We start from the raw sequence: 71,728 nt of genomic DNA on the forward strand, positions 1-71,728 counted from the left end.
TGTTCTGTTCGGTGCTCGTCTGTCTGGGTTCACTCTGCTCTCTGCTGGATTGGACCGCATAAACAACATCATAACGAACTAAATAAACGAGCCGACCAGCAGCGACCGATAACGTTACGCTGTGACTTCGTGCTTGCAGGCTGACAGGATGTCCTCTCTCCCCGTCCGCACACCTCTCTCTACCCTCCCGCTTGGCTCTCTCGTCACGCCTCTCGTCATCCTGCTCGTCCCTCCATCCGTCTCCGTCTCTCCTCGCGCGTCTCTTTGCCCTTATCTTCGCCTGTCAGTCACGGCGCTCCGTGGCACCTGGTTAGTATTCCCCTCAGTCACATCTGTCGGCTCGCGCTCCATCACACACACACACACACACACACGGACACATGAGGCTGCGAGTACAAGCGGTAATGACTTATCTGTTTTTTTTTTTTAACACAGGCTACAAATTAAACAAACAAATAGATACAGGCATGCAGTCACACACACGGCTGACAGTCTCATGTCCTTGGTGCCATGCTTTAATGTGCAGGAGGACACATGTTAGTGCCGTGCCGGTGCAATGTCACGGTCACTTTGTATTAAGGGGGAAGTGTTTAGCCGTCACACCACGCTAGCGTCTGGGTCGTTTGTACCAAGGACGGCCAGACGCTGCTTTCAATTTTAGACTTTAGAAAGGACCTCAGAAGGTAAGCCGAGGAACGTGTACGTGACACAGCTGCACAGTCGGACATCATTAATCAGCACGGCGATGGTAAATATTCATGTTCCTGTCGCCCTCTGTCTCTTACCCCGTGTTGTGTTCCTGCCTGATGCTGCTGACTTGCTCATTTATCGTTTTATTTCACCATTATTCCCTTCTTTTGCTTCTGCTGTGGTTGTGTCGGCTACGTAGTTCGAATGTTTTGTTTTTCGTCTGTTATAACTGTGTTTTTATTGCTAATATTTCCATTTTTGCTGTGTTGTAGCTCCCAAGCCTGCACGGGGTATTTTATTTTGAAGACCAACCTGATGCACTACGGCGTTCTGCTGTCTGACTTCCTGTCTCGCTCACCTGCTCTGTGCAGCTCGACCCGGCTGCGGTCCGATTCTGTCTGCCGGTGGAAACACAAGCATTCAGTGGGAGTTCAGCTCAGGTGTCTGTTTGCCGCCATCAGTTAGTGAGCGAGCGTGAGTGAGCCGTGGACAAAAGTGCTCTGTAAATGTAGCAATCTACCATTTAAAATCTGCTAATCATCTCAAACTTAAGTTGTGTTCTGACAGTAAGTGATGCAAACTTCAGAAGTATGATTGCATCCAAAGTCATTAAAGAGATGTCAGCGCTTTAAATTGCAAATTAGCGTCGGGACCTGCAGGAGGTGGAAATTATTCAGCTTGAGCAAAAGAGCTGCTTCATGAATCTACCTCATAAATTCAGATCGAGGGGGAAAGAAATAAAGTTCCTGTCGAGTTCTGAGTCAGAGTCTGAGCGTGCAGCTATCGTCTGTGCGGTGTTTCAGGCAACGGACAAACACAGACTGCAAAACAGTCTCGTCCAATTAATTCTCACCTGTAGATTTTCTGTGTGAACAGGTAACAGACCAATATCATGATTTTGGAACCACACGTTCAATCATTAGAGAATCCTGCGTGTAAACCAAACAGCCTAATGTGGCGCTCGAAAGTGCACCGAAAAAAACCCTGCCAGGCATATAAATCTGACTGTAAGGGATCCCTTCACCCAAAAAACTAAAACTACCCATGCGATGGAGAGTCAGATGAAGTTTTGTCGTCTAAAAAACATTTTTTGGAGTTTCACAGCAAAACAGCGCTGCAGGATTCTGCTAAACAACTGAGAGAGAGGAACGTTTGAAATGATGTTGGAAAGCGATGTTATTTACGCCGTCGAGCTTGTGCACCACCTTCAGACGCTTTTAGCTCAGCAGCTACAGTGAAGATTTCTTAAATACAGGAAACATACAAGACAGGAAAAGTTCCATGTGTGAATTTGCGTCGTTATAGAGCCAGAAAATAAATAAAGGCCTGACGAAATTACAGCAATCAAAACTGACTGAACAATCCTGAAACTAAACTTCTACATCTAACAATGAAATAAATGCTGTTTAAGCGGCAACCTTTATTTTTTCCACCACAGAAGCAGTTTCCAGCCGAGAAATGGGTCGTTGCCGCGAAGCATTCATCAGAAGAAAAAAGCCCGTCTGCGGTTAACGACCCAGAAGTGAAATATTCTTGCCGTTTTGTGCCTGTTGGTTTGCTGCTCCAGATAGAGCCATCAATCAGCACAATTAACAGGGTCTCTGTTACATAAAGATACAGCATTTATGTTTTATGTAGCGCGGTACTGCAAAGGAGGAGGAGGAGGAGAGAGGAGGATCTGGGAGGTTAGAGGTGGATACGAGGCGATGAGAGAGCAGGAGAGGTGACGGAGTGAAGACAGAAGAGCTGATGAGTCTGACGGATTGTTATTGAGGCCGCCGTACGTATATCCCATGGCAACACGCTGCGAGAATGAATGTGCAAGTTCAGAAAGGAAGAGCGACATGTTTGAGGAGGTGAGTCAGAATGTACGGCGTCTGACTTTAAGCAGCCGTAACCTTCCTCGTGACGACGTGAAGACAATGTGACAGAGCGAAATAACAAATAAAAGTTCAGTATTTGTGGTGAATCAGTCCTTTTTTTGTGATTGTTGCAGCCTGAAAACCCAATTTTGCAGAAGCCTGTTGTCCGCAAGTTTCAGCAATTCTGCGGCTGTGTTTTGCGGTAACAAAGTGTTTTTCAAGCGACGACTGACTTTTGCATTCCACCGCGATGAAAACAGTTTGCCTACATCATCAGGGATCTGTTTTGCACGACGGTCTTCAGCAGTGAGCTTTGGAGGTAAATGTGAGAGACGTTTGCCGAGCACACGTTTGCAATCTTCACATCCAGAAACAAGGAAGTGAGTTTGCTGAAACTTGCAGGAAAGTTGCGGAGATTGGACGAAATTGCGAGGCCGAGAAGAATTCCGGGCGATCGATTGAATTTGCGTCACGAGATCCTGGAGGTGTGTGGTAAACGTTTGTTACTTTCTCTTATATTTCTGTTTTCCTTTTAAAAATCAGGGTTACATTTTACTCTAATGGGAGAAACAAGAGGAGAAGGCCGGAGACGTAAGAGGGTTCAGAAACCGAGGACAGACTTGCGGGGGGGGGATGATGGAGGTGATAGATTGATGCAGGAGGTGACTGAAGGCAGCGTTATCCCTCCAATCATCGCCTTGTCAGAGGAGACGCCCTCGCTCTCACTCCTACTTGGACTCGTTACAACCTTTATCTACGTGTTTCACCTTCCTGACTCAGTCTCCGCCTTCGCCTCCACCTCCGCCCCGGATCAATCGTAACATCTGAACCAATAACGAAGACACACACACACACACACACAGAGACACACGGGGTTGGTCGCGTCATATCATTATCACTGTCATAAGGCCGAGTGTGAATAAGAGAGAGACTCCGGCTGAGTGTGAGGCTGAGACGGAGTGACATTGTTACAGGATGACGATGAACGTGTTCTGACAGATCAGCCGGGCTCGTTACCTCACTGATAAGGTATCAGAGGCTGAGGTGTTATACGGGGAGTCTTTAAAAGACCCTCTGTTAAATGTTAGAAGTCGCGTAAGGCCGAACACACCGAGACACGTCGATGGATCAAAGTGTGGCCGGATGAAACGGCGCCGCTCTCTCACGCTGCCATCGTGAAACTGAGTTAAAAAATGTTTTATTTGAGTTTTACACGAGTTAACGAGGCAATTCATCTTCTCTCGGTTCAGTATAAAAAAAGAGAGAGGTGCATGATTGTGTTTTTTATTGTTCAGTGAGTAAAATCAGGGTTCCTTCTTGAAATGTTGCGGGTTTATTTTCGCTCAATTATATATTACCCTGAAAGCGAAGAGAGTCGGTGCAACGTGGTGAACATGCATCCCTGATGAAACTTAGAGGAGCTGTTAGATCACCGTGTGTCGAGGTTGCTACAGAGTGAAACATCGAGACTTTGTTATCCTCCCGTCTCGGATGGACTGGGTTAAGGGTTAGTTAGCCGGAACATGTTGCACTGAGACTTTGTCTAAATGTCCCCAATGAACGGCGGCCGGCTGCAGCGTCCGTCAATCTGAGTCCGGTTTGCCTCGGTGATTAACTCTCTCTGTCTGTCTCTATTCTCTCTTGAACTCTCTTCATTTGTCTCACCCTCACACAACCCCACTCTCTCCCACTCCTCCCTCCTGAGACAGAAACTGGAGGAGATAATGGAGGGCGGAGGATCGCAAATGACTAACATCGATTTAGAGCTGAGGCCTGATGACGGACATGCTCACACACACACACACACATAAACACACACACACAGAGTTGGTCAGAGTGAGTCACCCTGATAGCACTTTGATTAGTGTCGCTGTCCAAGTCATACGTGTTCAGGTGTGACAGACAGACACAGACACAGACGTCCTCCTTCATGCATCTGTCCTGCAAATGCTGAGCTCCCATACTGAACCTCTCTAACAGATGAACAAACACCAGCTCTTAACATATTTGTCAGATAAAACCCGACTTTAAAAACCATTAGATGAAGACCAGATAAACATTCAAGTCTTGCACAGCGGCTACGTGCTTCGGACGTGAGATTTTAAGGATTTCACGGTCTACGATCTCCTCGTCTTTCAAGTGAGGAAATGTTGTGTAACCCCTCGGTTATTAAAATCTCTCCAAGATCAAGTGATCAAATTATTAATTCATGGTCATGGAGCTGAAAGCAGGGTTGACGTTTCAGAGATGGTTTTCTCTTCACAGTGAGAGCAGATAGTAAAAACCTTCCCCTGCATTTAAAGCCGTGTCTGCTAATTATTTTATCTATTGTTTTCAGTAACATAAGCTTCTAATGAGGCGAGTGAGGAGGACAGAAAGTGTTCTTATGCAACGGAGACATTGTTCTCCACTCAGACCAACCTTTTAGATTCTACTGGGCTCATCAAACCCTTTGGCTATTAGCTAGAAAGCTAACGTCACAAAGCCAGACTCAAAATTGGAGAACACTGCATTCAGCTGACACAGAGTAAATATAATCCCACCGTATGATGAAAGAGACACTGTGTCATTTTGGAGAATAAGTTCAAACTCAGAGCTTTAACATTTACAATATTTATGAGCTCATAATACAAACTCAGAAATATTATTTTTGTCCATCAGTGAATAAACGAGCTGTTCTCAGAACACTGTCTGAAGCTAGCCAGCCGTGTTATTGTCCAGAGCATGGTATCATATACAGTTTATAACAAACACAGTGTGGGAAAATTAGAATTAGGAATAGAATAAATGCATTAAGCGTGTGATGTTTGCACACCGGTCCTGCAGAGAGGCAGAGCGGTGTGAGTGGACGTGGCCTGATGGCTGCATGCACAAATGAAGTGCTCCTGTTTACACCTCAGTGAGACGATCAAGTGGCTGATTGAAGCTGCCCATCTGCTCCCGCTCATCATGTGGAAGGCGTGAAGGGTTATCCAGGATGGCTTTGCTCTCGTCCTCCGACCAGCCTGCTGTCACGGTTTGACTTTTTTTAGCTCAGCTGTTTTATTTTGTAGTTATACCACATGTGCCTTGTTGTGTCTTACTTCCTGTCTTTGTCTGTATTTTTGTGTACGTCCCCTAATGAGGAGGTACCTTTTCTTTTTCCTTTCTGTTAAAACATAAACTAACTGAATAACAGTAGAAGAATGCTAATTTGATTTAGCTAATTTGGAGCTGACATTCAAATGCTTTCAGGCCCCAGAGCAGGAAACTGGTCAAAAACTAAACAACTTGCTCAGATCATTCTAAGGATTCTGGGTTGTTCACATCCAGCTCAACACTTGCAAAGTGTCAGCGTGTCCATTTCGAAGAAGCTGCAATGACGTCTGCGATCTGCCACATCACAAGCTCCAGTCAGACAGGACCGGTGTCTTCAGGGGAGGTCAGGTAGCTTCATTCAATGTTAATCCCGGATCGACCGCGCGTGTTCTTCCACCTTCAACCCTCGAGTCACTTCAGCTCCGAGCACCTGCTGTGTCTCCAAAGATGCTCGGATCGTCGTTGGTGAATCATGTTTTGATGGAAGGACGTGCAGCAAACAGGACAGACGCACTGTTTTCTCTGAACCCTGAGACTAATCTGTTCTGCCATGTATGTTCAGTTTGTCGATACTCAAGTAATTTTTCAAAATTAAAACCTTTTGGTGCACATTGTAATAACTTTTATCGACTGTGGGCTTATATCTTCTCAAGTGCCAACACTTACAGCACAGGTAGGTGCAAAAGACGATGCTGGAAAAAGATTGTTGACTGCCAAGTCTCCTTCTGGGTTCATTAATTACTGACATACAGTGTTTTTTTTCCTGGGGTGTCAAACACTGAAAGTTGGTAAATCAGGACAGCCGTCAGTCTTCGAAAACCTGGGAATGAGACTCAGCTATCAACTATCTGATATATTTCACGTTCAAGACTGTCAATAAATCAACCTTTTTAAGATTATTTGGGGTATTTTTGATAAGGTGGCTAGTTGGACAGTAAAAAGAGAGAGATGCAAAGACATACAGCAAAGGTCCACTGGCTGAAAATGAACCAATTTGGCTGCTGAGGACTCAGAATCTGTTGCTTTCAGTGCGCCTTGTATCAACCCTTACTTTAAATTCTCTTCATGGCTTGCATCTGTGTATTTGCATTCTGTCCTTGCCTCTCTGCAGTTGTTTTTGACACTTGAACTTATTCTTTATCTGTGTCTTTAAAAAAAGCGACCTGGCTTAACCCCGACTATCCAAAATGTTCCCACTGAGCAGACCGACCGAACTCTAACTCTGGGCCTCCGTTGTCTTTGCCGCTCGCCATTTCCACAACTGACCTGCTGAACTCGACACGCCGCTCCTCCACCTCTGTGCCGAGTTAAAAACAAAATCTGGGTTACTGCTGCAGGGCTCCTGTTGTGCATGTCCTGAACCAAACAACAAATGTGACAAACGAACCGAACGGGATGGATTTTTTTCATAACCCACGCTAAATCGCAGTTTGCCTCAAAAATAAAATGAAATATAAGACTTTGATAATACGTAATTGTAAAAACTACACAGCCAACAGTGGCATTATCTCGTTAAACAATCACCAATATTTGCAGCTCGACAGTTGCGAGCTGATCCTGTATGTCAGCATCTGACAAAACTGACCAACAAAACGGTTTCAGGGGCGGCGGCCATGTTGGTGTTGTTGACGATGTAGTTCACTGAGCGGTTTCACACAAAACTAGATGATATTATACTATATTTACGACAAGAATGATATTTTTCCTTCACAAGCATTGTAATTCATGGCACAATTCAAATGTACAATTTTTTCCCCTCAAAATGAGGTCCAATCAAGTTTCACTGGAAGGGGCGTGGCTATGGCAATCAAACAATCAACAGGGAGAAACAAAAAAAAATTTGTTTTCATTTCAATAGTGCTGTGAATTACACATATGATGTTCGTGAATTAAAAAAAGATAACTTATGAAGCCCATTGGGGGGAAACCGGAAGAGGCGTGGCTTTGGAAATCATAAACAACAGAGTTTAAAAATCTTTACGACTTTATTGGCTTGAAAATTATCTTTTTAATTCACAAACATCATATGTTTAATTCGTGGCACAACTGAAACGATAACAATTTTTTTAATATTTATATTTATTTCTCCTCATCGACTTCTGTACAAACTTTCCGACAGGGAAACCGGAAGGGGCGTGGTTACGTCAATTGACTGACGCATGCCGGTTGACAGAATCTCAGGTGATGCTGTCAACATGGAGAGGGGAATATCGTTACATCTCTGGACACACTTTATTTCTAATTCGGCAAAAAGAAAACACAGTTCAGTAAAGAAGGACTGAGAGACGACGTGGGAAGGATATCAACCACCTGAAGAGGCAGCTGAGGTCGCCGTTAATACCCCCGGTGAGTTAGCTAGCTTAACTGTGGCTAGCTAGGTGCTAATCTAAACAAAACATATATTCATTAATGTTGAGTCAGTGTTAATGAGCCGTTAGCTGTGTCAACTTTGGTTAAATTGCTGGCAGACCACACTGACTCAGCCTGAATGGAAGCGTGGACCAAGTTTCAGTTTGTTATTGATTGTTGTTAAGTGTTGATTGAATGAGCCTGGCTTCAGGCTAACGTTAGCTGGGTTAATGTGTTAGCTAACGTCAGTTAGCTTCAAAGCCTGTGAGTGAAACATGAAGCTGTATCATGAATAATGTAACTTATCGTGCTGGGACATGTAGGTTCAACACCTGCTGTAGTGAAACATGAGGAAATTAGTCTAAATAATGTTTATTCATTTATATATTTGGACAACAGCTTGTAATTATTGTCAATAATATCTAATATTTCACTTATCCTCACCAGAAAAACGCAATGGCAGCTCTGATCCTGATATTACACTGTTACTATCTGGTCAAACTGTTGAACAGCAATTTATTAGGAAGATAATTGTGAAGATTTCAAAGTAAGACTACTATTACTACTATACAACAGTGGACTAAAACTGTTTGACATCTTTGAAAACTAAATCTGTAAAGCTGATGAGTTTAAAGAGAAAGCTAACTAGTTAACTATTTTGAATTCATTGACTAAAAAGATGAAAATGACTGTGTCTAAAGATGAATGTGTTTAAATCATTTTTATGTAGACTAAATCTAAAAATAGCCGCCGGTATCAACATTACCCTGAAATAAACCAAACCTGTCCTAATAGGACCCGACACTCTCTGTACATTTTGTGGCTTTGCATGAATTCAGACTGAGAATCAAAGAGTTTTGTGAGGAGAGTTCCTATCTGAGCTCTTTCATCTGCGTGATCAAAAGACATCTTACATAAACCTGTATTTATAATTCATATATGGGAGTGTATTTGCTTCTGTCTACTGTAGTTGACTGTGTTTAAATACAGTAGGGCTGTACAGTATTTGTTATGTCACCCTGTAAGTGCACCCTGCACGTGACCACATAACTGTATGTGCATGTTAATGTTTAGAATAAACAGCTGACAGATGATGTAGGCTACATTTTCCCAGTCAATCTAAAGCTTTCAGCAGAATATGATTCATCTAATTGTAGATATTTATTCATGTTCAGACGCTGGAGATGTTCCTTCTGTCCTCAGAATCAGCAGCTGTCAATGCTTTTTTTTTGCGCAGACTGTTATTATCTCTTTACCATAATACCAAGTCTGTAGTGGGTTTGCAGCAGGTCTATGCATCCAAGAGGGCAGAGTTTAATTTTCAACAAAATAAGAAAACACTGCATTCACAGGCATAAAGTCACCAGGCAGAGAAAGGAAGTAGCGCTAATTCTGCATAAATGTGCCTGAGGGGATGTGCAGATAACATGCAGCCTCACTCTCACGACCGGAAGCTGTTTCCCTTTTCCCCATAGAGCCTATTTTTAGTTGCCTAGTTGCCTAAAAACATTCAGAATAATCAACTGACATTATCAGCAGATTGTGGAGAACATTCAGTGCGACGTTATGTCAAAGTGCGATGTTTTGTCTTGCAGATAAGTCCACTGAAGTTTAGTAACCGTTTGGTAACGCTAGAGGCGAGTTCAGTGTGGTCAGTCCGAGTCCGGTGTCCAGCCTCGTTAACGCCGAGGCTGCTAAGTCCGGTTGAGCCTGACGTCTGTAAATATCCCACTGTGTCACATTTTACAGCTTTAGTTGTCTTTAAAAAGGCGGCTGCTAACAAGTAGCTAAATGAGACTACAGAGGTTGTCAGGGACATTAAATGTCATTACACCAAACACAGACCCGTCTCTACAGGTGAACCTTAGTTGCAAACTATTCTAATTTTAATTTTACAGCGTTGATTTTAAGGAACTGAATACTTCCTCCACCACTGGTTATTACAACCTTTGTCTGTCTGTCTCTTGGTGTCTGCCTGTCTGTGTTAAGGAGTGTGCGCGTGGCTGCAGTATCTGCTCTAAGCTCAACGGGGGACTCGCTGATTGCAGCACAAAGTCGTGCCACGGAAAAATGTTTTTAACACAACAGGAACAACAGAGAAACACAATTATCAAGGTAAAATGTCAGTAAGAACGCTCCAGGGGAAACAAATGTGCCGAAACGTTCTGTTAGTGAGTGAAGTATAAATGCATGTGGGGATAAGAATTAAAAGCAGTGCGTGGGTGTGTGTGTTTGTGTTTCCTGTTTTGCAGACATGGGTGGAGGTTTCACTTCCTCCTGATCCAACCAAACCTGAAGCCGACAAAAATCTGCAGGCCTGCAGGTAAAGAATAGAGGAGATAATCTCTCTGCACATTGTGGTTTCAGTTTGTCTGTCCTCAGCAGCTTGTGGCAGAGTTTGAAGGATTCTGATCACAGAATCAGTAAAATACAAACGTGGTGTAAATTTAGAAATGAGTCACATCCCGTCTCCATAATTAAAACCAACAAAAAAGGTTTTAAGCTGTGAAAAAAAAGGTGTTTTTTTTTCCTGTGAATTTGAACTGTGTGACTGCTCAGCTTCACCTGAGTCATTACAGGACAGTCTATTGAAGCAAATCCATTTACACATCTAGTGATTTCACACAGACTAATTCAATTTTGTTTACATGGTAACTAATGTGGAAACTGGAGGTGAATCATGCAATTTCACGCCCACTGTTGTTTGCCAAAAGCTCGTGTTCGTTTCAATGTATTTTTTTTTAACACCTACTGAATACTCTGCTCTCCTGCTGGGAGTCTTTCTGCTAATTGCTGCGCTTACGGCTTTATTTTTTGACATCGCCTAATAGATCTTCTGCGGCAGTTCATGGCTCCCTTCCATTTGTACGATCCTCTGCATCATGTTGTTTTGTTGACTTGCTAGATGTCTGCGGGCGCTCTCACTCTGTGATGCCCTCCGAGACACACCAGTGATGAAGAGGGAAATTAACTTGACATGACACTCACTGAGGAATGCTCAGCCTCCCCTCCAAAATGCCTAGTCCTATCCTCAGGCTGAGTAATTTGGCTCTAAGTCCTTCTCAGGAACTAATCATTATAGGATTATAGTTGTGTAGGCAGCGCTCAGGTGCTAATGCTTGGTAATGTGAAAGTGAGTCACGGTGGCGTTGAGATAAAATATCACAGACTCGGCCGATCTCACCTGGATCAAAGAGTTCTGTAGTGAATCACAAACTGCACTCAGCCCAGGTTCCTCTGAGGACAAATCAAATGTTTGGAGCCGAGGGAGCAAATGCATCCCGAATGCAACTGTTGGTCGATATCATCTAGAGCATCTGCATCTGCATATCGTCAAAACACAGTGTGTCTCAGCGACTTGATATGCAGCTTCAGTGCCCCCCTGTGGTGACAGATATCCCTGCACAGAACAATCAACAAGTGGCAGTTTTAGTATATGTCATGGGAAGGGCAAGGACATGTTTTCCACACTTTACAGCCTTCTTAGCATCATTTGAACCTCTTGTGCACACACTGACATGTTAGTAAATGATCACAGTTTAGTCAGACGTGCCAGAATACAGTGTGCTGTGGCCCCGTGTTGTTGTATAAGTGAGCTTTACAGTACATCGAGGCCTTCTTAATGTTGTTATGTCACCTACACACGAAGCAGCAGATATGCTTTTAGCAGTGGAAATGCATTTGATAAGACTTCACACCCCGTTCACATATCAGAGCAGATTCGTGCCACCAGATATGATTCAGAATCGTATCAGCGACCAAAGGTTAACCTCTGATAACAAACAGTGGTGGAGACTAAAGCCAGCTCCAGCGTTTGTTGGTGACAAGGTCCCAACAGGGGGCGTCTGACTGAGAATACACAACAGCTGTGTTCATTCTTTAGACTTCAATACCACAATCGTCAATGTTACAGGCAGCTGACTCACCGGAGGTGAAAAGTCAAAGGTCACAGCATCTGAACAGTGTTGCCGCAGCCCCAGGGTTGTGATCTTGTGAATGAAACACACACACAGCATCATGCAGTGATGTGCGATGGACTTCAAAGTTCAAGTAAATGGCACATGATTCAGGGAACTTACGAGAAATACTGTGAATTTCAAAGACATGTTGTCGTCTTCAGGACTCACACATGACTGGAAAAGAGGCAGGAAGCACTTTAATGTCAAAAGAATACAAATAAAAAGGAACATCTGGCTTTGTTGGACAAATTCGACTGTTTCACCAGCAGTCAGACATGAAATCACTTGTGTATGCGTGGCGAGTTTTTATTGATGACTGCTTTTGTGTGCTTTAATATAGATATCAGGTACTTCAGCCCAGGTAGTGTCATTATACAACATCAGAATTACAGCAGGATGAATTATTTACTGGATCAACTCCAAATGTCTTTAGTGAAAAATGTATCGGTCAGCATTTTATTGTTTAGATGATTATTGTTTTGCTTGATTGTGACCCCCTCACCCCCGTCCCTCCCCGTCTCTCTCGCTCCCTCTCTCCCTCTCCTTGGTGTATGGCGCCCCCTCCTGTTGCTCCTGGTATGTTCACATCATTTGAAGCAGTCACAAGAACCTTAACTGTCTCCTGTTAATACTCATCATTTTGATTCAGATTTTAGCCAAACAAGAAAATATAACCAAAAAACCTGCAGGGGAGTTATTATTCCAGGAAATAAAGTAATAAAGTGTATGTGAACCAGAAGTTATTATGTGCAAGAATTAAGTTGCGCTTGCATGCAACATTATTTCCTATATGACAGGAAATAAGGTTCTATGAACAGAGACAGTGAGGCTGCAGAGGAAACTGTTGGAGGATAATAGAACTGGTAGCTGCTTTGTTCTGATTGTCAACATGTGTTTGACACCTTAAGATTTCTGAGAAGAAGGAGCCACAGTAAGAAAAAACCTTCTGTCTTTCCACGGACAGTAGAACACGTGTAAAGAACACTGTAATGTTGTAAATGCAGCTGTGAATGCGAGCTAGACTTTTAAAAATGGTTCTAACAGAAACCATATATTAATGTCATCAGCAGAGGAGAAGTTGCAAGCCGAGAGATTTTAATCGTTTTCCACAATCTAATGCAATCTGTGGTGCGTATGCAAAGCAGGATATTGCTTCAAAAACTTTTACTTGTGGTCACTTGACTTCTGTGCTTTTCACTTCCTCTGACTGCTCTGCATCTGTACAATCTATTAGCGAGTTTGCACATTTGAAAATATTGAAGAAAAAACCTGCTGGCTGATTTCAATTCACTTTACAAAAATCAGTAATAATCAATATTATTATTTCATCGTAACGGTCTCTGGTGTAGTGTTAAATAAATAATAGAAATATGAATGAAGGATCCTTGTAATAAGCTGGTTATATATAATATACACACTACTCAAAATGAGTTGGGGATATTTTATTGCTTCACATGATTGTTTATTCTGTGACATATATTATTATATGTTATTGCATATCCATTTTTATTTTGAGTAGTTGCATTAAATTAAAACAACACTCTGATAATATTTTCTTGCTCAAACATTAAGCTAAATATATACCTTTAATGCACACGTGAAGTTGAATTACTGTGATTAAAACTGTCCTGACAAAATAATTACTTTATATGTTGGCTATATAAGAAGTGCATGGAAGTAATATAAAGATAGATGTATAATTAAAGTCGTTATCAGCGCATTAATTATTACCTGAAACGATTTTTCACAAGCTGTAATGACACGTGCAGCAAATAAAACTTAAGTATAGTCGCTGCGTAAAGTTTTATTGTAGGGGACTCCTGCTTGGATGGACGTGTGAATCCGCGCATGCGCTCTGCCGCCCCTGTCCACCAGGGCGGTGATCTCTCTCTCCCTCTCTCTCTCTCTCTCTTTCCCTCACGCTCACTGTGGGTGTCTCTCTATCACTCCCTCTCTCTCTGGGAAAAACCCGAGCAGGAGGAGAGCGAGCAGAAGGGGGGAGGAGGCGGACTCCTTCTTCTTCTTCTTCTTCCGATACAGCGGCGGCGGCAGGATATTTAGAAAAATAAATCAAAAAAAAAAAAAAAAAAAATCCACCCGCCACCCCCCCCCGGTGCGGAGCGGCAGAGGAAGAGAAAACCACACGGATGTGCCTCAGAAAGCGCAGCGGATACCGCCCTCCGGACCTTATTAATGCCAAGATTGTGAGTATCTGATCGGCTGCAGAAGCGAGCTTGAGCCCGGGGAGGGGAGGGCGGCGGAGCGGAGGGGAGGGCTGCTGGTTTCAGTTTAATTTCCCCTTCTCTGGTCTCCAGTCAGCGGCGGAGCTTTTCCTCGCTCCGCGGTGTTCAGGAAAAGGTCGGTCTCCGTGACTCCTTCCCTCCCCTCCCCTCCCCTTCCCTCCCCTCCCTCCTTCCCTTCTCTCCTTTCTCACCCTCCGCGGCTCCTTCGTGAAGCGCGGGCAGCAGCGGCAGCAGGCAGGCGGTCTGTGGGGGGGAGAGGAGTCCGGTGGACCCCTGTCATGTCTCCGTTAAACGGTTCTCTTCATGACAGCAGCGGGTGTTTGAGTCTTTACCTGCTTCTTCCTGAAACAGAACAGAACGAGATAAACACTCAGACAGCTTCTTGAGAAAGTAGGAGGAACAAAAAATAGGGTTGTCTTAGTTTATTTTTGATGTCTTGTTTTCTGTTTCTAAGTTTGTTTTAAGCACTGACAGTTAGCATAACTAGGCTAATTGGGGCGAGCGGGTTGTGTTGTAACACAAGTTTGTATAAATTAGTCGCTGTGAGGATTAACGTAGTTTTTGTGTTGAATATTATGCGTCTTCATGAAATCTTCAATTTCAAGTTCTTGTTTCTTTTCCCGCTTGGCTACCTTGGTGTCATGTGACTTTTTTCTTCTTTCAATAGCAATTTGTCGCTATCCTATCTAGCTATTTAAGCTAGGCTAATGGTTCTTCCCTTCCATAATGCTAACATGCACTTATGGTGAAGTTTTCTGTCAGGTGTGGTACATTAAATAGATACTGTATATTATTATTTTTTTGTTTTTCTGCTCGAGTTTGCTAACTTGCGAGATAGCAGCGTGCTAGCCTGAGCGGTAGCTAGCCGCTAACCTCCATGACATGCTAAAGAATCTTGCGCGTGCAGGAAGAACGTAAAGCAAGTTTTCGCTATGTATGCTAATACGTTTAAACATTTCTTTTTATTATGTCTTGTTTTATTTAGAGCAGCAGATGTTCTTTTACCGAAAAGCACAGTTTTGCATTTATGTTACAGCCAATAGTAGTTTGATTGTGGTGAAGTTTTCTGTCAGGCGTGGTACATTTAATAGATACTGTATATTATTATATTTTTGTTTTTCTGCTCGAGTTTGCTAACTTGTGAGATAGCAGCGTGCTAGCCTGAGCGGTAGCTAGCCGCTAACCTCCATGACATGCTAAAGAATCTCGCGTGCAGGAAGATCGTAAAGCAAGTTTTCGCCATGTATGCTAATACGTTTAAACATGACTTTTTATTATGTCTTGTTTTATTTAGAGCAGCAGATGTTCTTTTACCGAAAAGCACAGTTTTGCATTTATGTTACAGACAATAGTAGTTTGATTGTGGTGAAGTTTGGTGAAGTTTTCTGTCAGGTGTGGTACATTAAATAGATACTGTATATTATTATTTTTTTTGTTTTTCTGCTCGAGTTTGCTAACTTGCGAGATAGCAGCGTGCTAGCCTGAGAGGTAGCTAGTCGCTAACCTCCATGACATGCTAAAGAATCTCGCGTGCAGGAAGATCGTAAAGCAAGTTTTCGCCATGTGTGCTAATTCAACATTGCTTTTTATTATGTCTTGTTTTATTTAGAGCAGCAGATGTTCTCTTAGCGAGAAGCAAGTTTTTGCATTGATGTTACAGCCAATAGTAGTTTGATTGTGGCCTTAATGTTGCTGATCTAGCGCGTTATAACCTATTCAACCGCAGAGTCAGTCTGCACTTTTGGATTTCCTGTAAATCTGTTTTTAGATACACTCTATTATGACTGGCGATCTGGCCAAAAAACTAAGATCTAATTCATTGAAATCACGATCACGATCTGAATTGCGATCTTTTTCCTCCCAATTTTTAATTGCCCTGCACTGTAGCTATACTTAGAAAATATATTTGTTATTGTTAATGTTTCAGAAAAAACAATGAAACACAGATATACATGAAATAGCCAATGAATTTCACCACTGTTGAAGCACATTACTGCATAAAACAAAGCTCCTTTTCATTAGCCATTAGCTAGGGAGCAGTGGAACCTACTGAGGGTGTTTATGTATGTGTTTGATAAATGGGGGGTAAGATAAATCCATTTTTAATCCCAAAAGTTTAAAAGTAATATCTGAGCTCTCCCCCTGTCGTTGAATAACTGGGTGTCTTCCCCTCTTGAAGGTCTGGTTCTGCGTCCGACTATCTCAGCGAATAAACTAAACCCAATCTCTTATGGGGTTTAGTTCTCTGCCTGTTTTTTACGGGGAACCCCCAGTGTGGTCAAAACAGATTTACTGACACATTAAAAAGCTTCAGCTCATATCTGGGACAGTTGAGACCGGAAACCATGTACTTACAGTGTCATACAGTACTTCCAGTTTATCATGACCTTGCGGTGCTTCATGGTATGTTTATGTATAAACTGACACTAAGAAGTTTCTATCTGCAGTCCAGCAGTAGCCTTATTGTATACAATGTCTCGTATAGCACACGCTTAGTATAAACTATACATTTAATACTCCCGTCGGGACTTGAAAGATTCTTAAATAATTACTTTTTACGACCGTTGTAGGTGCAACCACTGGTTAGGCACTTTTATGAGGAAGAGACACAAAAGCAGAAATGAATGTGTTGCGGCGTTAATGTGTAATGTGTGTCATTTGGAAAGGAGATGGTACTTTACAACTCATCCCTCCCTCCTTATGCATTAATTGTGTGGTAAACGTATTTCCATGTATCATTCTGGACCGCTTTAGGTGACGGTTACTCACAGGAAGGTTCTTTTGAAATTCGAAGTAAAGGTGGAAGCGGTCAGAAATGTCTTTTTTTAAATCATGACTCTTTGCATTGCCGTCTACTTTCTGTTTGGTGTGACTTGAACATGTGGACCTGCTAGCTATCAAATGTCAGCATCCAGCTCCTTTTATCCTCCTAAATCCCTGTGTTTTGGGAGTCCTTTCCTGTACCCTGTTCGAATTACATACTCGGGTCTAAAACAAATCCTCTTGAAAGAGAAGTGAGATTTGTTTGTAGGTGTTTCTGTGAGTTTGTGGGTGTAAAAACTTTTTCACACATCACTCCATAAACCAAGCGCAAGCAGGACAAAGTTGATTTAAACAGCTTCAAACATATTCAGTGTGAAAACGCCCTCAGAAGCCACATCCCTCCTCATATATTATCTGCCATTTATGGGGATTTTTGACCTAAAGCAGCAGTTGTAGACTGCGTCACCGTGAAAACCATAATCAACAGTATCCGCTTTCAGAAAAAGTATTGTGTGGCAAATTTTTGGGCCCCAACCTGAGATGAAGAAACATAAAACCTCCATGATACTGACCTGAATAGGACTCTAGAAGTTTTTTTCTCCTACTTCTTGTTGCCAGTTGGTACACACTTCCTCTTCCTGTGTCTTTCTTCATTGTGTCTGTTGCTTGCTTCCTCTTTTTTAACTTGGTCATCGTCTTCCCTTCCTGCGTCTTTCTGTTTCCTCCCTTGTTTCTCGTTTCAGTCTCTTTTGGTTTGTGTCTGTCTTTCTTTCCAGCTGTGGTGATGTGTGTTATAAGAATGTGGTTGCCATTCTGTCAAGTGTGTGTGTGTCTCTATTATACTTCTGTCCTGTGAGTGTCTGGTGGTTTCACTTGTGTTTACTTGTTAGTGGTTTGATGTTTTAAGTCCATAAAAAACTTAACACTTGCTTAACATAAAACCAGCAGTCTGATCAGTGACGTCAGATGAAAACCTTCGATCTCCCAAATGTCAAATGTTTGTCCAGGAATCCGTCTTAGTTTTAGTTTGAGTACCACATAGTTTTTAGTTTCCAGTGGGATTTTAAAAGGATCCCATGAAGAGGTCCTTATGTATAGATTAACATAGTGAACAATTTATCAGCCGATACCAATGACAGCGCGATATTATCATCTGTTCAGCAAACTAACTCTAATCCTAAACATATAAAGAAGTTAAGGTATTATTATCAAACCAGAAAAAACAGCAGTCAGTCATCGGGTAGTTAAAACAAATACAGATTATATCTCCTCTGATTGATAAAATAATAAATTGATAAACCAACCTCACAATATGCGTGCAACAGATAACATTTCTCCAAAAAAACAAAATCTTAAGATTCGCTTCATTTGCCCAGAATAAGTCATTTGTGTGGTCAGCGGCTGAAAATCTTGGCAGGCCTACACAGATATGGAATTGATTTATAAATATCAGATTGATACAATCACCAGTCACTCTGTGTGCTTTTTTGTTAACATGTCACATGTATGAGGCCCTCACAGTGTTAAAACTGTCCACACGTTACATCTGAAATTTGAGCTAACAATAAATCTCCACCTTTGAAATCTTGTTTGACTGCACACTTGTTGGGTTTGAGGCCAAAGTCCCTAAATTAGTCCTTTCTATTTCTCCCAAAATGACTTCTTAGCTTTCATTAGCTCTCCTTATTGAAACTAAATTACATGATGAGCAACAACCTTGCCACTAATCTCCATCTCATGGTTTCAATTTGGAAGTTTGAAACCAAGTTACTCACTTGAGAGACATTTCAAAGAGAAATGAACCCTATAGGCCAGCTGCTTTGGAAAAATCTCAAACCTCACATCTCCAAGCTTTTGAACTTACTTTCTTTTTGTCTATTCTTTAGTAATGTTGCTTTACATTGCTGTAAACATTTTGAAATTGTTCCATATTGTTGATATGTTTGATTGTCCATCCACCAATTTATACAAATTTCAAAGTTTGTTTGAAGCAATTTTTTATAGTGTTTGAGTCCCTGGTTGGTCCTGTAGTCACTGTTGTTTCAGCCCCTGGTTTGTTATATTTTCACTGATTATTTAAGCAACTGGCTCAATGTTCCTGGTTGGTCCAGGATGAACTGTTGTAAAAACACTGAATTGATCCAATGTTTGTCCAGTATTCATTCACTATTTCAGCCTGGTTTAGCCCAGAATTGTACTTTTGATCAGGTCCAATATGAACTGGTGTTAAAGCCCTGAACTGACCCAAATTTGATTTCATGTTTAGTCTTGGTTTGCAACATTTGGTGGAGTTTTAGTCCTGGTTTCGTCCAGTTTGAACTAGTGTTAAATCCCTGGTCTGGTCCAATGTAGACTGGTGTTAACGCCCTGAAATGGACTAATATTATATCATGTTTAATCTTGGTAAATATTTGGCGATGTTTTGGCCGTGGTTTGGATTAGAATGCATTCATAAATCAGCCCTTGTTTGTTAACCATCCACTGGTGCTTTATCCAAGGATGTGCTGATCCAACTTTTTCTCTTCTAATACTGATACCTCAAATCAGTTTTTCCAGAGTATGGATCCACTAAGACTCTGTTTTTCCCCGAAACTGTTCATTTCACCGCTTGGAAAACGCTGGAATCACTTTTGTGTAATTAAACATACAGCCAGGAAGTGCTTGGAAACCAGAAGAGATGAAGAGTCATTGATGAAGAGTCTGTATTTAATGTGGATCAATGTCATTGTCATTGCCAAAACTCGCTCTGCTTAATAAAGTCAGTATTTGTACTGATGCTGATCTGGTGGATTTTCACGTAACACAGAGGCACCTGGTTAATGTGTTGACGTGTGTGAAAGTAACACTTGTCGTCATAGATGGGAAGTAATTTCGTTAGGACATCCTCAGAAGGGTTGCATAAAAGAAGCTCATGGAAACACGCTGATTGACTTTTTTCTTTCACTAAATCTTTGGAAAATCTGAAGCCAAAATTTGAATGAAAACGTCTGTTTTTTGGAAATGTATTATGTCAGAGATGAAGGATCCACCTCTGATGGAAGATCCTGAAGTTGACGAATGGACGACTGGTCCACACACACTCACTATGGCCTTTTTTTCTCTCCTTTGTGTGTGTGTGTGTGTGTGTATATGTGTGTGCGTGTGTGTGTTGCCTGTGTGCGCCTATGTTCTTGTGGATAAATACATTCCCCCGGGATTCGTTGGTGCATTTTGTGGCTGTCGCACGCTGTGTTTTTGGTCCATGGCTGCATGTCTTTGTGGGTTCACACACATTCATGTATGAATGTGAATGTTTTTGCGATGCATTGTGCTTGTGTGTTTATGTGGCATATTGCGTGAATGCATGTTTGCGTGTACATTTGTGTGTGTGTGTGTGTGTGTGTGTGTGTGTGTGTGTGTGTATTTATAAAGGAGAGGTCCGAGGCAGAAGGGGGGATGACATGCATGTGTCCGGCCTGCTAACATCGCTGACGACTCGCACACTAACCAGCTGCCCGCCCTCACAACATGACGGACGTTCTGGTAAACCAACTGCACCTCCTCCTCAAACTAACTGTCTCATCAACTACTATTGTCGCATTTCATCTCTGTGTTCATTTATTTATCTCTCTCTGAATTTCTTTGTTTCACTGTCTGGGAAAGTTTTTTGTCCCCAAAACTGTCGGCTAATAAAAGGCCAATGGAAATAATAGAAATAAAAGGCTGTTCTCAGTCCCGAATTGGGCCACAAACTTGTATATTTGCAGATCTGTCTAGCTAGTGGGGATATCCTGAATACATTTTGTGTGACCCTGATCACAATCCAATCCAATCCAATTCATATGATACCAGGTATTCAATGCATTTACCTGTGGAGGAGGTGGGGGACTGTGTAAAAACTACAGCGGTGCATGTGTCAAGAGAGAAGGGCGAAAAAAATGGCAATATTGGAGCATCGATACTAAAAAAATTTGTATTGAAACTTTCAAATATTCAGTATCGATATTTTGACACCAATTTTGATAAATCAATCATCATATCAGTATTATAAATTGCACATTTTACTTCGCATTATAACAGTCTTGAGTCTTGCTCGTATCTTCCTCCATTGCTGCCGGGATACATGTACAACAACACACATGTCGGCTCCCAAAACATCCCAGATAAGATACGTGAAGCAGTAACATTCCTCAACATTTGGACTGTATTTGGATAAATGTAAGACCTTGAGCAGTACTTGAAACTGTAGTTGAGCCGTGACTGATGACATTTCAAGTGTCCATGAGAACACAAATATAGACAAGAATGCAGCTTGAGAAAGGCCCTCGTTAAATCCCCAATGGCCTGGGCCAATAATTGGTTTCAGAGCAAGGTAACTGAATTTTAGTCTCAAAGGAAAAGGATTGGAAAAATGATAGTCAACAAAAAGAAGCCTGCCTCCTTTTCCACTGACTTTGATTTGGTGAATGAGCTCAACTGAACAAATACGTATTTGTAACATTCAAATATTGATTTCAGTGGTGCCAACCTCACCATTTCCGTATTAGTTGGGCTCTACTGTACTCTTCATTTCAGTGTCTTTTCTCCCCTCTCCTCCTCATTCTCCTAAATTAAACTGTCATTTAATTTCCACATGTCAGTGCCACTGTCGACTATATATAACTGCTGTCAGCTTGTCTCCCTCGTATCTGCTTGTCGTTTCTCTCTCCCCTCTCTCCCCCTCAGTTTTCCATCAATCTACTTCTTCTCCCGCTCTCTCCCTCACTTGTTTTCTTATCTCGCTCTCCCCCTATCCCTCCCATTCCCTCCACTCTTTTTTTTATGTCATCATCCTCCCACTTTGCCTCTTCATCTCCCCCCTCTCTCCTTCTCTAGTACTTCCTCCCACTCCCCCAAATTCCTTCACTCTCACAGCTCTCTCTCCCCTTCTTTTCCATTATACTCAATGTCTTCACTCACTCTAATCTTAACTGTCCTATCATCCTTCATCTGAATGTTTCCTTCCATAAGATTGATGTTAAAGAAACCCTATACATGCTGGTTATGTGATTTGTACAATTTTGCCATACTGCAGTTGCTCAGGAAAACTTCTGCATAGATGTGTGTTCCCGTGAGAGTAGATTAATAGTCGCAACACCACTGGAGCCTCACAAAAGTATGTGGACACCTGAACATTACACCCACAGAGTTTCTATCAGGTGATCCATTAGTGGAGGTGGTAAAGCGTGGCTCAATGAGTCAAGACAAACTTTTAACTAATGTGAACTGTATGCAGACTTTCTTGGGTGAAGCCTTTGTACAATGAATGATTATCAAACTAACTTGCTCGTGTCTCTAACCTGAGGTGTCGCAGTGAGTGTTTGGTTTGAGTCTTGACTTTTCCCTAACTTGTAAAATCTTGGGTTTCCTGTTTTTTGCAACATGCTGTTCTGGTTATTATAGTGTGAAACAAACATAGGATGTCACCTGCTGTCAACTTGTTTTTCAAAGTTACCAGATGAGATACAGGTTCATTTCCACGGGTCACAAAAATGATTGTGGAGAATAAATAAAATGACTTATTTTAGACTGAAGATTGAACATTGGCTGTACAATAATACAATTTGCTTTTTTCTGGGGGGTTGTGACTCTAAAAGGTTGAACCACTGGCTTTAACAATAGCCTCACCCAGTAAATCTGTGATGTGATTGCTTTGTGATGTAGCGCCACTGCTCATTTTCACCTGAAACATGATAAGCCTAGTGTTATATTTCATTAAAATGTAATTCCATTGGATGCTATCGAAGGCATCCTTTATGTCAGATGAGGCGTGGTGCCTGCTTTCGTTATGCTGCAGGAAACCCTGACTGTGACTGTTGAACATCTCATTCTGTTAGCATTAATCTGCAGCTTTAACTGCCTCCATTCTTCTGGGAAGGCTTTCCACAAGGTTTTGGAAATTGGCTACAGGGATTTGCTCCCATTCAGTCCCGAGAGCATTAGTGAGGTCCAAAGATACTGATGTTAGGTGATCATATCTGGCTCACCGTCAGCATTCCAGTTCATCCCAAAGGTGTTGAATGAGGTGGAGGTCAGGGCTCTGTGCAGGCCACACATGGTCCACAGCAAACTGGGGAAACCGTTTATTTTAGAACTAGGCTTTGTGCGCGTGGGCCTTGTCGTGCTGAAACAGGAAAGGGCTCTCTGCAAAACTGTTGCTGCAAAGTTTGAAGCATGCTGTTGCCTGAAATATCACGGCATGCTGCAGCATTCAGAGTTACGGGATAGGAAGTTAAGGGCCCAAGCCAAGACAACCAGACACGGACCAAAGGCAAAGTTGTGGAGAGGCGTTTCTGTCTGATGCATGGATGCCTGGAGCCTTTCCATAGCTCGAGGTTACATAGTGAGATTTGTAAAAAAAATTGGCATTCTTTTAAGGAGAGACATGTTGACAAGTCTGGACTGGACTCCAGGGGTGTCCAAGTTCAAAGGCAGAAAGAATGTAAGTGCTGGTTTTAGGAGCTTTTCTCTGTAAGCCATTTTGGCATGAATAGGCTCATGTAGTCATAACGGGTAGGGTTGGGTTGGTGTGTGTGTGTGTGTGGGCGTGTGTGTGTAGACACCAGGTCTGATTCATCAAGTTTCAGAAAGAAACCAAGAAGCGCTGCGTGTCACAATACCTCTGACTCTGTTTCCTGCCGCTCTCTCTCTCTCTCTCTCTCTCTCTCTGTTTCTCTCTCCATCTTTTCCTGTCGCCTTTCATGTCTCGTCCTCCTTTACTGGAGTGAAGTCGTGTTGACTGATGAACCATCGTAGCTTGTGGCCATAGAGTGAGAGAAAATAAAAAGAAGGACCCGTTTGTTCCTTCATTCAGTCGTCCATCGTCGATCCACCATTGAAACATCTCGTCTCTGGTGAGCTTTGCTGCTGAATGTTTTCTGTGTGCTGACAGTTCAGTGTGCTGGTTGTTGAGCAGGGTTCGGGTATCTGGAACTCTCTAAAAAGTTCTGACTTTTGAATCTCAACAGATAGTGGAAGGCAGTACCAGGGTTAGAAGAATTAGAAGAATTGTGCCAAAGTAAAAGTTTCTTCCTTCTTCAGGTTTACATGATTTGATAACCCGACTGTGGGTTATGAGGGAATTTCTCTTTTTTTTCTGTCCGTTGAAACACTTTCAACACCCTGTAAGAATACCTTAAAGATGCTTTGTCATCAAATTCTGAACTTCTCAGTTCCTGAAAACTCGACATCTTGGGTTTTTTGGGGGGACCGATAAACAACAAATAACCCTCATATTTTACATGTTACAAATCAGAAAGTTTCAGACGGATTTTCCGCTTTCCAGGCAGGTGTTGGCCTCAGTTGGTAGTTTTAAGTGGATCCCCATCAGTTGCCTTGTCAGAAACGTCTTTGTTAGAAACAAGGCAGAAATTACATTTAAAATACATGAAGTTAGATAATACAACAACTGTAAAAAATATATTTTTTAGCAAGTGGAACACAATTAAACCACCGTTAGATTAGCATCTAATTAAAATGCCTGCAGGGAGTTTTGTTCAGGGATGCTCAGCCTCCAACACGTGAGACTTGAGTTGGATTTGACAGCTTTACTAATGTAAGGAATGTCATTTACTTGTTTTAGTGGTTAGTTTTGTTTATTGTCAGGCTGCTACTAATGGTTATGTTGATTATTAACTAATCTTCAGATCATTCTCTCCATTATTGATAAATCTTTTGGTCTATAATTGTCCCAGATGAGTCAATCGGCTAACCGGTTGTTTCATCCTGCTCATTGTATGCTCATTCGCTGTGATGGATTACCTGGTTTCAAAGCTCAGACTGCTTAAGTAAGTGCTGAAGTTTAATGTAAAGTTAAGGCAGTTTGATGTCAATAGATTCCACGTACTTGTATGTAAGTGTTGAAGCATTGCTCTTGGATAATGAGTGTGTTGGCATGGTGTAACCGCTGACCACTAGGGATGGGAATTGATCAGATTATATTGATACAAATGCCATTCTCGATTCTGCACATTGGTCCAATTCTACTTCTATGAATCCCCTTATTGATTTTTGATATATTTTCTGTGTGGAAGATAGAAGGTCTACACAGTTCATGCAGTTCATGGTAAATCAAAGTGCCGTTTCTTAGGCAACTGGACTTATTTCAGTTTCTGGAAGACGTTTCATCTTTCATCCCAGAGGCTTTCTCAGTTCTAACTAACTGGCGGGGAGTTGGCATTACCAAGGTGGTTGGCATTGCCAACTCCCCCCCGGGTATATTAGGTGACACATTACAGCATTTTCCACTTTCATTTTGCTAACCATCTGAGAGCAACACCACCCCTGATCAGTTAACTGGTGAAAAATCTCCAGAACCTCCCCTTCCATCGACTGACATTTGCACACGTTCTGCAGAGAAACTCAAAGAGAGACGTGTTCTCTTGTATTGAATCCCTCCGGTAAACAACCCGGATGTAAAGTGAGAACTCTTATTTAATGTAGCCTCACTCATGCCAATGTTTCCTACAAGCTTGCACCTGGTTGTTGCGATGTCCTTTGGTACCACGTTGGTTTGTAGGTTGTTAAGAAGGGCTACATAATTAGCGACAAGCCTCAACCACACGTGGCTCACCTGCTGTTGTGAAAACAGAACCAATGGGGGGAAAGAAATCAAAACAAAAAGTGTGTTTTTTGAGCGACTTATTAAAAAAATATATTGCTGATGAAGGAAGTCAACAGCGGACATGTACTGAGAGAGAGAAACAGAATTCTGAAAGAAGGTATGCTGCCGTTCGGTGGGACGCACTGGAGGTGCTGCTCTGTTGGGAAGAGAGCATCATATACATGGCATTCCTGGAATTTAAGTACATGTTGCGTTGATAGATGCTCAGCATATTGCACCTTTTACTTGAAATGATCATTTTACAGGCGGTTACAACTAGCAGTGTTGTCATCTTTCCTCTGAAAATGAAGCCACACTTTGGCCCGTTTCTTCCTCTCTGCCATGACTCCTTCTTTTTTCTTTTGCAAGTTTCCAGCAGTGTGCGCATGAGTTTGATGTCATTGTTTTGCAATGCTCAACTGTCTGACTGAAAAACATGCTGGAATCGATACATTTGAGAGTGGACAACTTTGAGTCTGTCCTCGAAGCTGCTGTTAATTCAGTGTTTGACATCTTCTACTTTTTCACATTTCAAACTTTGAGCTGAGCAGATAACGAGCAGGCAGAGCTGCAGTGTCCACAGGAAATGTGGCTGTTGATGGACACATACTTGCTGTCAGCTGCAGGGATCAAACTTGTTAACTGACAGGAAGGCTTTTAAAGGGTCAGTTTGCTCAAATAACAACAAAAAACCAAAACTTTTTCCTTACACTCACCTTTAAATGGTATCGAGCCATTGTGATGGAATTTTATTCGTCTCTCAGATTTGTAGTTCCGCCTCCCCATTACAAGGGAAGTGAACAGGAGGACATTGGACTTAAAAATAGCATTTAGAATAACCCAGCAGAAACAACTTTTTACATTTATAGAATCTGAGAGTATCCAGAATAATATGTCGCTCTGGATGACACGCACAAGATATTTAATTTTCTCATATTAAGGTTCTTTGAATGTTTCTTGCCTCTCATTTTGGACAGAAAATGTGTTGGAAGTGTTTTAGTAGGATTGCAACATCCGCTCGAAATGGGCGTGTAGCAGCTTGAATGGTTGTAGTGGTGTTTTTGTGTGGTGTGTTGTGTGTGTGTGTGTGTGTGTGTGTGTGTGTGGGGGCGGGGGCGGGGGGGGATGTGGTGTGATTGTGCAGTAAGCGAACACGTGTTTGTGGTTAAAATTGTGTGCATCACAGTGTGTTTGTGTGCCGTAACCTTAAATGCACGTGTGCGCAGTTTTAGCTTGATTAAGTGTTACTGGCCACTGTGTGTGTCTCTGTGTGTGTGTGTGTGTTTGTGTGTGTTTGTGTCCGTATAAGGAGAGGAGAGGAGATGAATTTGGGAGCTGATATGGTGTGTCGGCGCAACCCTCAGGTGAAAAACCTTGAATCTGTCACCTCACAGTGCTGCTAGACTGGATTTATAGACCCACTTACTGTGTCTGTGTGTGTTTGTGTGTGTGTGTGTTGTAAATTAAGAGAGTTTCAGTGTGAAAGCATGGGCGTGTAGGTGTGTGTGTGTGTGTGTGACATTTCCAAAGAAAGAGTAAATGAAGAGAGACAGACCAAGAACGAGAGGAGAGGAAAATACAGTATAAAGTGTGTGTGTGTGTGTGTGTGTGTGCGTGTGTGTGTGTTAAACAGTGCATTAGCAAAGCTTTGGCAGTGTTTAACATGTCAGGACAGGAGTTTGGAGAAGCTCCCCTCCTCCATAAAACATTTCTCCTTTCCTGCACTGGATCTGAAGCGTGACTCACTAAAATCCACCTGCACTGCTGTAAAGGTTACTGAGGAAGAAATCATAATCCCAAGAACAAAACTCAAGCCTTGGTCGTTAGTTTGCAGTTTGGTTTGGTAAAGGCACTACAGAACAACAACTGCTTGGATGGGTTTCAGAAAACATAGTGGATTCTGTTAAAATCACTACGTTACTTCTGTAACTCATGACTGACTTTTTTCTTTCACACTGGACCCGAACAGATTGTATCAAAGTACTGCGCTTGTTTAACCCAACCATCCATCCCTGACCTCCTCCCTATATGGATTTTAGCTATAATAATTACTTCAGTCGCTACAGGCTGCAACCTAACGAGAAACGTAAAAATGGGTTGTTAAAAGCTGCCTTCCGAGTCGACCTATGTGGCGATCTTCTGTTCAGACCTGGCTGAGCAAAAACGTTCAACATTTGCAGGTTCCAGTAATTTGTAGGTCAGAATCTGCTGCGTTTCTTTGTCATTTCTGAGGATGAATGTAGAGTTTTTGTGTTTAGGACTGCTGGTTGGACAAAAGAATCAATTTGAAGATGTCGTTTTGGGCTCTGGAGATCAGTTTTATGTAACATAGTAGGTCAGCTGATATGTTTATCAATCAAAAATGACATGTGGTTGATTCACCTGGTTCCAGTGTCTCAGCTGTGATCATTTGCTCATTTAACTATTTAATTTTTTAGAATTCTGTAGCTTTTGTATTTCTGATTGTTGGTCGAACAAACCAAGAAAATAGGTTAATGCGATTGACTTTCAATTGATTGACTTTCAGTGAGGTATGAGGTAGTTTCACGGAAGTAGTGTTGCATAAATCAGATTTGTTGGAAATGGGCTGATGAAGAGAAATGATTAACCAGTGTGAGGTGAAGTTAAGATGGTTAGTCTTGATTGATTGTAAGTATGGAGGACTTTATTTGATCTGCGGGGTTTGGTCTGGGGTTAAGGAACGAAGATCTGAGTAATTTCAGGGTATTCTCTCCAATATCTCCAATGGAATCTCTTTTCTATGCAGGGTACCTGGATTTTTAGTACGTCTATACTTGTGCATTTATATATTTAAGAGTATTGTATGACATTGAGACGGTTCAACCTGCTGCAGTTTGACCTTTCAGTTAAGACAGAATACTTTCCCACCGCCTTCTGTTTCCAAGTGGTATTGTTATCGGCAAAGCTGTTGCAAAGACAACTAGATCATTTTCCATTTTTCCTCAGATTTACCAACAACATAGAACAAACATGACTTTATTCCTTCATTTAGTCAAGAATAGAGCCATGAAATGGTGCCAGCCTGACTGGATCACCAGTCGGCCTTCACTTTCTGAGAGATTTCGTGCCGGGTTGCTGACAAAAACAAGAAAGGTTTAAGGGAACCCATCCAAACTCTGGAAGGATCACACATTATACAATCAACATTTACTACACAAGGGTGTGTTAAAGCAAATAACGTGTGTATTGCCAGTTTAAATTGTCTTTTAGATGGTGGTTTCAAATCAGCAACATTCAGGAGACATTGAGCACAGAAGAACAAACGAACAAAAGAAGTCAGTCAGCTTATATTGACAGTCTTCTTTTACTGCCTTTGTAGAAATCAGAGAATCTGGAGAGGATCACTTCCTTTCTTCACTAATGCGTCCGATGTCCTCAGTGACCCTCAGTCATGAGTGAACTCTGTACTCTTCCCAGTGTTCAGCAAAAAATATGCTACAGTAAACAGAACGCTTACATTTTAGGGTTCTATACTGTGAAATATTAAACCTCGAACACATACACCAAGCAGAGAAAAAGGTGTACTGATTGCCCCCAGGTGGCAAAATTGCAGAGGCTTGTATTTGGAAAAGGTCCGTCGTTCCCTCGCTTCCTCTTTTCATAGAAAACATGTAACCGTGCCAAAGCAAATAACACTCCACTAGTTGTTTTGTTGAAACATTAACCTCTGAAGTTAACATTGATTTTGTCCTGAGTGTAGTTCCTCTGGGGAGCATGAATATACACAGTGAGTGCATGGCAGCCGATGGATTTGTATTTGTTTATAAGTAAAACATTTGGTCTGTTGGAGGCACAGTCGGCAAAATCATCAGAAAATCGTGATTTTTTTGTTTATTTCAGTGTCTTTTCCATTATTCGTATTCAGACAATACATTTAAAAAAAGCCACTAGACTGTGCAAACACCCGGGACTTTCTCGCTCTATCCCTCAAAATCTCATTTGTGGTCGATGCTGTCAGGAAACCTGAAAGTTTTTTCAAGACAGAAAAGATTTCCGCTTATTTACTCGTCCTCTTTCATCTTGTTTGTTTCCATCTCTTGATCTGTCATTGTGACCCCCCTCCTTTCTGTCTCACACACACACACACACACACTCACAGCGAGCTGTTGGCGATCGTGTGGTGAGATTATGCGGCAGTAATCTCTCAGATTAATACTTAAAATGAGCGCTTAATTACTTAATCCCCGCTGGCAGGTGCAGCTGTGTATGTGTGTGTATTTATGTGTGTGTGTGTGTGTGTACTGGTAGATGTAAATGGAGTACACAAAAGCCCCGGCAGCGTCTCTCTCTGAATTTAAATTTCATCTTGCAGTATTGGCATGGTATGTGAGTCCATCTGTGCTGCCAGAGCATGCAGAGATGACACAGGACGAAGCAGGTGATCACAGCGGGCTGATGCTAAAAGTGACCCGCAGACTGAGCAGGAAACATTCAGCCTTACATACACAGTCAATTATAGTGTGTGTGTGTGTGTGTGTGTGTGTGTGCTCAATACTGTACCCAGCACAACAAACACACACCTCCAGAAACACCCACACACACACACACACACTGTAATGATGTCACAGTTTACCTGCGCTGTTAGAGCAGAGACAGAGGAGCACTCCCTTCCTCTCTTTTATCACCCGCCCCATCTTTTATAACACCGAGCTATCACATTTCCTCCTTTGTGTGTGTGTGTGTGGTGTGTGCGTGCGAGAAAAGGCAAGTCTCTACAAAAAGTGTGCGTGAATTCATGTGCTCTCGAGGTGATGACTGAACTCGAGTAGTTTCATTACCACTTTAGTTAGAAGGAGAGAAAAAAGAGACTCCGGGGAAAAAGAGATAAAGAAAGAAAGAAAGAAAGAAATTGAAAATAAAAGAAAACAGAGTACACAGACTTCACAGAATTACAGATCAAGTAAGAAAGACACGAAGAAAGAGAAAGAAAGAAAAGAAAAAGACAGGCTAATATGTTCAGTTCCTTTTGGGCACATGTCTCACTTCCTCTTTTGTTCCACGTGAATGTGTGTGTGTGTGTGTGTGTGTGTGTGTGTGTGTGTGTGTGTGGTTTCTAAGTCTTTCTAATGTCATCTAGCTTAATCAGATTAACACTCCAACCCAAATCTTGTTAAACACACACACACACACACACACACACACACACACACTCACACAAGGCAATTCACTTCCTTGTCATCTTAACTCTATCTCTGCAAATATTTATTTATCCTGGTTATGGTTGGCAGGGCAGCCATATTGTTTTCCTGCAACAGACCACTACACACACACACACACACACACTCACACGAAAGCACACACACACACAGAGTAACTGAGAATGTAAGACATGGCGGTAGACAAAAGTCTCGACTGGTTTTATGTTGAATCGTGACTGCGTGACCTTACAGGCAGCAGGTTTTTATGAACCTGAAAATGTTGCAGGTTGTTGTTTTCATTCATTAATTTACCAGCATCAGCGAACATCAAACACACACACACACACTCACACACAGACACACACACAGGTCAGCAGCCCACTTCTGTCCCTGTGCTGGCAGACAGACACACAGACAGTCGACAGCTGGAGGCTGATGTCAGCTGAGCCGTAGTTTCACCATTTTAGAGAAATGTGAAAATAACAAACGCAGCCCAACCTAACGATAGCATTGACGAGGAATTATCTGCATATGTGTGTGTGTGTGTGTGTGTGTGTGTGTGTGTGTGTATATGCAACAGCTTACTTCTCTTTGTCTGTCTGAATGCACCTTTACGTGCGTGTATGCGCGTCTCTGTGTGCTTTTTCATTATGTATATGCATATTTGCCCTCTTTGTGTGCATGTCTGTGAGTACACCATGTGCTCATACATGTGTTGTTGTGTGCAGCCATACAGCATGACTGTGTATATCTGAGCCCTGCAGCTGGTTCTTCAGCTGCATCATTAGCCCCTGGACTTCTTCTGTTGAAAGTGGAGCGTCTATGCTTTAAGTGAAAGATATATAAGTAGGAACTATACTTTTGAATATTAAAAACAAACAAATGTCGTCCTGCCACATCATCTGAACACCCGCTGCACCAGAGGCTCCGGCTCCACAGCGCAAAGTTGAGAAACCTCTGTGTGTGTGTGTGTGTGTGTGTGATCATCTTTGTGTGTATCTGTGCGCGTGTGTGTGTGATCACAGCTCAATCACATGATGCATCACATTGCCCGGTCTGTCTCCATACCGGCTCTCTTTCACTTCCTCTATTCTACATGCTCTCTCTGTCTCTCTCTTTTCTTCATCGCCGCTCTCCGAATGTGTGAATCTCTTGTTTCCCTCCTTCTTTCTCCCTCTTTCACTCTATAATCTCTTTTTTGTCAACTTTTATCGTCTCACACTCTCTTCTTATTTTTGTCTGTATAGCTCTCTTTCTTTAAGCTCTACTGTCTGCCCTTGTGTATGCCCCCCCCCCTCCCTTTATAAACCTCAAAGCAGATTTGAATGTAAGGAAGTTGCTCATAACTTTGCCTGCAAGTCACTGAAACTGCTCCTTTATCTAACGGACAAATCTCTCTTTCTTCTCCAGTCACCCGCCTATCTAAATTTACAATTCGGTTGTTATTTTTGGTCTTAATTGTTTGTTTCAGAGAGACAGTCCTTCAGTCTTTAAGTCCATAAAGTATGCATTTTATCCAAACCCTGCTGAGTGAGAGCTGTTACTATTTGCCTTCAGATCCTTTCCTGTAAATTAATAATGGTGTGGAAAGGCAAACATGCTGCGTGTAGCGTTTGACGCCGACACACACAATCGTTAGCACATTAACCGCGCTACCTTGCGGTGATTACTGTAAACAAAGACGATCACGTGAGGAACCATTTTTAGCATCCCTAACACCAGCAGTGTTGTTCCAGCTCAGGTTTCTCCAGATTCTGACACACATTCACAGACTACATACTGGAACACATCGTTTTCAGGAGTAGGAGAAGTTATCTTCTTTTCCATCTTACCGGGAGTCCTTAAACAGAATGTTTAAATATATATATAAATTAAATGTAGTTTCATGACATTACAACATACCGTATTGCAGAATTATTGTCATTATTTTACCAGTTTGACCCATAAAGGAATGAAAACACAGGATCTTTTAGGCGAACAAACACTTATTGACAGTACTACTTGACAGTGTTCAGCAGCTGCACCTCCACCTGCCACAGTACAGTACTAGTTATACATTTATGCATTTGTATTAACAATATACGGCTGTAACATGTATGAAAAGTACATATAATATACAGTACAATGATGATTTTTCTGCTAAACAAGTAGCTTTACTTCTTACTCTAAAAGTACAGTTTGCTGTTAATACTTTGGCACTTTGACTTGAGTCTGATTATGAATGCAGGATGTCAACTATTCAAACATGTTATTAGAATCTCTCTCTCTCTCTCTCTCTCTCTGCAGTACACAGGTCCGATCCCGGCCGAGCGAGGGGGCGAGCTGGCCATGGGGGGAGGTCGCAGCGAGACCTCGGCACTGAGCGGGACGGGAGGAGGGCGCGGCACGACCACTACCCAGAATTCCCAACGGCCCAACGCCTGCTGCTTCTGCTGGTGCTGCTGTTGCAGCTGCTCATGGTAGGATACACGTGCACACATGTGCCCTTGTAGTGTAAGCAAACACACACTGGCAGAGCGGCTCGCTGGTCCTGTTCAAAGACACACAGCTGCCTTATCGCTGTTTCTGTACACTTCATCATGCCTGCAGCCTGAAGAGACCTGAGAGCTGAACTTCAGCAGTCTGTGTGTGTCTGCTTCCTGCTGAGGTTAAAGCTGTCCTTCTGTAGAATGATCCCTTTGTCAGCTGTGTAGCATCGTTTGCCTCGTCTCTGTGCTGAGTGAGAGCAGAAGTCATCATCTTTATGTTCTCTGATTTGCTCTGTGATGGAAAGCGGTGATCACAGGGAGCAGAAAGTCTGGAGGAGAAAAGCCCAAAATATGTTTTATGTTACTCAAAAGGAGTAAGTTACTGCACCTTTCCTGAAGCGTTGTTATCTTGTCTTCACTTGCAACGATCACTGCCGGATCAGAAGGTTGTCGGAGGAAACACAATCAGCCCGAGCTGACCAATCCAGTTCCTGTGGTTTCCACCGGAACACTGACACATACTTCTATTTTTTTAGGAGTCGCTCATCGGAGTGTTTGATCAAGTCTAGCTATGTACACACACACACACACACACACACACACACAGGAATACAGTGGACAAACCTGCTCAGTCACACACACGCTGAATCTCCAGACATTAGTCAGACAGTAGCTGTACAGTGATCAGGTCTATAAAGGTCCCACAGGGGGAACTCATTATTTATAGCTTTCTCTCTCTCTCTGTGTCATCGCACACACACACACACACACACACACACACACACACACACCTGTAGCTGCTGCCATACCCTGCTGTTAACATAACTGTGGTTAGTGTTGCCGTTAAATGTGGTTGTAACGCTCTTGTGGGTGATTGTACGTATGTTTATAGCCCTGAGAGCAATTACAGTGCTCTGTGTGTGTGTGTGTGCGTGTGTGTGTGCGTGTGTGTGTGCGTGTGTGTGCGTGTTTCCTGTCTGAAAGCCGTTTTATCATGTCAGTCTCACCTTCAGGAATGAAGAGGAGAGACGGAGGCGGAGCAGGAGGAAGAGAATATCACAGGACACCAAGATGGAAACCATACCAAACTGTGAAGCTTGGTGAGCCTGCAGTGCACACACACACACACACACACACACACACACACACACACACAACTACACACACACACACACACACACACTCTCTCTTTGTGTTTGGTTGATTTGGGATATTTTCTCTTGAACATCTGAACTCTGAAACACAACTAGGTCCAAAGCTGTGTTAACGAATCAGAATGTTGTTATGTTCATCAAACTCAACCCCACTGAACATTTATGGAGGCACTTGAAGACTGACATCACAGGAAGCTCTGTGAAACACGGTGAAGTCACGCAGGGTTAATATGAGAAACACAATCCAACGCATTTAGTCGACTCAGAAACACCAACTCAAAACATGCACATTTCTCTGTTTTTAATCAGCAAGCTGCACACAGGACGTACAGTCTGGATTATGACTGTCGTTCAGCAACAAGTAAATAAGAAATGGTGAACGAATGAGTAAACAATTAAGACACTGACAGTTTTTTTTCCCACTCCTCCTCCTTCAGCACCAAACCCTCGATGGAAGAGATCCGGCTGTGGTCTCAGTCCTTCGACAAGCTGATGAAGAACCCGGCGGGTCGAAATGTTTTCCGGGAGTTCCTGCGGACGGAGTACAGCGAGGAGAACATGCTGTTCTGGCTGGCCTGCGAAGACCTCAAAAAGGAAATCAACAAGAACGCCATTGAGGAGAAAGCGCGCTCCATCTACGAGGACTACATCTCCATATTGTCGCCAAAAGAGGTAAGGAGAGCCGCCGGCTGATTCAAGTGTCAATCAAACATTTAACCTGTGGAAAACGTCAGTCAAACTTAACATCCCTCTTTTCTTATTAAACTCCAGTGAACAGTAACACAGACACCACACTCTTCTAGTTCCCTGGGAAGTTTCAGGGACGCAGATTCAAGGCTTGTGTCATTGTTTAAATTCCAAAAGATTACGGCTGGTTAATCACTTCAGGATGTTGAACCATCAGGCGGATGTTGCTCAAGGTCTCTACCCGCGTCTCAGGAGATGATTTTCATTTGGGGAACTACGATGTTTTGAAAACATTTTCTTTTGAAAGATCGGGCAGATTCATGTTTGTTCTGCCGTGTAGATGTTGCTTCATCTGAACACATCCCACTCTCCAGATGATGAACCCTTCAGCTGTTATTCTCCTCAGGTCGAGGCTCAGGGTTCAAGTCTTTGTCCAATCAAACATGCCGAAGATTTGATTGTTGGTCCGACAAAACAGGACATTTTACTGCCTCAGCTTCAGCTCTCTGTGATAGATCTGTTTCACGGTTATTCAATCATGTGGCTGGTGGAAATGTTAACATGCTCAGGCTTATTCACTGCTATATAAAACAGTTATTGAGGCATCCCGGTCAAGTGATCTGATACCGTTTAAAAAAACATAAATCTGCAAATTAATCTATAATAAAATAGTTATGAGTCGCGGCCCCGCATCAATATGTTATTTGTTCTGTCCAATATTCCCAAATTGTAAAGAAGGTTTCAGCCTCTGGGAAAACTTCTTTACTTTCAGTTTTGAACGTTTCCTCTGTTGGACGTTTGCATTCGTCAGCTGTTTTGCACACGAGTTCACATCAGCCCCACCGTAAGAAATGCGAGCCCTGCTGATTGAGCCAGTGATTACTGCTGGTGGTTAAACTTAAGAGATATGTACTGTGGCACACACACACACACACACACGTGGTTAATGTGTTAAAGTTTATTTTTTATGGTGAGAAACGGGGGAAGCATTATGTGCTGTGCTGCTTTTTTAACTGTGTGTTAAACAGTGGTCGCTTTATTTAGTTTGAGTGCGGCGGCTTCATCACCCCGGGTGTGTGTGTGTGTGTGTGTGTGTGTGTGTGTGTGTGTGTGTTGGCATGTTTCAACAGTGGTGTGTTTGTATGTACAGTTGTCTGCGTGTGTGTGTGTGTGTGTACAGTGTGTTCACAGGAAGCTATAAACTGCTGCTCTCATCACCTTCTGGCTGTAGGTGCTTTTTATAGACACACACACTGAAATACAGAGATATCCAGACGTGTGAGTTTGGCAGAGAAGATGCCTGCCTCGATGTCTGTCTGCATGTCTGACCTTGGTAGGATGCCTGTGTCTGTTTGCCTGTGTGTGTGTGTGTGTGTGTGTGTGTGTGTGTGTTCCTAAATAAGAGCGGAGGGAAAACATAAGAGAAAGCTTGTCGTTCTATAAATATCTAGCTGGTGCTGTCGCTGCAGGGCCACTCCGAGTGTGTGTGTGTGTGTGTGTGCGTGTGTGTGCGTGTGTGTGTGTGCGTGTGTGTGTTCATGCCTCTATGGAAGTTAAGTAATGACAAAAGTGCAGAGTGGAAAACAACTTTAAACCTTAATAAACCTGCGAGTCCAGTTTGTGAGAGTGCAGACAGATGTACAGGCGCAGTGTGAGTGCGACTTCTGAGATGATTAATGAATCGACTGAGAATCAGTCAACCAATCAAATGTCAGTTTATGGCGTGATATTGACTTAATGAAAAAGGTGGAACTGAACTGCGAGGGTAGTGCACCACCCGGACAATTTACAGCGCACACACGAGTTGTCCTTAACTTATTTGTGAAAAATGTGCAGTTGCAAGCACTTCTTTTGTTTAAAGACGGAGTGATTCACTTTTTGCAAGACGAGCTTGAAGTAGATCGACGTCGACAGAGCGGAGCAGTGACCAACACACACCAACACATACTGCGGCACTGAACAACTCAGACTCTGAATCGAGTTGAATTGTGAAATCAACAAAAAAGATGCACACCCATATTCTGTAGTCGCTGCTTTTTAATAGTGACGTTGATCTCAGCTCACTGTGGAGAAAACAAGTGTTTTGACGACATCTTGGGAATGAAAATGGGCTTTTTGTTTTGTTTTTTGTAGCTTCACTTATGGAAGCTGATAGCATGTCAACACAAGCTCTGTAGAGAAAACGACAACAGTGCAGCAGCTTCACTCCTCTGTCGCTCCTCTGCAGGTCACCTGCAGTTTTGGAGGACGCTGGGTTTAGGAATAATCTCGTATCTGCATATTTACTTTAACACCAATACTTGATTGCTAAGACACGTTTCTTGCAGGGTTCGTACGGGTGCTTGAAATCCTTGAAAGTGCTTGAATTTCAATGTTGTGTTTTCAAGGTCTGAAAAGTACTTGGATTTTAGTTTAAGTGTTTGAAAGTGCTTGACATTATAACTCTGTCTTCCACAAAATTGTGATCAGACTGGATAATTAATTTCTGAAGTTTTTGCTATTATGAAACATAATTTTAGATGTTTACAGCATAATACAATTTACGTAATTGTGATAAGAAAAAATCATGAGTATATATATTCCTGTAGATACGTATTTTACCCCAGCAAAAAGGTGCTGGAAAATCTTTAAAATGACCCTTAAAAGTGCTTGAAAAGTGCTTGAATTTGACCTTGAAAAATGTGTACGAACCCTGTTCTTGGAACGATGCTCCGTTTCCCAAAACTCTTCACACGAGAGCATAACTGCTCACTCATCGTAACAAACTTCAATCTTACGTGTGGAAACTGAACCCACCATGTAATCTTTCATCTGAACTAAACTCGGCTTCAAACACGACGAGCTGTTACTGTGCTGCGTGAAGTCCAACAATCTGAATCATGGGTGAAAATAGGTGAAGTAGTGTTTATAGTTTCTGTGTGTGTCTCTGTCTGTAGATGGTGTTAATGATTCAGGATCTTTAGTTAAAAGTGTAAGCAATCCAGATGTTTGATGGTAGATATAGATGAAGTCTGCCGTGTTGTCGTCTCGTCACTAAACTGAACTAAATGTCCCCCCCAGGTGAGTCTGGACGCCCGGGTCCGAGAGGTGATCAACAGGAAGATGCAGGACCCGACGCCTCACTCGTTCGAAGACGCCCAGCTACAGATCTACACGCTGATGCACAGGGACTCCTACCCAAGATTCCTCTCCTCCAACATCTACAAGTCGCTGGTTCACGGCGGCTCGCGTACCTCCTCCGAGTCCTAGTCCCAGACCGCCTCCACCTCCTCCTCTGATCCTCTGATCCTCTGATCCTGCACTCACAGGACTGATCCCAGACCATTTCATCGCCTCCCTCACGCGCTCCTCCTCCTCCTCCTCCTCCTCCTCCTCCTCCCAGGACAGAACTTAAAAAGAAATTATCAGACTCTTCCTCCTGAATCCCAAATCTCTCCGATTACTGCCAAGACTTTCTTCTCTCTCTCTTTTTTCCCTCCCCATATTCTAAACCTTTGGTTCTGCTGCCAGCACCTCCTCTCTTCTCGTCTCCTCTTCTTGTCGCCGCTCTCCAGTTGAATCTCCTCTGCTTTATTCCCACCAGAGTCTCTTTGTTCTCATTAAATCTTCCTTTGCTTTCCTCTCTTTTCTCTTTTGCACTTGAGAAATTCTTGCAAGTTTCTTACAGTTAAAAACGACACAAAACAGGATCGGAGTATTTGTCAAAACGGTTTCTAAATGTTATATTTTACCTTTTTTTTTCCGGATATAAATACATTTTAAAGCCTCTGAAACAGCAGTGAGACCATCAGCGTAAAGATAGTTAATAAAGATGGTCAACGAGCCGATAACTGAGTTCAGGATGCGTTTATGAACAGAGGACATTCATGAAGAGGATCTTACTCACTAGCTTTTTCTAGAGCGTTCAGTCTCGTCTCACAGTCTTCCTCAGGAATTGGAACGTGTCCGAGAGGATGTGGTTCAAAGGTCCAGAAACATCTGAGTGCATGCACCTCGAGTGAGATCAGAACCAGAACATTATCACATTTTCACCCCTGGTAAGGATATCGATAAATAACATAAACAAATATTTCTGATTAGGGTCCCTTCAGATTTGTTTTTGAATGAATTGTTGCCAAAAATTGAACATTTATACTCAGTTTTTTTCTTCGATTATTGCGACTTAAACGCTCGTGTCGACCCAAACGATCCAGCCGACATTTTACAGTCAACAAATTGATCGCGCGCTTCTATTTTTCTACCATGCGACCAACATGTCGTGTTTTCTCGTCTTTCATTTCTCTTTTCTTCTGTCCTGATATTCGGTCTTCTTTCTCCTCTCCTCCTTCGTCTCTGCTCTTCTTTGGCCTCCCCATCGGAGGGGGAAGCGATCAGGACGTGGAAGTATTTCTTTGGGATCTCGTTAAGTGTTACATGGAGATGCACATGATGACTTGGGAGATGTGAATGCGCTGCAGTGGGAGACACACACGCCCGTGCCATGGATTCTAAGTGGATTTGTAATTTTTTTTTTGCCCCTCCCCCTACGACCATACAATCACCTTTAAGAGCCAATTAAAGGGGGCGTCCGTGACCTCCGTCCACCTCATCGCCTTGTTTTTCATCCTGCCGTTTTCTACGTCTGAACTGACCGAGAGGAGAGAAGACAAACGCCGTCTGATTCCCTCTCTCACTTTTTCTTCTTCTTTCTTTCAACTGGAACACACAGGGTGCTCCCTCCATCCCCGCCTGGCAAACAAAAAAAAGTTTGTTTCCGTTTCCCGTTGTTTATTTCTCCCCTCTCGATTTGCTGGATCAATCATTTCACTCCTGTGATAAACAAACGGACGAATGGATGGATGTCACTTCCTTCCGACTACTGATTTACAAACAGACGAGACGTCTATTTTTTAAGAGAAAACTATACGGAACATTTTAACTATGTTGACTTTTTTTTGTTTTTTTGTTCTTTTGTTTTGTTTATTTGGTTCCTCCCTCTCTCCCGCCTTCCTGGATTGTTTTGTGTTTTTTTGCAAGAAGAGGAAGATTTCCTCTGAGACTGTACTGATCTCCACCCAACGCAACACCACAGACGCCACACACAGGTGCAATAAAACACTGGAGTTTGGAAAAAACAACACACAAACACACACACACGCACAAACATTTGTGTTACTATACTTCACGGGCTCGCTCTCTCCTTCTCGTCCAAACCAGTTCCACCGAAATGTTATCGACACCTCAGGTTCTGTTAGGAGTGTTACATCTGTCTGAGCTGTCCAAAGTATTTAAACCTCTCTGATACGCAACCACAAACACAGATCACCATGAATTTCTTATTCATAACAAGAACACACCATTTATATTTTATATTATTTGAACCTTTTGATGTACAGTATTTATGTAACATGTTTTCTTCTTCTAATAGTAATTAACTTAGAGTTTAAACCATTATTTGTGTCATTATTTGGTTGATTGACAGCTTCTCGAACGTTAAGATTTTATGCTTCATGGAGATTTATATCACTTTCAACTGAGTTTATTTTTCCATTTCATGACTAAACAATCCAGAAATAACTTGCAGGTTAAACTGATATTAAAACTCATCAGACCGAGTGTGACTTTTGACCTGAGACATCAACTCTTAACTCAACAGTTCTGCCTTTATCACCGAAAAGGATTTCAAAGTGTCTAAGAATCAAGTATGGCAGCCTCACATCATCAACATCTGGTGTTCAAGATAATTCAACCTCAGTTGTTTCCTCTCCAGGAGACGTCACCGAGCGTCCAGGTCAAAATCAGTCAGCGGTCAACAAAGTGTAAAACTGCCATCTTCAGTTTTCTGCTGTCAGGAAGGAGCAAAGAAGATAAAACGACCCTCTGTGTTCTCTAAAGATCCTCGAGTCAAAGTCGTATAGTAACACAAATAATCTCACACACACACACACACACACACACACACACACCAGGGTGGCCTACCTGGGCACTGCTGCTGCTGACCTCTGCCTCTGTGACCTCTCACCTTTGACCTCACCACTGTCTGTCGCCCACTCGGACGCCTGCTCCTGATTGGCTGCAGGAGGCCGCAGGGCTGAACTGTGGTTGGTCGATTCAGGAAGAGGGGTGGGAGGAAATCCCAGGTGCAAAAAAAATATATATATAGATATATTAATGAGAAAACTAATGAAAAAAAAAAATACATATATAGAAGAAAAAAGATATTATGTGAGATGGGATGCTTACACCCAGTGCTTCATGGGAAATGTAGTTTGAGGAAAACAAATGTTTGTAGTTGTCTGCGGAGGCGGAAACAACAGGTTTTAAAAAAAAAGAGATGCCTCTGTCTTCAGACTGGTCACTCAGAATGCATTTATCTTAGTATTGTTAATGTTATTTATTTTATATTTTGTTAAAACTGTGATTTTAATTGTACATATATAAACGGAAACTCTTGAACATCCAATGAGAAGCAGCTTCGTTTGTTCGGTGTTTGTTTGTCTGAGTGATTTTCCTTTTTCTGTCATCAGAAGTTCCTCACATCAGTAGAAGTTCATTTGTGATCAGTGTCAGCGTCTCTGCTCGCAATCAAACACCAAACCTGTCGCTTCTCTACGGAAGCCCTGAGGGGAAGGTGAAGAAGGTGATACTTGAGAACTGCTGGAAAAAAAAGGTTTTCCAAGTATAACTTTTTATTTTTTATCCGAAAAAAACACAAGATTTTTCCCCCCCCCCTAATTTGTGAAACTGAATGGGAAAAAAATTGAAGAGAAAAGATTGTTTTGTGAGAAACCAAGCCGGGGAAAAAGTTGTAGCAGGAGGTTTTTTAAGTTAACAGCTCAGTTGGTGATGAAATGGCTTTTTGAACATAAGAAAAAACACTAAAGCGCTTCACTCTCAGCTGCTCCAGTCACCATTATAACCATTAACAAGGATGTAAAATGAAGCAGGTCGTTTATCAGACTGACGCCGTTAAATGTTACTGCCTGATCTGACAGCTGATGATGAACAGTGTTCCACCTGAGACTGACCGCAGATCAGCACCGATTACAACACAATCCTCCTTAAAGAGAGACGTGACAGCGACGTCACACAACCTGCCAACACACACTGGGTGATCTTAAGTGAATTTTTTTTTTGATTGATATAAATGAAATTAAAACATGAGCCTCAGCAAAATAATTCTCCTGCAACAACTTATTTATTCCACTCGGTTTGAGAAGAAAACAACAATTGGTATGAGCACAGATGGGATTTAAATAAATGCTATTAAAGAAAAACTATTACAGATAAAAAAAATTTAAATATAAACTAATAATTTTAAAATGTAAAAACTTTTTTTTTAAAGTATTGTGACCCCTATACTTCGGCGTTGCAGGCGATATCAATGAATGTGTAGTGGAGATTGATTTCTTTCTTCACACATGCTACTCATGTAAACTGTTGATGTCACAGATGGATGAAGAAAACGACTCGATGTGTGTCTGGCTCCTTCCTTCGAGTCGCAGCGTGACGAGCTCGCTGCTGAGCCTCGTCTACGAGGTGTGAAGAGAAAGAAAGACGCTTTTCTAGCATGAATCTGCAGTTTGAGTCGACGGTTTGAGCTGAAAGTGAACATGAACTGAGCGCAGACACAAACCGTTGACGGTCAGTGTTGACAGTCCCAACACTCAGTTCCTAAAGGAAACCAACACACACACACACACACACACACAGCTCTGGTCTTTTTCCACACTTCACTGTAACCTGATATCTTTGTGTTTAGGATCTCTTGTGACACACACACACACACACACACACACCTACATATTTAGGCTGCAGTACAGACGTACACAGTCTCGTACCATCGCGCCGTCACACAAACACAACATTGTCTATCTGCACATCAGAGTTTCCTCTCTGGTTTTCTGTTGGTTCACGCTGATCATCATCTTTCCATCTCGAGTTCTGACCCTCCATAAAGTTTCTCACCTGCTGGACACTAAACACGGCGAACAGTAAATAAATATGTGGACATGTTGTGAGGTCAGTTTGTGATCTGTTTGCCGGTTCACTCAGTAACCGTTCTCTCTCCGATCCAGCCGCTCTGCGTTCCGTCTCGAGACTTCAGTCTGTTTTCCATCCAGAGAGGAAGACGCCGAACAGAACCTGGTGTCACGCAGGCCCTCCAGCGTCCCTCCACCCTTCCTCTCCTCCACCTTCCTCTCCTCCACCTCTCCCATGCTCATGTATGGAAAGAGCTCGACGGTGTTTCCACAACAAACACAACCGGAGCTTTCCCCGCTCCGCTTTCTCACCGCTTCTCATCGCCTCCGTCAACACCTGCCACGACTCTGGTTTCTGCTGCAGTCACTGTGACGATGTTTTCTGTGATAGTTTGATTTAACTAGAAATGACGGCGCCTGAAAACTCAGCCTCAGCCACAGTCACCTTATTCAATTTAAGGCGATCCTAAAGTGTTATTCTTTTAACAATGCGTCTATTAACAAAGTTGGTTTAACTTTCAATATTGAATTCATGTAAAAATGTAAATCCTGGGATGTCATGCGACGAGTACGTCAGACTTCTAGCGTTTTTACAGGATTTCTGATGCTAATATTGAGCTAATTAATCTGATTATATTATTCTATAAACTCTGATAAACTTTGCTGTAAAGGAGATGTATGATAATCATTATCAGGTTCATAATTGTGTTTATTATTTCACTACGAGAACAAGTTAATCAGTTTCCTCGTGTTTTTGCTCCTGTCTCTTTAAGGCCCCGCCCCTTTCAAATCACCAGCCTCCTCTGATTGGTCAGCGCACACATGCCTGACCCATCACCGCTAACTAACAACGAACAGAACAGCTGTGCTAACGTGCCAAACTAGCTGCTACGCATAAAATACGGAAAATGTGTGACATGGTGATGTAGTGTGATGTCACAAAGTCGCAGCATTAAAGGTGGGACTGCTTACGAGGCGTTTCAGGAGCGGTGTTTTGCGTGGGAGAGACGAGCTTCTGTTGGTGTGAACTGACTTTTTTTTTACTTTCAAGATCTTTTACGTGCGCTAAAACCTCAAAAACAAATAATTAAAGGTCTCCTTGAAACAAATTTTACAGTCGACAAATAAAAGTGTTGATTTTCACACACAGAAAACTCGCCGTTTGTTTTTTCTCAACTGTTATTTTATTGTTGCAATTTAAAGAAACACGGGTATCAAATAATCTTAATTTTATCAGCAGCCAACCAAATATTAAAATCTGTGAAAATCCAGGAAGACAAATAAAGAAGACGTCACGCTGATGTCATCTTGATCCAAGAGCAACTTTAATATAAATGTTTAAAGGGCAAAATATGTGGCAGCACAACATGGCAAAGAAAGGCACATCCACTGTTTCCACAAAAGGCCCAAATGTGATTTCAGTCCGGCTCATAAAGCTTCATCCACTGTAAGAAATTAACTCTAAGTGCTCCATGCAAAACAAACTAAACCAATATGACAACATGAACTCTCTCTCTCTAAATATATTACAGCTTTTTAGTTTTTATATATATAAAAAAAAGAAATTATACAAAATAAAGAAAATTCACAATCAATTCACTTTTTGGCTTCATGATAGAATAATATACACACAAACGTCCTCTTCAACAGAACTGTGAGAGAAACAGAAAGAAAGAAGGATTTTAAAATGAGGTGTGAACATCAGTGTCGTCATATTTAGTGTTTCTGGAGAATCTGTCTCCAGTTTTTGTTTGCACGTGTGTTCCTGAGGTTAAAGTGGTCGTATAACTCGGCGTCGCTTCATTAAACTCATTTGTTTCTGTTTGAAATGTCACGTCCTCCCTCCAGGTCTCAGATTCTACAAAACAACAACACGCACTTCCCACAAACCATCAGCTCCTCAAATTAGTCGCTTCACCTTGACCTAGAGCCGCGGGCTAAATAAGGGAGGGACCGGAAAAACTACTACGAGGAACAAGGGTGGGGAGGAGTAAACATGGAGGGATGAGATGGAGGGAGGAGGGTGAAAAAGGACAGCGGGAAGGTAAGATGGTGTGAACGAGGGAGGGATGAAAACTGAGGAGAAAGAAAGACGAGGGAAGGGAGAAGAAATGAAGAGAACTAAAGAAGTGAGATGAAGTTTTAAAAGATGTAGAGAAGCAGTGGGAGGAGACAGTGAGCAGAGCATGAACAGGTAAGAAGGAAGCAGGTGAGCGGAGAGGAAGAGGAGCAGAGGTCGGTCTCTGCTGCCACCCTGTGGTGAGAACCTGCTACTGCAGTCGGGTCACTGTGGTGAAATATAATGACTCAACATGTGTGTGAATACTTAAATCAATAAAAAGTCTGGCAACCCCCGATGTGTGTGTGTTTTCCTGGAGGGAACATCATGCAGGAGTTGTGTGTGTCTGTTTGTGAAAGAAAGCAGAAGTTTGTTTAAATCTTAAATCGTTTCTTTACCTTCCATCGGTTTCCGCAGCTGTTACACAACACGAAGGTGGTCATGGGCTCATCAGCGCTGCGCGTCTGCACCTGCACAACACCAACACACACCAACAACTGAAGAGTGAAGCATTTTTATCGTGTGTGTGTGTGTGTGTGTGTGTGTGTGTGTGTGTGTGTGTGTACCTGTGTGTATGAGCAGCTCTTTCCGTGACACTTGTTGCAGATGAACATGTCCGTCTCCGTTCCTCCGACCTTCGACAGCTGATGCTCTCTGATGGACTCTTTGGTCAGATTCTCTCTGATCTGCTTCAGCTCCGCACTCGCCATCTCCTGCACGCGCACACACACACACACACACACACACACACGCACACACACACACACACACACACACACAGGTTAGGTTTTCTAAATTGTTTTCTGTGGGTTAGGGTTAGTTATGACTTGAGAGCTGGTGGACCTGAACACATTTTCTTCACCATTTTTCAAAATTGTTCTCTGAAATAATTTTTTCGGACATCGACAAATAAACATCCTAAAAAGAAATTCAAATAAAAAGATTTTTACGAGCAGTTTAACACAAAAAATCATCTGGAATTTGATTTTTTGTAACCTGAAATATGAAGAAAATAAATATGCAACTAATTTGTGTTTTACTGGTTTTCCCAAGTTTCAAACAAGCAAAAAAAATAATTAAGTTCCTTAGTAAATTTTAATGGAATAATCAACATCAACAAAACATCCTAGAAAAGTTGCGTGGAAATGTTTTTCTTCCTTGGAAAAGAAATCTACTAAAATGTTCTACTCTCAGTTTCTCACTTAAATTTGAAAAATGTCAAAAAAAATAAAAATTCTTCCTTAATAAAAACTTGCAAAATTTATATTTTGGTTTTTTCACAAACGGAAAATAAAAATAGAAAGACTAAACCACCAGTTCTAAAGTCATGAATACAAGAGAAAATCAAAGTGGATTAGCAGAAAAACAAATGTCTTCACTTGTCCCTCCGGGCTTCCGTATGATTGTAACCTCCCGATACAGACTCCAGGCTGCCAAACATCAATATGACTCAACTACACTGATATGAGATCAGAAAAGGCTCCAACTGAGCCCAAAACACAGAACGTCTCTGGGATAAAAACTTTTCTTTGGCCTTCATCTAAACACACACACACACACACACACACACACACACACACCACATAACACTCAGACGAACCCCTCGAGAAGGTAACAATGAAACAAAATGTCTGCCCGTCTGACCTCAGCAGTCATACTGGCGATGCGATGAGGCGAGATGTTCCCACACAGGACGTTACGCCGCAGGTCTGGATTCTTCTGGTCCTTGAGGTTGGAGATGCGGCTTCGTAGGCGCGTTTTGTATTTAATGTCTGTCGACTTGAACTCCTGGAAGATCTGTGGGCACGAAGAGCGGTCAAGGACAAAAACGCTCACACATTTATGTACAGAGTGTATCGAACAAATACATTTATACATTTATTAAAGTAAAAACAGCTTGGAACAAGTGAAACAGATAATTAACATCACTGGTTCAGTTTGTTTTCACATTATTAAAGTCTTGATGATATAAAAGGATATCTTCTTCGATTTGTGCCGCGAGGTGATCACAGTCGACTCCGATGGTCCGGTGGTCATCTGGAAGACAAACACAGAGTATGCACTTTAAAAATGGAGATATACATTAACTCTATTTAGAAAACAATATTAATGGCACCATGACAAAACTACAGAAGCTCAGAGGGGCAAAGTGAGGGAATCTTTGTTTCTGATGATCGTTTATCAAAGTCGGATCTAAACTGTTTTCTCTGCCGTGTTTGTGACTTGAGAACTGGAGGGAAAAACTTTTTGCAGGATAATCTTTCAAATTTCCTCAATATTTTTCCATCTGTGAAAACACAGGAAAAAGAAAATATATTTATGTTAATAATACATTTTGTGTGTGAATCCAAGTGACAAAATCATGATATATTTTTTTTCTCCTGACAATTTTTTCCAAGATCTTTTTCTCCACCATTGTGAAACATTTAGTCAAACTTGTGAGAGTAAATTTTTTATCTTTTTTGGTAAGGCTGAATTGTGGCTCAGTGTTTGTTTTGCAGTCATCATTGAAATTGACTCTTTTTCAATCTAAATTTCCTCTTCAGAAGTGTTCTCCTTTTCAATCTGTTTCGCACCTTAAAAATATTTTTTGTCTATGGTAAAAGAAAAATTAAGCAACTTAGATTATCCTGGAAACCTTCATTTCTGCATTTCAAATAGTGAGAAAAAGATCAGATCACAAGATCTGCTAAAACTTTTGTTTTCTGCTCATTTTCACACATAAAAAAAAAACAAAACAAAATGTTTTTTTCTGAAAAAAATTCTCCTGAAATACTATATTATATTTTGTTTGATTTCACACTTTTTCATAATTTTTCTTTAGAAAAATTTGCTTTTTACTTTCAACGTGTTTCCCCAGTTTCTCAAGTCATGAACACAGTAGAGAAAAATATATTTTTTTTATTCTGGATCACCAAAAACCAGAAATATTCTGTAACCTTGTGTTTTAAATGGGCACAGAGAAATTAAAACTACCTGGAAGAAAACATGCATGCTTTCAGTCCAATTTGAACATGAGGTTGTCGTGCGTTTCGACCTGCTGAAGTTGAAATGAGTATTACAAAACAAAACAAAGAAATGAGCTTTACTAAAAAACTAAATAAAAATCTCCTGAAAAAAAAATTACGCACAAGAAATGTTTTTTTAAATAGGAATATGACATCTTTTGTCGTTTCCCTGCATTTTGTATTACATAAATGTGAAGAAAAAAAAAAAAAGAAATTATTTTTCTCCTGATTTTTTTCTGCTTGGTTTCACACATGAAAAAAAAAAAACCTTTCTTTTTTTGAACAAATTTTTACACATGTTGCCTAAAATTAAGGGATTTACAAAGCTCAACCTAGAAAACATTTGTCTAATCATGAACACAGGAGAGAAAACTATTTAAATCTGAAAACTGATCACCAGAAACAAACAACAACAAAAAATGTCACTTTCCCCTCGGGGCTTCTGTAATCTTGTTTTCAGTGAGCACAGAGAAATTAAAACTCCCACAGAAGAACACATGAGGTAGTCGTGCACTTCAGCCTCTGTGGTTAAAATGAGTTTAGCAAAAACAAACCAAATTTCTTTCTCCTTAAAATTCCATTTCACATACGAAACATTTATTGTTTTTGCTCAAGTTTCACCCGTGAAAACTTTTCAAAGATGAAAAAAAACAAGTATAAATTTGGGTGAATATCCAGGCAAAACTTCACCAAACGTTTTTCCACCTGGTCTCACAACACCAGAGAGAAACAAACGATATCAGACTCAAAAAATAATCATCATCACCTCATGATGTCATGGAAATTAGTTATTTTTTTTTTAATTCTGCGCACCTTAAAATGTTCTTCGTTCACCGAGGAGGTTAAAGAGCCTCCAGGTCTCGTCAACGTCTCAAGATCGTGAAAACATGAAATAAATCCGTCCTCACCGTCAGTCTGCAGCGCCGCCACCAGCAGCTCTCGACACTTGTTCCTCACGCTGTCGGTGGTGACGGGCGGCGGGGGGAAGGAGGTGACCCGAGGGGGGAGCGTCGGGGTGGTGGGGGAGGTGGGAGTAGTGGGAGCACTGGGGGAGGTGGGTGTGGTCGGGGTGGTGGGCGTGGTCTCAGACTCCCCTGACTTCTTACTGCTGAGCAGGAGGAGAGACAGGACATCACTCCAATAAAGGAACATTTCACTTTAAATCCTCTTCTGTCATTAAAGAAGCATCAAATGCAAAAACTGACTGCAGCATCGGTTCATCTTTAATTAAAGTGACCTCATCACTGTGCGACGGACCTTTTCTCGCTGCTGCCTGAGTCCTTGGAGGTGGACGATGACCTCACAGGAGAGCCGTCCTTCTTCTTCTCCTCTGAACCGTCTGCAGGACGACACACGAAACAATGAACCGACACACACTGACGCGACAGTAACGCACAGTGTGACGCTCATCCACTGTTTTCAATGAATGTGCATCCACGAGTTAATGTCCGACTTTCTTTCCAGCGCATCCAGTTTGTGCTGCAGGCGTCAACTAATGAGATGCTCTGCTGCTTTTCTAGCTTTGATATCATTAGAAGTTACATTTCTTTGGTTTTTGGACTGTTGGTCTGGAAAAACAAGACATTCATGGACATCCTCCAAAGACTTGTAATGGTCGATCTCACTTTTTTTGTAGACTGAACTAATTAATTATAACCTTGAATAAATAACCGACAGATAAATCAATAATAATAAAACATCGCCCCTTCCTGTCAGTAGCCATGGTTCCATGAAATGTCAAGCAAGTTTTAAGCAAACTTTTGCGTTTCCATGAACTGTTTTGAGTGAATGAAGTCGGCTACGTAAAGTGTAATTCCGTCAGAGGATGACGCGTAAACAGAAGCTAGACGTAAACAAACCAGGAGACAAAATGGAGTTGTAATCGCTCTTGCGTGTCAGCTAGCGTCGGTGCGTGTAGCCTGCTGTCCTGAGACAACGAAGGAATGCAGGATCAGCTGTTTCCTGTCATGTGACTTGAGTGTTTGCAACATCCGATTTTCTGTTTCCACAAATTTTCTAATGCAATGTTTTGAGAAATGCCCATAAAACTGCTTTATCACAACAACAACAACCACAACCCTGTCCTTAAAAACTCCCCTGAGCTAACCCTCTAATGAGTCATCACAACAATAGAACAACACACACACACACACACACACACACACACACACACACACACACACACACACACACTTACCCAGCAGTTTCTTCCAGGACTTGATGAGAGCTTTGGCCAGAGTCTGAACTTCTTCCTCTGAGCTCTGCTTCCTCACGGCGTTCACCGACATCCCGACTCTGGTCGACTGCAGAGAGAGAGACACCGAGATCATCGTCACATCAGAGGAGAGCGTGAAGCTGTTCTGTTCTCGCGGACACGTGGACGCAGGTTCACACAAACACGGGATATAAAAGATGAAGCAGGAACAAAGCTGAGCCTGTAAATAAGCAGTCACTTAGATGTGAACTAGTCTGAACTGGCAGTAAACAAGATTTCTACCTCAGCGTATCATAACGAGGTATCAAATTTCCCAATAAACTTCGATGTCACCGCACGACTTCGTCAGTCACTTCTCATCGATGAGATCAGAAGGACAGATGGTGAGATCAGATCTCCGGCTTGCCTGAAGTCGATGCGTTACTTTAACAGATTTAGTAACAGTGATTCTAGTAGTTATGCTGCAATCAACAAACCTTTTTTACCTTCTAGCATTTCGTATTGACTGATCCAAACAGGAGACTTTGGGACCTTTCTTACCAAGCATTCTAATCTGTTAGATCAGCTGCTGTAGCTGCTCGTGAAGTTTACAGACTTTCCACACAAATATCTGTTTGGATTGGAAATCACGAATACTGACGCTGACATATCAAATTCTAGTCTTGCAATGGACTACAGCAACACATGATTCGGCCTTACACCTCATTTATACTCAACGTTCGATGCATGAACAGATACAACCTTCGTATTCTACGTTCATTTCGTCCTGGTCTCGGCACGTTTTCTGAAAGCTTGTGATAAATAAAACAGCAGTACCTCATGAAAACACTGGAGGGCAGTGTAGCTGACAGGCAAAGAAGTCTTAACGATGGCGGACAAATCACTGGAAATTACCTTCGTTGATATTAGGGCTGGGCATCACCAGGTACCTCGCCATACGATACTATCACGATATTTTGCCCACGATAACGATAATATCGCGATACAGCGATTCTGCGATAATCGATATATTGCAAGAAATTTCATCCACGATACATCACGATATCTGTGTCACTGAAGAAATTCAGAATTTATTGACTGCACTGAATCCATTTCACAGGAACTACAAAACATTGTCAATCAATTTCACATGAACGACAGCCATGTAAACAAAGAGTATATTGCACAGTGTCTCTTCTTAACACACACACCGACTACAACCATCATTAATATCTATATGTGTGGGTTTCAGAGCTACTTAAACCATTTTTAAAATTTTATTTGGTTGTATACCTATGTTTGAATAAAGATAAAGCTGTCCTCCGAAGAGGGGTGGTGGTTCCTGGGCCAAAAAAAAAAAAAAAATTATTATCATTATTTTTTTTTTTTAACATTTTTAAATATCGATATTTGGCACCAGTGTATCGATAACGTACCTCAAGACGAAATATCGCGATATATCGTAGTATCGATATTTTGGCACACCCCTAGTTGATATTCCCCATTGATAACACAAGTCATAAGAAATCTCCGACTCTCTCTTGACTCTCAGCTGCCCCCTACTGGATGTGCTGCTTACCAGCCATGCCAAATGTAAAGTACGTAGTTACGGTTATATTGTTTGAAGCATGAATGGGCCTCCAGAGTAGAATCATGTTGGACTTCGGGTGCACTCGGTGGTGTTCGGTGACATGGCAGAGGGGTGGAGTTTATTACCTGCAGGGTCTCCAGAGACATCTTGATGTTCTTGAGTTCCCTCAGCAGGTCGAGGGCTCCGTCCTGCAGACAAAACAACAAAGCATCATCACTTCCTGAATCTGTCACGTTGTTTCATCTGTTTTAATGTGCGTCTGTTATACAGAAACGACAAAGCATCCGTCTCTGCCGAACGTGTGTTCAAAGTGACAGATTTGTTTCAATCGATGTCGTTTAAGTCAAGGTGGATGTGAAGATTCGTGGTTTCGTCCGAACGTCCCACCCACCGCTGAACAGCTGCCAGACGCCCCAAGACGATCGTTCAGCGTTCACTAAAGGTTACAGAGAGAGTGATGGACGCACAAGATTAAGCGTCAGAGCTGCTCGTGTAAGTTGGATGGTGTAGTCGCTGCAGCAGCTGTTGAACTGAACACACAGCAGCTTTACATTTTATCAGTTTTTTATCCTTCAGAAACAGACGAGAGAACAAGAGGCGACAAAGAGTTGAGATCAGCTGACTGTGGAGGAGAGTCCAGGAGAGTCAGGACTCCTCGGTCTTCTTTGGTCTTCAGGTTCCAGGTCAGAGTCAGTTCTGAGCAAGAGTCCAAAACAGCCTCACATTTGATCTTCACACCATCATTTTCACTCCTGTCAGTCTCCTTACACAGACATACATCAGTTCATTGGACTCTATTGTGAAATTCTAGTATTTCTTAGTCCACCTCAAGTGTTTGTCCCTGGTTCCCCTCCTCAGAAGTGGACTAGAACCTGCTCCTCGTATTCTGAGAAGCTCCGAGATGATCTTATTTTGATCGGACAACTGATTGGAGTCCTACATTCCTCATTGAACAAATCCCGTATCTGTGATGAAGTTCATTTTCTATCTCTCACGGGAATAAGCTTCCTGTTCGTATCCTCTGATGGTTTGGTCTCTCTGGTTCTGCCGGATCGCACTTCAGAGTTCCATCACTGCTCCCTTTAGGAACCTTTAGTCCTCATCTTCGGATTGATTCCAGATTTACATGATGACACTTTCAGAGACGTTCAATGTGGCCGCAGAAACTACAAACTTGAAACTACAAAACCTTAAACAGGAACGAAACACCTCGTCAGAAGTCCGTCAACAGCAACAAACAGCCAGCTGATTGTTTTCCTATCACCAGTTTCACTACGCAGAGTTGAGCCGGGTCGCACCGGTAATGGACCTGCCTCTAAAGAGGGTCCAAGCCCCGCCTCCAATCCGGCCGGGGAGACGACTGCTAACGAGCCCCGCCTCCTCCTCAGATCAATACTCAACTTATTTCTCTTTGTGTTTGTTCTTTCAAATGTCAGCTGTGTTTCATCGTGTTCACTTTCAGCCGCTTCAGGAGTCGTGTTTAGTTCCTGCTGGTGAAAACGCAGCGTTTCCTGTAATGCTGCTTCAAAATAAAAGCTTTTTCAAACGACTAAATATCTGCGGCACTCTTACTGTGAAGAACTCACAGGACATTTAACGTGTTTTTAACTGAATTAGCGGAGCGGCTTTGTTAGCGGTGATCGAGACAAGAGCATCATCGGTTTAAAGACACACCTTCAAACAGGTAGCCCAGGTGTGCAGGTGAGCGTTAAAAACTCAACCTATCAGGTCAAACTCTGCTCCACACTTTCCTGCCCCATTAGAGGTATTTTCAAAATAAAGTTCTCCATGTTCTCCCACTAATTTGCTGATTTCTTGGTGTTTGTTGCCCATTTAAAAACGTAAAAACGACATTTTCCAGAAGCTTCCAGAGAGCACATGTTAAATGTTAATTACCCTGTGCGTCACTGACGCTGTTTTAAATGTAAATACGGATAATATCAACAGTTTTAACTTCATTTCCAGCCTCACTCACTCTCTCTGAGCTCCATGTGAGATTAACAACCTCTGGATGTGGAGCTGATAAACTCTCAGGTGAGCTGGCTGGATAATTGACTCACAGGTGCGACAGCTGCTGTGATTTTATAGACAAACAGCAGCAGCAGTCAGCGGTGATGTAAAGACAGAACCAGCAGCAGCAGCAGCAGCAGTTAGCGGTGATGTAAAGACAGAACCAGAACCAGCAGCAGCAGCAGTTAGCGGTGAGCTGGAGACAGAAGCCTGTGTGTTCAGACCCGCTCGTGCGTTTCCAGAATGATCTCCTCTCGCGCTGAAGGTGGAGCTCATCACCTGATGCTGTTGTTCGGCTCGTGTCACTCACCGTGTTCTTCTTGTGCACCATTTTATCCAGCTTTTTGGCGATGCGCTCCACTTCCTGGTTTTTCGCCATGTTCAGAGCGTCACTTGTCCTCCTGCGCTGCGGCGAGAAGCTCCATGGATGTGGAGGGAAACTCTCCTCCTCTCCTCCTCCTCTTCTTCTTCTTCTTCTTCTCTTCTCCTCCTCTCTTCTCCTCTTCGCGCTGCAGCCTGTCTGTCTCCTTCCCTCCCAGCTGCTGACTGCATCTCGTTTGTTGTTGTGGGACACTGAGGGACGCTGGGAGATGTAGTTCCGTCCGAACTCAGCCCGGACTCACTGGACCGAAACTTTTTAATGACACCCAGCAGAAGTCCAGAAAACCACAGACGGGATCATGGGAGGTAAAAAGTAAAAATTATGAGAAAAAGGTAAAAAATGATCAGATAGAAAGTCTTAATTGTGAGTTAAAAGTCATAATTAAGGGATAAAAAGTCAAAGTTATGAGATAATATTCTAAATTATGAGATAAAAAGTATAAGAAATTAGACAGAGTGTCAAAATGATCAGTTAAAAGTCCTAATAATGATAAAAAGTCAAAATTATGAGAAAAACGAATAAAAATGATATGAAAAGTAAATAAATAGACAAAAAGTCAAAATGATCAAATAAAAAGTAGAAAGTATGAGTTAAAACATCCTAATTATAAGGAAAAGGTCAAATGAATGAGATAAGAAGTCAACAAATAGGAGAAAGAGGTAAAAAGGATCAGATAGAAAGTCTTAATTGTGAATTAAAAGTCACAATTAACGGATAAAAAGTCAAAATTATGAGATGGAATTTAAAATTGAGAGGAAAAGTATAAAAAATTAGATAAATAGTCAAAATGATCAGTTAAAAGTCCTAAGTCATAATTAAGTGATTAAAAGTCATAATTATGATATGAAAAGTAAAAAAAAAAATGAGAAAAAGTCAAACTGATCAGATAAAAGTATCATTTATATGGAAAATAGTAAAATAAATGAGATAAACGTCAAAATTATCAGTTAATTAGGCATAATTATGAGATGAAAAGTTAAAGAATTAGATAAAAAATCAAAATCATCAGTTTAAAGTCCTAATAATGAGATAAAAAGTAAAAAAAAAAGAAAGTTAATAAGTCCAAATGATCAAATAAATAGTAAGAAGTATGAGATAAAAGATCCTTATTATAAGGAAAAAGTCAAATGAATGAGATAAGAAGTCAAAATTATCAGTTAATTAAAAAGTTTGAAAAAAGAAATTAAAGGTCAAAATTATGAGAAAAAGGTAAAATATCAGTTCAAAATCATAATTAAGAGATTGAAAGTCTTTATTATAATATACAAAGTCAAAGTGATCACATTAAAGTAATAAATATGTTTATATTTCGTCAAAGTACAAATATCATCAGTGAAGGTTTGATCAGATATGATGTGAAACCTGATTTTGTCTCATTTCTCACATTTCTCAGTGTCTCTGAGGAGATGTTAAACATTGAGATATTCTGTGTTTCTACTGGACCAACAGAACTCTGCGGACGGCTCAGAGTCGTCACTGATGACAGAACCGCAGATTTAACTGTTGTCCACTTTGTGTTCATTCTCCACAGTGTGTCTAAATCCAGTCCGGACCGTCCTGCCACAACAGATCAGCTCAGACAAATGACTACAGGATACTCTACACATGGGTGGATTACCCAGCGGGCCTACCGGGCCCAGGCCCAGGGGCCCAAAGGGCTCAGGGAGGGGGGAGGGTGGAGGGAGGGAGGGGGGAGGCCTCTAAGCCAGAGTGAAGTCACTGTTTTTAACTTTGGTGTCAGTAACATTGAGGGAATGTCCACAACATTCAGTTTGAAGATGTGAGAGGAAAGAAACCATCTCGTCCTGCTTCTTCACACAAAGACACCGAGCAGTGAAACGTCTGCAGGACAGAGCGGAACTGCACATCTGTTGTACAGCAGACGGATTAAAGCTTTAATTCAGATACACTCTGTTTTAAAAGGGAAACAAACACAAACCAGAGTAGAAATGACTGAAACCTTCAGTTCCCCTGTTCTGCCACTAGATGTCAGTGTTGTTATATTGTTCTGTACTTCATGTCCAGCGCAGGACTGTTGATACATACAGTACATTTATACTGTGTGTGTCTCTCTGTGTGTGTGTGTGTGTGTGTGTGTGTGTGTGAACAAACTCTAAATATATAATTCACCATTTATTTAGACACCATTTGACTTCTTGTTATCTGCAGGTTGTGTTTTTTCTCAATATTCAGATATTATTTTTCAGCTTCTTCCAGGTAAGAAGCTGAAAAATAATATCTATTAACCTGGATATGATTTATAAATAATAAAGAAATGTTTGTAATAATTGAAACTCAAGTAAAATCAATAAAAGCTAAAGAACAAAATTGTGTTTTTAAAGAAAATTAAAAAATGATTCTGACTCAAGATTGTGGCGATTTTCTCAAAAGTTTCATTCAACATGTGAAATAGTTTGATTCTGTATTTTTGTGTTGGAGGAGTTGAAGGTTTATTAGGTGATTTTAAAGTAAATAACCTGCATTTATTCTCTGGATCATGACCTCATCACAGCGCGGCACTTCGTAAAAACACGTCAAACAAATATCAGTTTATTTTGGGGAAATCTGCCACAATATTACAGAACCAACCGGACACCAATGATGTTAACTTATTTCTTATTTGCTAAAAGTAAAAATGATCAAATAATAAGTAGAAAGTATGAGATAAAGGATCCTAATTATTAGGAAAAAGTCAAATAAATGAGATAAGAAGTCAAAATTGTGAGACCGAAACATAAATGAGACCCAGCAGCCCTCCAGCAACCACAGACAGAATAATACTGCAGGAATAGTACGAGAATACAAGTATGTATAAAAAGTTTTTTTTTTAATTATGAGAAAAATGTAAACATGATTAGATAGAAAGTCTTAATTGTGAGTTAAAAGTCTAAATTATGGGATAAAAAGTCAAAATTATCATATGAAATTCAAAATTATGAGATAAAAAGTTCAAAGAAATTAGATGCAAAGTCAAAAGTATCAGGTAAAAATCCTAATAATGAGATCAAAAGTAAAAAAGAGGAGATAAAAAAACGAAACCGAAACTTCTAAATGACACCCAGCAGCCGTCGAGCAACCACCGTCTTTTACACCGAAGTCAGTTTTATTTCAAATGTTAGCTTCTTTATTGGTCGTCCTGCATTACGTGAAAAAAAGCTAAATAAAGTCTTTAATCAGAGTCGACTGGGTTTGAAGACGACGCGTCTGAAAGTGAAATAACACTGACGGTCAGTCAGATTTCATCCTCACAGACGTCTGTCGCTGCTCCTCATCTCTGATCCACGCTCGCTGCTCGAGGCCTCCATCAGCCTCTGTTAGCGTGAAACACTCGGATCACTGACCGAGCTGTTAGCAGTCAGGTTGCATTGTGGGTAATAGTTTCAACGATAAATCACGTGTGCGATTAAAGAGAGAACTCTCTGGTTCTGCTGCATCCTTTGAGATTTAAAGAGAAATTTATGGTTTATAAAAATCTCCATTCCTTTTCTTTGATTCTTTCTTTCTCTTCTCATCTCTCTCTTTTCCTTCTTGTCTTCTCTTCCTCCGTGGATTTCTTTCTCCATCTCTTCGTCTTCCTCTCGTCTCCTCTCGTCTCTCTCCCAGCCGGACACTTTCTCCGGTTCTGCTGCATCCAGCTGTGATTTCTAGAGAGTTGTAAGGTCGCAAACTTTGACGAGGTGTTACGAGACGACCTCGTGTCATTTTAAGGCGTCACCGCGACCCTGATCTATCCAAGAGATGCACCCTGTGGAAACAGCGGGTATTGATTTACGTCGAGGACAAACAAAAACAAATAGAAATGTCCAATTTTCTTTTTTTTTTGTGTGTGTCTTTTTTTGCTGTAATCCAGAACAGATTTGGAGATTTTAAACAAACTTCCCCGCCGCTGCCTGCCAGCTACAGCTCAGTGAGGGTCTACTGTAGTGGTCGTGTCTCTTTCTCTCTCTCTCTAAATTTAAATCAGGCTCTCCTCTCTGCATTCCAGACGAGTAAATAATTCTTGGAGAAACTTTTTTCTTTTTTTTTTTTTTTTCGCTCTCATGAATTCTTGCCGCTTGATGTCTGCAGCCAAGATCCTCCTCCAGCTGAGGATCTGCAGAGCAGAGCTGGCAGCGACATCGACAGCTGCCGGGTGAGATAGCTGCCAGTCCGAGTGTGTGTGTGTGTGTGTGTGTGTGCGTGTGTGTGTTTACTACAGAAGACCTGCAGAGCTCGGAGGTATGCAGCGAGGGGGGAAAAGATGCTCCTCCAAAATCCTGATTGAAAGGAAACAAAAGCAGCTTCTTCGTCATCCTCTTCTGTCCTTTTTGACTCTTTCTCTCTTTCTTTTCTTCTTCTTCCTCTCATGAAAACAAGGCGGAATACATAAAATATAACAATAAATATGCAACGGTTGCCATTCTCCCTCGTCGTCCTGATTCGTACCAGGTGTGCGAGAGTATCAGGCTTTAGCTAACTTGATAGAACGAGTGAGTGTATTTATTTATTGCATCAACCAGCATTCTTATTTCAAATGCACTGCAGACGATCTTTTAAGCGCGCACGATGCCACGTGAACCCGTTTGCGAAGAGATGAAGGTGAAATAAAAGCGGTTCCAAAGGCAGCTCAAGTCTTATCAAAGACACCTGAGGATATTTCCCTCCGTCTTTGTCGTGTAAAAACAAGATTTTTTCAATTTCCAGACGTCTTTGTGGCGACCAAACACCAGATATCTTTCACGGGAAGTCAGATCATCTCTATCCAGGATCGTGACGACCAGAACACGATGTTTTATCCTCGACCTTCACCTTGTGACGAGAGAGAGAGACGGTGAAATGCAACATGAAGGAACGTTTGGTTTGAACTTCTCTTTGGTTCTGCAGCTAACGTTTACTCTATTGGACCGGGTCCTGAGGAGACAGGCAACGAAGATGACGAGGCGCTGAAACATGACGGCTCTTCACAGAATCCTCCGGGATAATTCTGATTTTTTTTGACGTTTTTTGATTGTTTGACATTTAAAAGTGTCTGTTTATTACGTTCTAAATGGACAATATGACACTTACACCAACGTCACCTCGCCCACTAGTGAAGCGAACAATCTCTGTCTTTTCTTTCTTCCTTTCTCATCTCTCTCCGTTTTCCTTCTTGTCTTCCCTCCCTCCGTGGACTTCCTTCTCCATCTCTTCTCCAACTCCCCATCTTTCTTTAGTTTCTCCTTGTCTCACTCTCTCATCAGGTCTTTGCTCTCGTCCTCTGTCCACCAGCTCTCTTGGCATCTCTTCTCTCCTTTGCACCTCTTTTATCATCCTGCACTTTTTCATCCTCTGAGCTCTTTAATTCTGACATGTGAAGGAACATGTGGCAGCCGAACAGAGCGTTTCTGCTCATTGCGGTTGACGCTGATGACGTTTTCGCCGCCCGGATCATCGGCAGCTTCCACTGAAGTTTATTCACGCTCAAATTTTTTCGAATATTTCCAGCAACAAACAAAAGGCAAATGTCGGAAAAGGGCGGTCGGTGATGTGATAGATGATGGAAATATAATGAGAAAAACATTGACCTGCAAAATCAAACAAATGAGTCACGTCCCTCCTCTGCATCTGCGATTAAACAATCTTTTCCTGAGAACTTAGTTCAAGAAACTCATATCGTAATTTAGCTTGTTTTTTTTTCATGAGTAACTGTTTGAAAGTTCAGCAAACCTCAAGTTTAACTTCCTTATAACTCATTTTCTGATTCATGATTAGTCTGAGGTGAGTTGGTACAGACCCGTACGCTGAACCGACGCTTTTACTTTCTTTTACTGTGACTTTTATTAACTTTACGAAACTTTCCATCGGCACGAGGAGATGACGACTGAACTCACCCTTCAAGTGTCGTGGCTGCCGTGAATAAAGATGGTGTTTGGGTTCTTGGTTAAGTTCCTCCGCGCTCTCTGACCTTCGGCGATGGATTGACCCCTGACGGCAGGAAATGTCGGCTTTACCTGCCGTAGATCTATGTACCCAGGAAGTGATTGTTCTGCTTGTATTAGATCAATGAAACCTTGCTATCAGCGGCTGGATTCAGGAAGTGCCCTCTTCTCGTGATCTATGGACTCATTCGAAGTCACCTCTGACGCCAGGAAGTGTTTCTCCGCTCCGAATGGATCTTTGGAGTCTCCGTTATTGACCGTCCGAAGCAGGAAGTGCCCACTCTCCTTGATCTGGAGCTGTTCATTCTGACCCCGTGGCACCAGGAAGTGTCCTTTTCTACTTAGACTAGATCTATGGAGTCAGTGCTGGTTATGACCTCAGACAGGAAGTTTCCTCTCTGTTGGATGGATGGAGCTATTCTTATTTCCTTCAGAAAGCAGGCCAAGTATTGTGTGGAGTCGGCTCCGTCTTCCGCTCTGATGGTAAATGAGTCTGCGGAGGCTTCGTCAGAACGGAGGCTGTTTTCATCATTTCTTGATGTGAGTAAGATGCTTGTTAAGATTTGGTTTTTAAGTTACCGACTGGATATGAAGAGACTGTCTGGGGAAACTTGTTGGGACGCGTTTCCTGCTTCAAACTTCTACGATTTAGATCGCTTAAACATTTTTTTTCTTATCAAATGCAACCAGTGTAGCGGGGAAAGTATCTGGACGTCATGTCACCGACAAAAATAATGTTCTGCTCTTGAATATTTAATTAAATCAGATTCATCTTTTGGCTTTAGGAGGAAAACTTGCCAACAGTTGCCAGCAGGTACTGTTTGTACACTTTTCTATCGAGGTTATTGGTTGAGGACAATGGTGTCATTATATCGCGGAAGTTTGGCCACACATAAATGTTCACGCTGTTAAAGAGTTTAAAAACATCAAAGAGGAAAAATACCCGATTGTGGGAAGAGGAAACACCAAGCGGTCCGATCAATCTGCAGCATGAAAGGCCCGTCTGACACCTGACGTGACGGAACTGAGACATCAGTCATCGTGTAAAAGTTCTCAAGGGGTTTGCAGTTTGACAAAAGGACTTTCTTATTCTTCATTCTTTCAGTCTTATGTGCAATACAAGACTCCAGTTTTCATTAAAGGGGCAATGTGTGTGTTTTTCATCGAGGTCCACGCACTGTATGAAGACACAATGTTGAAGAAGGATTCCTGGATATCTCCCCACCGTCCGTCCAAGTTTGGTGAAAGTGTGTTCAGTGGTTTTTGTGTAATCGGGCTGACAAACCAACAAACCGACAGACAGACACGGGTGAAAACACAACCCTTGTAGTAAACTCTTCAACAGACTGTGAAGAAAGAAAAGTGTTGACACTTTTTCAGAAGTCATAACATTAGTCTGATATCTGTCTTTGTTTCAACGAGGAGACGTTAGCCATATTCTTCCAACTGTTTTTCCTACCAAACAGAAAACACCTTCTCAATTAAGTTTCTTAAGAGTGTAATCACCTCGTTAACTCATCATGAAACACACTTAATTCAAACTCCACAGAAATGAAAATAAAACTCACCAAAACAGTCGCGGTTTGTCTTTCCAGGAGTCACCAGGGCCACTTAGCTGCACGGCTAACTGAGCTAACTGAGCTAACTTGCTAACGTCAGCTACAGCCAAAGACAGCAACAGCAAAGTGGAAACAGAGCAGCAGTTACCGGGGAGTCCCACTGGTTGCATGTACATTGCGAAACGGCTCTGCTACAGTTTGGCTCCATGCTCCTTTATCGGTCAACCTCGACCGGCTGCTTGTTGAGTGCAGCGCTGACGGACAGCCGAGAGACCGAAGAGTTCCCAAAGTAATTATATAATCAAGCCCGACTGCAGTTATATGTGTTATAAACACAACAAAAGGAAGTGTTCCAACTGAAGGATTAGAAGAGGTGCTTGTATTTGTATCTTTTTGGAGATTTCTGTGCTGTTGTTAGTGTTTTATTCTGAAAATTGTCGGGATGTTATGTTGGTGTTTCAGTGTCTGACTTCCTGTCTGCACTGTGCTGAGTTGGGCTGAATTGATGTGCCGTGTTCCAACATCAGGCAGAAATTGAAGCCCGGTGTATCTGCTACAGAGCGGCCCAGACTGCTGGAGCTGCAACGGAGAAGATACGCCGCCGTGGTGGATCAGACACGGTGGGAACACGGACCGAACACGTATCTGGTGGAATTTAGAGGTTGTTTGTTTGTTTTTTTAATCCATCCTTGAAAGGTGGCCATATTTAACAAGATACACCTTAAAAGAAATATTAATTTATTTCAGATAATTAATACTGATGTATTTGGATTTCCTCTACAGTTTGGGAAGAATTCATTAATGTATCTTTTTCCTTCTGATCCTCATCTGGTCAAACCGCTGCTGCCAGAAACTTCTAATGACTGTGGTGTGATCAAACATGAGTCATTAATCTGAACTGATTAAAGCTAACTGTTCCGTCATGGTCCTCCCTCGACTCATCCGATGATGTCGACTTTGACCTTCTGTGTGTGTGTGTGTGTGTGTCAATGTGTCTGCGTTGGTACCAGCCGGTCCGAGCGTTTGTGTATTTGTTTGTTTCCCGGCCGGGTGCCAACATTCCAGCCGGGCGGCCCCACCAGGAGACAGGAAGTCAGGAGCGAGGTGATTATTATGTCATCATCCTGGGACAGAGAATGAGAGCGTCGGTCCTGCGTGGCACAGGTTCGGCACACGTCCAGTCATTCTCCGCACGGCAGGGACTCCAACATGTGGCGAGTCAATAAACAGGACTCCGCCTGAGACACATGTGAGGAATTAAAAGTTAATTTCTGTCCAGTTCGTCAAGAATTAACCAACTATTGACAACATGCGCGTCAGCAGGAAAGTAAAACTCATGACTCACTGCTACTGATGTCAGAAAAGGCTGTTGGTATTCATACTTTCATTCAGTCCACATCATCAGTCCCTCAGCCAGCAAACATGAGTTGTTCTTGTTTCTCACTGCAGTGTGTGAAGAATAATTTGAGTTGAAATGGATCCATCCAAAAGGGTCACAAAGGTAAATTTGAGGGTCGTGAGCTGATGAAACGGAGAGGAAAGAAGAGAAAAACAGTAAGTTCTGCACCACATATTTTCATATTCACGTTTATTTTTCAGATTCTTCTCCAGCCTGTGTTGTTTTCGTGGAGTACTGAAGAGTCGGACTTCTTTGGGCCTCGAGCAGTTCTTTAAATTAAAACCATCTGAGAACATTTTGGAGGGGAAATGTCTCTTTGGTTGAGCTGCTAACAACTCAGACATGTAAAACAAGACATGGGGCCCCAACCAGACACTCTATCTTCAAGACAGTTCGACGAGATGAAACTTCTGGAAAAACCAGCGGTTCGATCGTAAACAGCGCGTTGTTGTTCGTAAAGCTGAAATACGAGCTTTTATACACAACAGCAAGTGTTGAGTCAAGTTGCAAAAGTATCTCAAAATTAAAACCGGACTGGATCGGCTTGTTTACTTCTCCACTACTTCTGTCACTGAATCATGTAGAATGATGTTTGACACTAAAAAGCTTTTTTTTCACATTCATCTGCTGAAGAAACAAAGTTTCTTTGTGTTCACCTTAATTCTCAGTTTTAGGAGCAAATTCATGTGATGTCGGGAAAAATCTGCTTTTCCCGATTAGGTACAAGGATCTGTTAATATTTTCCCAAACAGCTGAACAGGTTGATTGTCAGCAACTCCCATATCAGCGACAGACTGGCTGGAAAACGTTGTAGTTTGGCTTAAAAATACCTGGAATACGAACGTGACGTCGCTCAACTTCGTAAGTAAGTGAAAAAATAACTAATTGGTGACTTTGGCTTTCACTCTTCTGGTTGAAGGTCCTGCGCTTGTTTGACCAGAACAGGCTCAATAAAGTTTGCCTGAATTCCTCCTTTGCTTCCATAATTATTAACTACTACAACCTCTGCAGGTCATAACGTTACCGTAATAAGCTGCTTTCACAGTCGTCCTATATGAGGACCAGAGCATGTGAACGGAGCTGAGTGGCAAGAATTTCCGCTCCCCGCTTACGTGGGTGTTCGGTCCTTCGCTCCATCGCTCAAAGTTATACCAGACAGCTCCACCCAAAGACCGCTCTCCTAAAATTTAATTAGCTCCATGCTCGCTCAAATTTAAAAGAGGGAGCAATTCCTGACGTTGCACCTGTATGACCTGCAGGGTTCTCCCCAGACGGTGGAACAGCGGCGCTGCGCCGCTATACTCATTTTCAATGTTAGCTGCTTTATAGCGAGTGTTAGTGGGCTGCCGCGGTCTTCTTGTAAAAAAAGCACTCCCCCCCGGCTGCGGTGCGCCTGTCCGTCCGGATGGACGGACGAACGGACGCTCGTCACCGTCAGCCGGGGAGCGCCTGTCTGCTTGCTTTTTGAAATAATTTTACAAACTCCATCTCTCAACAAATGACCTCCTTGAAGGCACATGTGAGTCTGTGTGGACTTGTGCATGCCCTAGACTCGTGGAGAGCGGTATCGGAGCGGAACTGGAGCGAAACGGAACCATCGCTCTGGCCTTTGGATTAAAACCCGCTCTGCGCTCCGACTATATTTCGCTCCACGCTTGCTCCACGCTCCGCTCACATGCCCTGATGAGGACAGCCTAGAAATTTGCAAAAATTCCCCCTCAAGTTGAAACAACAACCGGAAAAGTTGGCTTTAATTTTGGTACAAGATTTGCAGACTTTGAAATGGTTTACGATACGTATATTTTAAGTAATTTACACGTTTTATAGCAATTGCATTTAATTCGTATTATGGGATCAGACTTAAAAAGTTCATTTCTGTCGATTTAAAGTGAACTTAAATAGTTAAAAAAAAGTTATTTATTATCATTAAAACAATATCTATTTTCAGCTTTTTTCAATTTAGATTTTACTTTATTTGATCTAATATGAGGACAGAAGAGCTCATGAACAACAACATGAAGTTGGAGTAATGACTTCTGTCCAACAAGCAGGTGAATACACTGTAACACCGGAGGAATTAATTAATTTTGTCATATCACAACTAGCAGCAGTACGCAACCTTCACTGTGAACGGACCTATCAAACATCTGCAATCACACATATTTGCAGCATCTGAAAATCTTTCAACGACTTTTCATGCATGTGCAGCACGTCGTCCTGCAGCCTGATGATCTGATGTCAGTTTCAGATTTACAGTGACATAAATTACTGATATTATACGTGACTGTAAACCTTTAATTCGAGCGTGACATTGTAAATCTTGTTCATCCAGGTCGAGTCCAACTTTCAGATGAAATACTACAGTCGTCTCTTCTCTCCAGTCGCTTGCTTGGTCTGCTTCCAATTTTCCTTTTTACTGTGAAGCGATTTGTCCTCGTGAATGAAGACGGTGCTTTGTACAGCGTTTGCGTGTGTGTATGCGTGAGATTTCCTCTTGGCCAGGTCACAGCAGGACTGAAGTCGGCTGGTCGACTGCTGCGCTGTGGGTTTGTGTCCGTTCTGATGTATGTGTGTGTGTGTGTGCGTGTGTGTGTGTGTGTGTTTTATGAGTGTTTTAGGATGTGTGTGTGTGTGTGGGAAGGCATTGGCAGCCCCACTCCCACACACTTCCCTCTCACACCCCCTCATATATGTGTAGTCCACTCACACACACACACACACACACACACACTGCTCATAAAGACATCCTGCATGTAGACACACAAGTTTTCAATCATATTTTCTCGCATTTATTGCACATTTTCGTTGTATTTTCTCACCTAAAATGCTGATTATAACCTCTTTCAGCCTGATACTCTGGAGGTTTAAACCATTCAGATTATATTAGGACACAGAAACAAACTCCCTGTTGGTGAACGAGGCCGCCGAGTCCTTCACTGCTCTATACGAACGTCACGCCACTTCCTGCTTGGCATTGAAAATCGCCATCGGACGCAAATCCAGTCCTGCAGAATGGTCGCATATAGACGCTACTCCGAGGAGGATTGAATTTCAGCAGAAGGACTATTGTTCTTCCAAAAAGAGGGGAAACTGGTGATGGAGAACTGTTGAAAATGTATAAACAGAGTAAAAAAAATCTGGGGGGAACTCAAAAATCTAAATTTTATGCCAAAATGTGGAAGAAAATGCAAATAATTGTCTTTGTACGGTGGCCTAGAAGTGTTGAATGATGTGCATATCTAAAACACTTTGCAAATGTGCCGCGCATGAGCAGAAAAACACAAACACAAAAGTATATTTTGGTTCGTAAAATGTAACAAATGAGACATTTCAGATGCACAAACACAAACAATCCCTTCTGGTGTGATGTTTATTGCCCTGTTTGGTTCAGCCGTCACTCATGTTGTCCTGTGTGTGTCTTCATGTGTCATGTATTGTTTGACCGTAGTGTGTGTGTGTGTGTGTGTGTGTGTGCTCTGCTCCTCTGGGACTGCAGACAGAAGAATAGCATCAGCAGCTCTGCAGTGGTGTGAAGCTGAGAAAGTGTTTGCTCCCTGCTTCTTCTTCCTGTTTCTGTGTCCCCCTCACATCCCCCCTCCACTTCCTCTAAATGGGACTCATGGGAGTTTAAAACGTCTGCCTGTCTGTCCTTCGGTCGGTTTTTCTCGGTCTGTTTTTTTTTCTTTTTTGTTGTTGTTGTTCAGTTCATTAGGTTCAATTAGGGCCGGATCACACGACCGGCGTTCAATCTGTGCTCCGAGTTTAATTGGAGTGTTTGAGTGTTGAGAAGCGTGAGCTCAGTGGGCAAACAATAAAATACGACCTGCAGGTGTGAAATAGCTAGAAGGACGCAGCATCAGTGCACCTTTATAATAGTGTTGGGGCAGTGGCGTTCACAGCCTTTTTGAAGAGCAGGGGCTAAAAGAAGGGCACTTTAGTGCGCGTTTTGGTTCCCAAGAGGGCACTTTAGCGCAAGTTTTGGCTCCCAAGAGGGCACTTTAGTGCGCGTTTTGGTTCCCAAGAGGGCACTTTAGTGCGAGTTTTGGCTCCCAAGAGGGCACTTTAGCGCGTGTTTTGGCTCCCAAGAGGGCACTTTAGCACAAGTTTTGGCTCCCAAGAGGGCTCTTTAGTGCGAGTTTTGGCTCTCAAGAGGGCACTTTAGTGCGAGTTTTGGCTCCCAAGAGGGCACTTTAGTGCGCGTTTTGGTTCCCAAGAGGGCACTTTAGTGCGAGTTTTGGCTCCCAAGAGGGCACTTTAGCGCGTGTTTTGGCTCCCAAGAGGGCACTTTAGCACAAGTTTTGGCTCCCAAGAGGGCTCTTTAGTGCGAGTTTTGGCTCTCAAGAGGGCAATTTAGTGCGAGTTTTGGCTCCCAAGAGGGCACTTTAGTGCGTGTTTTGGCTCCCAAGAGGGCAGTTTAGTGCGTGTTTTGGCTCCCAAGAGGGCACCAGTGCGTGTTTTGGCTCCCAAGAGGGCAGTTTATCATGTTTTAACCAGCCAAGGGGGCAGTTTAGTGTGTTTTGCCAACAATGACGGCACTTTGACACGCTTTTTTGGCTCCCAAAAGGGCACTTTAGCACACATTTTGGCTCCCAGGAGGGCACTTTAGCGCGTGTTTTTCAACAATTGAGCCACGAGGGCACCCTTGCCACCCCCCCCCTTGTGCACATCACTGTGTTGGGGGTAGTAAAAGGTAGGACTGTGAACTTGTAAGTTTGTGCTATTAGCGACCAGGTTAAAGATAACTAAAGGTAACATTTCAGCCATTTTCAGCATGTAGCATGCTAGCTTTGTGGTTGTTGTTTCCCCCTAGTGATGAGGACCTTGATAATGCTAACACGATAAACACGCAAAACTATTGCGTGTACATTCGTTTGGAAAATTCACGTGAATTTCAACTCAAGTCAGAGCATCAACTCGGAAAGTCTGAGAATATTTTGGGTGCCGAGTTGCCTCCTTGTTGCTCAAAAACTGGAAGCGGCTGTCAACAGGTTGTTTAGATGCTCTGAGTGATGATTTCTTTCTTCCTTTTTGGCGTCCACGTTGCTCCTGGATTCGCACATGAATGCACCAAAGTCGGGAAACGGGCACCACAGTGTACGTTCAGTGAGTCGGACAGAATCTGCTCACAGGTCTCAGTTATTACCTCGGTGAGCACGGTGTTATTGTCATGAACAGAACTGGACGATGAGACGTCTGTAGTGAAGTTTCAGTCTCACACTGACGTCGTGTTGGTCTGCAGTCTTCTGCTGCAGTCGGCGTCTCTGGTGGAGTGAAGCAGGTTGACATCCGGCCGGTCAAACGAGGTTTTATAAGGTAAATGAGTCTCTGTCACTTTCCATCAACACAGTCATGAAGTAACGAGCTTTGTCCTCCTTTCAGCATGCCTGCCCTCATTATTCTGAGAGACAGACTGCGTGTGTGTGTGTGTGTGTGTGTGTGTGCGCGCGCATATACGTGTGTGTTTGCATGCAAAGTTGGATATAGGTCAGACCGGGGTGTATGCATGGCTTTGTGTCCATGTGTGTGTGTGTGTGTGTGTGAGTTGGAGTGTTGAAAAGGCGCTCTAATCTTCATCCATGTAAGAAGTGAAAACAATGATCACACACACACACACACACACACACACACAGACACACACACACACTCCACCCTCCTGCTGCTCTCAGCATCTCCCCACTGTGGCGGCAGCACAATTCCCAGAAACTGCCCTCCATCCAGAACACACACACACACACACATGCCTATACACACACACACACACACACACGTACACACTATAGATTCCTATCAGCTGTGTGTATGTGTAGGTGCAGCACGTTTTACACGTGTGTCGACGTGTTTACATTGTGTGTGAAGTAAGTGCAGCGGGACAATGGTGGGAGGCAGCGAATGTGACACGGCTGTGTGTGTGTACATTGTTGATGACCACACACACACACAAACACACACACACACAGAGGGGATGTGTGTGTTTGTCCTGTTAACCTGTGTGCTTTTTGTTTGTCTCTGCATGCAGAACGCACCGTCAGCTGTTTTCTGATTGTTTGTGTCTGGGTGTTGATGAGCAGGTGACCTGAACTGATAGTGTGTGCGTGTGTGTGCGTGTGTGTGTGTGTGTGTTTATGGGATAAACACATGACCGAACACGATCATGTCAATACTAATGAGAATATCTTTATGTCCTCTCTGATACAGGCAGAAACATTTATACCTATTTAAGATCCAGAAACTCGTGTTGTCGTGGATTTCTTCATTTGCCTAAGAAAAAAATCACAAAGACAGATTTCTGTTACCTCTGAGTCGCTTCCTGATCGCCTAAAACCATCGATGTAAAACTTAAAAAGAAAAGAGTTGATTCTGATTAAACTCCATCAGCTGCTGCACGATCACACTGAGGCTACAGGTGGTTCTGTCTGCAGTGAAGCGGGGCAGGTTCTGCTTCCAGAAGCTGGACGGCGCCACGAAATCAGAGGTTGTAGCATCTTTTTTACAGGATATTGCATGAAAGCGTCGATCAAAACACGGATGAAGTGATGTTGAGATGATGAGGAACGATCTGACGTCAGTGATCGACACACACACACACACACACACACACACACACACACACACACACAGCAGGTCATGTCAGCACCATCAGTGTTTCTGGAGTGATTCACACACGACCATAAAAAAATCCAGAAAGTCACACGACTGCAGGCACATACAGTAAACTGTTTATAACTCACACACACATGGACATTGTGTCCTCGCACAGAGAATCCAATGAATACTTAAACAATAATGTACAGACATGCAGCTCTCTCTCTCTCTCTCCGCTCTCTGATCCCCTCCCTCCATCTTTAACATTTTCTGAATAGTTGCAGCGACCACAGAATACTTTCCCAACTTCTGCGGCCGACTGAACTGGAGGCTCTGAGTTTGTTCACCATCCCTCCTCCTCCTCTTCCTCCTCTGTTCCTCTTTCTGCTGCTCATCCCTCTTTCTTTTCTGCCCGCCTGTCACTTTTATAGTATTTAATATATCACTTTCTCTTCATCCGTCCCCAGTAAACTCCTCGTTCCTCCTGTCATCGTGTCATTTTCCTCTCTCAGCTTCAAACAGTCATTTTGTCAAATTTCAGTCTCCGCGTCTTTTTGCTTCCTTTTCTCTTCTTGTCGTCCCTTCGGTCCCTCTCTTCTTTTTGGGAATCCGTCCGCTTGAACTCACATTGTTTCCTTTCGAGTTCGGGAAAGATCTTTAAAGTTTCGAACAAAAATAGCAACAGTCTGGAAAACGTATTAATTCTTTCCAAATGCTCGCCGTCGTGGTTAATGTCACATATTCTGTGTCCGCATCATTTCAGCTCGTGCAGACTTGAGCTGTTATTGTGCTGATTATCTGTAACATACTTCCTTATTTATCAGATAACAACATGATTCTCTTTTTAAAACTACATTTCCTTCTTCAACAATTTAAAACATGACGGCAACAACCTTTCGACTGGCCAGTTTCTTTAGACGTTTCCATTTAAGAGACCAAATTTGTAAAAATCGAAGCTGTATGTCAGATAATACGTTCAATATAATGTACATTTTGTGACATACAATCATTCTTTATGACACATCACTCGTTCTACATTCTGCACCTCATCATTCACTTCACTGCCAAGATTTAGAGCCGATACGGGAATTTATTTGTCCTGTACGTAGCGTGGTGGGAGGTCTGATTCACGCCTGAATCTCTCAACTCTCATCTTAAATAAACACATTAACGACGACTCTCGGTGTGAACCTGCACCTCTGAGGACGCTCTCCGGCTGCTCCACGTCTCCTGCTGGGCTCAAAAAAGACAAAGAAACAGCTGACGGACGCTCACATGTGACTCAACAAAACCCCAACTGAGCTACAACTTTTTGGGATTTAGTGGTCATGTACAGATAGATGGAGATTAGTGTTCGGGGAAAATATCATATCTGCATGCTTTTATTTTGTTAATGGTTAAGGTGTTATGGTGTTAATAGTATTCTCAAACCATCAGTTGTCAGGAAGGTTTTTACATTAAAATTCAGCTTTTTTCCCCGTGATTTTATTTCATTTCACTGCATTTATTATGTTTACTTGTAATTGTTCACATCGTTTTTTTGTGTTGTACATTTTCTCTGTTCCTTTCTTGTTTTAACCTCACCTGAGACGAGGCTTCCTTGTGTTTTGTGTGACATACTGTATAATAACAGGGTTTCTGCAGGTTGGAACAAGTCAAATTTATGATTTTTTAAGACCATTTTGAACTAAATTTAAGACCTACAAGAAGTACGAAAAAGTGAGGAAAAGTGCCCTCCCAGAACTACTTTAAAAAATGACCAACTTTTTACATCCAGATCAACTTTTTACAGCCAAAATGTTTAGCAACGGTGTTCAAAATCCAAAGCACCTCCGCGTTCAGCGTCGGAGTTGAGCTGAAGATGGTTTGAATGCAGGACGGCAGAGGCAGCGCAGAGTTCGGGTCGAGCAGAACTGGATGAACTTGGACCGGAAACTGGTGACAAGTGTGACTCCGCTGATGACTTTTAGAAGCTAACTGGTGTTCTTCCGACACCAGCGCTCTCACACCAAGTCTGCCCAAGTTGAGGGTCCCTACACTGCACTTCAAATTCA

At 42.2% G+C, this 71,728-nt stretch overlaps 2 protein-coding genes and 1 long non-coding RNA gene across 14 annotated transcripts; 1 reads left to right on the forward strand and 2 right to left on the reverse strand.

The window, feature by feature from the left end:
- Positions 1 to 7,781: 7,781 nt before the first annotated feature.
- Positions 7,782 to 41,474, forward strand: rgs19 (regulator of G protein signaling 19). Of its 9 annotated transcripts, XM_030423751.1 has the most exons (8): positions 7,782 to 7,976; positions 9,969 to 10,094; positions 10,232 to 10,302; positions 20,356 to 20,466; positions 33,010 to 33,182; positions 34,193 to 34,291; positions 34,783 to 35,017; positions 38,093 to 41,474. In XM_030423751.1, the coding sequence occupies exons 4-8, from the start codon at positions 20,452 to 20,454 to the stop codon at positions 38,279 to 38,281; spliced, it is 711 nt and encodes a 236-aa protein (XP_030279611.1). In that variant the 5' UTR covers positions 7,782 to 7,976; positions 9,969 to 10,094; positions 10,232 to 10,302; positions 20,356 to 20,451; the 3' UTR covers positions 38,282 to 41,474. The 9 variants fall into 9 exon arrangements, with proteins under 9 accessions (XP_030279611.1, XP_030279616.1, XP_030279618.1 ...); XM_030423756.1 differs by lacking the exon at positions 20,356 to 20,466; XM_030423758.1 differs by lacking the exons at positions 9,969 to 10,094; positions 20,356 to 20,466.
- Positions 33,033 to 34,037, reverse strand: LOC115585412 (uncharacterized). Its single transcript, XR_003984701.1, has 2 exons — positions 33,580 to 34,037; positions 33,033 to 33,438 (listed from the first exon to the last, which is right to left on the reverse strand). It is a non-coding gene; the product is annotated as an uncharacterized LOC115585412 (long non-coding RNA).
- Positions 41,475 to 44,296: 2,822 nt separating the features above from the next.
- tcea2 (transcription elongation factor A (SII), 2) lies at positions 44,297 to 54,298 on the reverse strand. Of its 4 annotated transcripts, none has more exons than XM_030421985.1 (10): positions 54,166 to 54,298; positions 51,971 to 52,033; positions 50,258 to 50,363; positions 49,318 to 49,399; positions 48,969 to 49,165; positions 47,033 to 47,089; positions 46,697 to 46,851; positions 45,619 to 45,765; positions 45,451 to 45,522; positions 44,297 to 44,645 (listed from the first exon to the last, which is right to left on the reverse strand). In XM_030421985.1, the coding sequence occupies exons 1-10, from the start codon at positions 54,232 to 54,234 to the stop codon at positions 44,637 to 44,639; spliced, it is 957 nt and encodes a 318-aa protein (XP_030277845.1). In that variant the 5' UTR covers positions 54,235 to 54,298; the 3' UTR covers positions 44,297 to 44,636. The 4 variants fall into 4 exon arrangements, with proteins under 4 accessions (XP_030277845.1, XP_030277844.1, XP_030277847.1 ...); XM_030421984.1 differs by having other exon boundaries at positions 48,969 to 49,168; XM_030421987.1 differs by lacking the exon at positions 54,166 to 54,298 and adding an exon at positions 53,821 to 53,882 and having other exon boundaries at positions 48,969 to 49,168.
- Positions 54,299 to 71,728: the final 17,430 nt, after the last annotated feature.

The sequence above is a fragment of the Sparus aurata genome, chromosome 7 (assembly GCF_900880675.1).
Source record: "Sparus aurata chromosome 7, fSpaAur1.1, whole genome shotgun sequence".
In the NCBI taxonomy this organism is placed as follows: domain Eukaryota; kingdom Metazoa; phylum Chordata; class Actinopteri; order Spariformes; family Sparidae; genus Sparus; species Sparus aurata.

Bases quoted from the DNA above. Each gene is read 5' to 3' on its own strand.
- rgs19 (XM_030423749.1), top strand. From the start codon at position 14,086: ATGTGCCTCAGAAAGCGCAGCGGATACCGCCCTCCGGACCTTATTAAT. The intron at 14,143-33,009 runs GTGAGTATCTGA...CTCTCTCTGCAG, and splicing joins ACCTTATTAATGCCAAGATT to TACACAGGTCCGATCCCGGC. The intron at 34,292-34,782 runs GTGAGCCTGCAG...CTCCTCCTTCAG, and splicing joins ATACCAAACTGTGAAGCTTG to CACCAAACCCTCGATGGAAG.
- tcea2 (XM_030421984.1), bottom strand. From the start codon at position 54,234: ATGGCGAAAAACCAGGAAGTGGAGCGCATCGCCAAAAAGCTGGATAAA. The intron at 50,364-51,970 runs GTAATAAACTCC...CTCTCTCTGCAG, and splicing joins TGTCTCTGGAGACCCTGCAG to TCGACCAGAGTCGGGATGTC. The intron at 49,169-49,317 runs GTCCGTCGCACA...CCTCCTGCTCAG, and splicing joins TCAGGCAGCAGCGAGAAAAG to CAGTAAGAAGTCAGGGGAGT.